Raw genomic sequence first — 72,089 nt, 5'->3', positions numbered from 1 at the left:
TTTAGTATAGATTCCCAGGATAAAACCTCCTTCATAACAAAAAAAAATTCCCATCACCCTAAAAATTGAAAATTTTAACCTCTACACTGGGACATTTCAGGTCATTTTCAACGGCAAATGAAGGTTACCTGTTTCCCTTTAAAAAACTGCAAGAAAAACCCCCCCCCTTTAAGGGGTTTCCCTTTTTTTCAACTCTGAAAATAAATTTCAAAAGGTTGATTATATAACTGTTTTTTTTTTGTCACCAGTTTTTTTTTTTAAGTTGTAAAAGTTGATTTAACTTTAATCATTTTTAAATTTTTAAACTTAAAATTACCATTATTTTTGAAACAAATATGGGTTAAACATCATTGATACATAAAAACTTTTAATCACATTTTTTTTAAAAATTGAAAACTGTTTTTTAAAAAAACTTTTTTTTTAAACATTATCAATAAAAATAACATTTTTAGCTGGGAAAAAAAACCCCAAAATTTTTCATTATTTTTTGAAAACCCCCAGTTCTGAGAAAACTAATTTACCCGTATTTATACGACCCCCTTTTAAAAAGTTAAAAAGGGTTTAAAAATTCTAAATTTTTTAAACCCTTGGGCATGGAAAATTTCCAGGCTTCACACTAAATTTCTTGAAATTTTGTCCAAGAAACATTTATTTTAAAAATTTTACATTTTATAAATTTTCCCCCGTTTTTTAAAGGTTTTTTAACATCCCAAAACCCCAAATGTATGCCTCTGTAATGTCCAGGGGGGATTGCAGACAAAACCAAGACAGTCAGACAGAGGGGGACTTCCCAGCCAGACAAGACAGACAGACAGGGGGGGGAAAACTTGCAGACAGCCCAAGACAAAACAGACAGGGGGTTGGACTTGCAGCCAGACAAGACAACGACAGAGGGGGGATTGCAGACAGACAGACGAGGGGGCCAGGCGACAGAAAAGACAGCAGAAGGGGGGTGGCTTGCAGACAGGCCCAAGACCCCCCGCGAGGGGGGAAACTTGGGAAAAAGACGACAGACAGAGGGGGACTTCCCGACAGCCCCGAAAACCGCGGGGGGGGACAGACAGACAGACAGACAGACAGGGGGTTTGGACTGACCAGGGGGTGGGATGCCCCCCCCGGGCCCGAGGGGGGCCCGGAACAGACAGCGGACAGGGGTGGACCGTAAAAGGAAAGAAGGGGGAGGGGGGGTTTTTAAAAATGAGGTATGTGAGTTAGAAAAACAGAAAATTTAAAAAAAATTTCTCGAAAAGAATATAAACCCCAAATTGGAACATTGATAAAACTTAAAATTTTTGGGCATCAAAAACGGGCCCTAATGGGTTGACAACCGGGTCTTGGGGAAAAGGGGGACGATGGGAGGTGTCATAAGGGGCCCAAAAAGTGAGAAACCCGGGTCAAAACGTCATTGAACAAAACAATGGGAACTTTATAAAAAATTACTTACTTACCTCACAAAAATTTGGTTAATTAAACCCTTTTTTAAAAACGGCCCAATGAGGAATAAGAAATTGGCAAAGTTGTCCCAAGGGGAAAAAATTTTGGGGTTATACCCAAGTTTTTTAAAAACCCATCAACACCCACTTCTAAAAGTTTTTAAAACCACAATTGAAAAAAGGTTTGTTTTCATTTCCCCAAAATGTTTTGACATTTAAAATATTTTAAAATTTTTTCCAACCCAATTTCAGATTTTTCAATTTCCCAAAGGGGCCCAATTTGCCACGCTCCCTGACTTGTGTGAAAAAAAACAAAGCCGATAAAAACCCTGTAGCTGTGTAAAAAAGGGGGCCCAAGTTTCCCAAATAACTGCTCCCTCCTAGTAGTTGCTTAAACGAGTGTTTTCCCTTTTTTCCCTCCCTTATCTACGCAGTTTTTTTCTGAGTCCAGGGAGGGGGGAAAACTTTGGGTTTGGGTTTAATTTTCATGAAAACCCTCTCGGGAACTAAAGAAAACTTCTTTTTTTCGGGGGTCCCAAAAGGTTTGGGCAGTAGATTGCACCCGGAAACATGGCAAACCTGGGGCCACATTGGAGGTCATGTGGGGTATTTTCCCCCTTACTCCCAGACCCCGTTAAAACATCCAAGGGAAAATTTGGCATCATGCAGAGGGCCTTGTGCCCCAATCAACAGCCCAATTGTCCCGTCATTAGACGTAAAGGGTTTCACCCATGAGCCTGAAAACAAAAGACAAAAACACCCATCTTAATGACTGACTTAAAAATCACTGCTAGGCAATGAGAAAGGCTACAAATGCCCTTTGCCTTTTTGAGTGAGTTTTTGCCCTTTGCCTTTCTAAATGTTCTTTGTTAAGCCAAATAATAAAAAAAACCCAAACAGTAATTTTGGCCACTAGGGGGAGCAAAACGAGAAAAAATGTAGAATGTTCTCTATTTCTCAAAAATGTAGAAAATTCTGATTTTAAGAAAAGAAAAGAATTCAATTTTTAAATAAAATTCCCTTTAAAAAGAAAAAAAGTTTTAAAATTTGACTATGCATCTTTACAGCTACATGCAATGGACAAAACCCCCGGGACACACCTTTTTAAAATAGCATATAACATGTGGCCCAAAAAAAATAAATTAGGATGTACCCTACTCCCTTTATATTCAGCAAAACCCTTTTCTCTGATATACTATACTTTTATAGTTATCTATACTAAGTTTTTTAAAAAGTACCCTAAAGGATAATTTAAAACTTTCCATTTTTAAAAAAACCAAAAAAATCGGGAAATATTTTTTTAAAAATTTTGGGTTTTAATTTTACTGCTTTTTTGGGTTTTTCATTAATTTTCAATTTAAATTTAAAAGGGAAATTTCTTTAAATTTTTTCAATTTTTTATTTTATTTGAAAAAAATTCCCCCTTACGACTTTGAAAAAAAAAAAATTTTTAAAACAAAACAAGTAAAAATTAAAAAAAATGGAAAATAGGGTGTCTTACATCACCCATCCTGATTATGTCAGGGGAAATCTTTGAAAGGGGTGCATGGAAAAACCCAAGTGGACAGTGTTCTTTGTTTTGGTTCGTTTTCCAACAAGAAAAAGAAAAGAGTTTGTAAATAAAAAACCCAACCCCAAAATAAAATTTTTGTACATTAACAAAAAATTGTTTCTGTGCAGAAATACCCCCTTTTTGGAAGCCCAACTGGGAACCTGCTCGGGCCGCACCCCCCTGTGATGCAGCAGCTTCCCCGTACATTGTAGAACATTGGACCAAGGCACCCAGCCCACCCAGGAATACTCCAGCAGGTCTTTGGTGCCGTTTTCTATGAACCCCGCACTGCTGAAACCAATAATATTACAGCAGAGAAAAGGGGCCAATAAAAGGTAAAAAAAGGGAAAATAAAAATAGAGCCTAAGGGACACAAGGGAAAACCCAAATATGATTGAAAATATAGTGAAATTTTTGGGACAAAACCTAAAACAAAAAAATATGGGAATTTCAATGCTGTACTCATTTGGGAAAAGAATTACCTGTTTCACAAAAAATGGGCCCTTTGCCCTTTGCTGCGAATGAGGGGCCTGTCACCAATGATCTTTTTTTCTTCGCTGGGAAAAATGTTGCAGTCAAAAATTTATCGACCCGGTCCCAAAATTGGCTCCCCTTTTCGCACTTCCAAAAAAGCATGGTCCCACAAACCTTCTCAGTTTTTAAACAGTATTTTGCCATCGGTGGTTTGGGGTAATTTAGGGGAAATTCTCCCTTTTTTTTTTTTTGGGAAGGCCCTTGGTGTTTCCCTGTTTTTTTTTTTAAATTTTAAACCAAAAAACCGGGGGGCACCGGGCCCACATCCTTTTGAGGGTTTAATTCCCCCATTTGAATACCCGGGCTGAATCCCCCAGTTTTTAACCACCCTTTTAAACCTAAACCCGGTTTTCCCTGAGAAAAGGGGATGCTTTGCAACAAGAGTTTGGCTCCGTTTTTCAAAATTTGTCTTTATTGGATAGCAAGTGATTTTTTGGTTATGCTATCACCCATTTGGGTCCAGTTTTTTCACTCTTCACACCTTTGGATAAAGGGCCCAGCCCCACCCTTGGCATAGGCATCTTTGCTCCCCTCAGCTGAAACTAAAACGTAGGGGAGAAATCTAAAATTTAAAAAAGGGTTTGGGGGCCATTCTGAAAGAATACCACTACGGGGGGGGTGGGGGTTTTGCATATTCGGGGAAAACCCGGCTTTCTTAAAATGTCGAGTCAAAAAGGGTTAGAAAATTTAAAACAAACTTTCGTGGGGCTCGTTCAGTTGGGGTTCCCTTGTGTCTGTAAAATTGGGCAGAGCTTTTCCCCAAAAAGCCCGGATCTTAAAAACGTAAAGGGAAAAACCCCCCACGGGGGGCCCGGGGGTTGCCCAGAACTACCATAGCCATAACTGAGGGGGAACCCCCTGTGGGTGACAGCCCTTATTTCCGGGGTTTGAGACGAGGACTCTGAAAAGCACATTGATGAGATCCCAAGAATTTAAAAACACGTGAACAAACAAAAAAAACGCTTAAATTAAACAGTTAAATAACAAAAATCAAAAAGAAGCTTAAATTTGGATTTTAAAACAGAAGGATTACAACAGATAGGGAGGGGGGAAATTCAAGTCGGGTTACCCAATTTTTACACTAAAACTTTATATAGAAAATAGTGTCTTTAAACCTTTAAAGTGCAGTTTATCCCCCGTTATGTGGTCCAAAGAAAAAGAGTTTTTAAAAATTTAAAGAAAAACCCCCCCCCAAAATCAAAAAATTATTTAAATGAAACATGAATGTCCTTGGATGACGAGCAGTTTTTTTCAACGGGGGTTATCGGCAAGGGGGAATGAAGTATTCAGAGGGGCCCGGATCAAGGGACCACAATTTTTTCCCCGGATTCTTTTTGGAAAGCGGGGGAAACCACCCTGAAATGCTTTTGGAAGGGCCCGCTGTGATGTTCAGTAATAAATTGAATGAAACCCATCCCTCCCACGATCCCAAAAAATTCCCCAAATTTTCATCCACAATTTTGGTCCAAGGGAAGAAACCCCCCTTTAAATTTTTTGTCCCATTCAAGTAAGCCAAAGGGGGGTGAGTGAAACAGAGTCAGACCTACAAACTTAAACCCTCCCGCCTTCTGAAATTTCAGAAACTAGGGGGAAGCCCCCGGGCACAACTGATTTCTCGATCCAGTCCCCATGCTTTGGGTTTAAAAAGTTGGATCTCCAAGTAAAATTTAACCCCCCCGTTGTGTCTTGTGGCCCCGTGGGGGGCCCCCAATTTTTTTGAAATTTCGTAAATTTTTAACCAAATTTTTTTTAAAAAAAATGTTTTTTTCTCAAATCGAAATTTTCCAGAACTCAAAAAATGGTCCCAAAATTTTTGAATCAGGGAAAAGGATAATGTTAAAATAATGATGTTTTGGGCGTAATTTAGTACCGGAAAAAATTTTAAGAGCAAAAAATTGTGGTCGAAATTTTGGCTTGTAGGTTTGACAGGGTTTTATTTTGAAAAAGGGGCTTGATAAAAAACCCCCCAAAATGTCTTTCGTTCAAGGGGTTCCCCCGACCCAAATCCCTTTCACCTCTGGAACCTGATGGGGCCCAATTTAAAAAGTGGGAAAAAATCTCAGGTGCCAGTTCTTTGTGTCCTTTTTCCCCCCAATTGTTTTTTTTTTTGAAAAATTTGTTGGGAAAGGGGAGGGCCCGTTAGTTTTGTCAGAAAATGAAAAGGAATGTTTCTAAATTTCATTAAGATCATTCAAAGTGAAAAACTTTTTTTGCAATAAGCAGAAAGACATATGCATTTTCCAAAGGTAAAAAACAAACCCTCCCCAAAAAAATCGGCAGAAAATCCCGGGGAAAAACCTTTTAAAAGGAAAGAAAGTGGGCAAGTATTTTTAAAGGGGCAGTCCTCTTCAACCCTGAACACCCCGGGGATTAGTTTGGGAAAGCCAAAAAAAAGGCTTCATCAAACAGGTTTTGGTTTTCCCAAAATAAATGCCCCCCTTTCTGACATCCTGATGCTGAATATTTTTAAGGTTAAACCAAACAAATCCCGCAAAAAATTTTCCCCGTTTAAAAACTTTTTGGTTTTCCGCAAGGGAGTGTGCACCTAAATTTTCGGGAGAAAAACAAAACAGTATTTGGGCACAAAAACCCAAATCTTTTCACAAATTTCCCCCCGGGCTTTAAATGTGAAGGCCCCTTTTAAACCCAGGGTCCCAAAATTTTGTAACTTTTTGTTTTTTTTTTGGGACAGTTTTGCACCCCCTGCCAAAAATAAAATTGTGATAATGGGATCTAAGTCTTATGGGTAAGTTTTGAAAACCCAAAAAAACCCCACAACCCTTTTGTTTCTTTTTGAAGTTCCCCAAAGGATTACAGATTTCCCAAAAAAATCAAGTATAAGCCAAAAGGGTAGCCTAATTTTCAGCCAAAAAAATTTTTTTTTCTTTAAAGATTTACCACTTGAAATGACCGTAATGCCCTTTCCCCCTTGGACTTTGTAATTTCTCAGAAACTCCTTCTTTCCCAAAAACTTTTTAACAAATTTAAAAAAGGAACATAAAAAAAATGAATGATTTTTTTCCCTTTTGGATTTAAACCATATTTAAGGTTTTAAACCTGGGAAAAACTATCCCGTAAAATGCCCGCCTTTTTTCTTAGTGCCCAAAAAGGCCCCCGTCTTGAAAGAAATTTGAGGGGTTTTTAAAGATTGTATTTCATCGGAAAAATTTTATGTTTCAACAAGGGGATCAGCTGACAGTTTTTTTCCAAAAACTTTCTCTATAATTGGGTTTTTAAAATTTTTATAGCCCAAAATCTCCCAAAGTAAAAACTCATCCTTTTTTGTATGCCGAATTTTAAACATGAGAATTGTTTCAAAGGGTAAATAAAGATGCCCCCCAAATGACGTTTAATTTTCCTTTTCCCTTTCAAGAGGGGGTTAAAACCCCCCGGGACCCGAAACTATGAAGTTGATGCCTCAGTCCCCGCCCCGAATCCCCTTTTTAGCATGCATTTGTGGTTAAAGGGTACAAAAAAATTTTGGGCTTAAACTGTTTAAGGGGACAACCCAAGATTTGCGCCCTTTTATTGGGAAATAAAAAGGGTTTCCCCCTTTAAAAAGGGCTTTAAAGAGCAAACCGCAAACGGACATTTTAAAATGTTTCCCCGGTTTCCCCAAAAGAGTTTTGAGGGCACAATATTTGATAATGTTTTAAAGGCCTGAGAATGTACACAAATCCCCCCATAAATTGGCACATTTTAAGACCTTTTTAATGTTCTTTAAGGGTTTTTAAATTCAAAAGTTTGGGTTTTTAAAAGGTTCAAACAGTCTTTATAAAAGCGACAAGGGCCCGCAAACCCCCGGTGATGTCCCCTGTGCTCTTTTAAGCTGTTTTTTTTTTCTTGGAGGAGGAAAAAGGGGCCAAAAATTAAAATTTCCACATGAATGGACGTGCTTTGAATTCTTTTTGAACAGAAAAATTAAAAATGAAATTAAAAATAACATTTAAATTTTGACAAATTGTGGTTAAGAAAGTTATCTATTAACACAAAAAAAACAACAACCAAAAATTTTAAACCAAAATTCTATTTTTTTTTCAATTACAATTTGTTTATTGATTACGTTTAGCTAACATTTCAGAAAATTCAACAAACCCGGGAAGAAATTTCAACCCCTTTTTGGGGTTTAAAAATTTTAGTTTGGGTTTTTTTATAAGTGTGTTGTGTTTAATTTTTTAAGATGTAAAATTTTGATGTTGAAAATTACCTTTTTAAATGAATAAAAACCCCAAAACCCCCCCTCAAATAAAATTTTTTCAATTCCTCAGTGTGCCAAAATGAGTTAAGAGGCTCTAAAACCTCCAACCGTTGATAAAGATTAGTTAAGCATTTTAAAATCCCTTTCCCTTCCCTTTTCCCACCTCTTGCTAACCCTTAAAATAAAAATTTTTTTAAAAAAAACTGTTCAAAACCCAAAGGTTTTAAAATGGTAAAAAGTTGGCCCTTTACGAACCTTCCCCTGTTATCAGAATTTGTAACCCCCCGTTTAATTTTAAAGTTCTCAGACATTAACGTTAGTTTTAAAAATAATATTTTTTTAACTTAAAGCGTTCCCTTTTTTTAGTTAAATTTACAAATTGCAAGCTGTCATTGGGGAATGGGTTCGAGGGGATTGGGAAATTGGTGGTAAAAACACCAAGGAAAAAGATGGGACGTTTATTTTCCCCAAAAAAGGCCCAAAGGCAATAAAAAGAAAACCGCTTTAAAAAAGCAAACCCTTCCCCTCTATAAATAGAAAACCCTTTTAAACACGTAAACAAATGTACTTGCCCTTTTTGCAAGCCAAAAATATAAAAAAGCAATAAAAAAAATTACGAAACACCCCGGGGCACCCGGGTTTTCCCGGAAGTGTGACGTGAATTTTTAAAAGCGTTTGCGCGGCACGCCCCCAAAACAAACCAGACCGGGGGAGCCCAAAATTTTCCCCTGTGTTAACATGTAACCCAAACAAAAAAAACGGACATGGAATTTTAAAAACGACATATTTTTTGAGTGGTTATTGCAAAAGAAAGGTGGGCGTTAAAGGGGAAAAGGGTATTTTAAAAAAATTTTTTAATGCTTTACTTGCAAGATTATAAAAAAACTGCCGTTTGGGGTATTAAAAGCCCGGTTTTATTTAAAAGATTTTAAAACAGTAAAAAAAAATAACGGGGAAAACAAAAAAAAAACACAGGCCACTTTCCTCCGTCTTTAATAAAGTCCCCGGTAAACGATTTCCTTTCCCGGGCGGTTTCCCTTGTTTTGTTAAAACATAAACCGGGGAAAGGGGCCCCCAGGCCCCAGCGAATTTTCCTTATTAATTTAAGGGATAAAATCCAAGTTAAAAAAAAACTTACTAAATGAAAATTTGGGTAAAAGTCAATATAAAAAACAAAGATTTAGCAAAACAAAGAGACGAAGTGACAGGCCCGCCCACCCGGCCCCAACCCTTTTGGGGGGTAACCCCGCAAAAATGTAAACCCTGTCGGGGGTGATAAAACCCAATGTTTTTGGGCACATTTTCCAGGCTATTAAAAAACACAACCCACAATTTAACGTTATTAGTTTCTACACCTAGGGTTTAAAGTTAAAAGACTTTTAATTTGAGAAAAATTTAAAACCCCCGCGTTCCTCACCTTTTTGGGAAAAAAAAATTTCCCTTGACCGTTCACCCCGTCACTTCGGGCCCCGCGTTCCCTTTTTACCCGCCCCGGTTCTAGGCCGTTTGGGCGGCAAAACTCTTTCCCGGGGTGTCGAAGTAGTCCTTTATCATTTTCTACCAAAATGTCTGTATTTCGATATTATATTTTGCTTACTGCGGTTTTTTAAATTTTTGTTATGTTAACCCTTTGGGCCTGAATTTAAAGAAACAATTAAAAATCAAAATTCCCCAAAAATTTTAAATTTTTTTAGCCCCCCATTGGGCCCCCTCCCCCCTTTTCCCCCCCCGCCCCCCCCGCCCCCCCACCCGATAACTTTGGGAAAACCCCAAATTCAAACAAACATCCCGATTGATAAAAATTTTTAAAAAGTCCAAAACAATTTTTAACCCGTAAATTCTACTTTTTAAAAAATCCCCAGTGAAATTTTAAAAAACCAAAACTTGTTAGAGCTTTTGTGTTAAAGAAGGGAATTTAAATGGCCCTTTAATAAACAGGCTTAATGGATTATTTCAGTGTAATACTGCCCACCCAAACCTTGTTCCTTTTATGTTAACTCCCGTCCCTTTGGGTTTGCAGTAGGGGCCAGCATCTTTTGGCAAATTTGGATGGCGGTTTTTTGTATCCCGAGGAAATGCCGAAAAAGCCCCCAAAAAAAATGCCCCCCAAAAAGTACACCCAATTTTCAAATGTTGTCCAGGAGTCTGGGTTTGTTGGGCCCTCACCCCTTTTAGAATTGGGGGCATCAAATCTGGGGTGTCCTTGGACCATTTCCCCAAAAATTTGGGGGATGGTAGGTTTCCTGCTCCTATGCCACCACCCCCCTCCTCCTCCCCCTCCCCCTCCTCCTCCTCCTCCCCCTCCTCCTCCTCCCCCTCCCCCTCCTCCTCCTCCATTAAAACTACCCCTGTAACTCCCCTGTCACAATTTCTGTCACCCATTCCTATTTCTGTCATGTCAACGTCAGTCATAGTAATTTCTTGAAGTCGCTTTTGGACGTCTATGTGGGTCCTCCTTCGAATTGTGTGCGAGCAGACAGGCAGAGTCTTTCTATTCATTTTTGTTCTAAAAAAAAAAAATTGCCTGCAATCAGGTGGAAGCACTGTTTGTAACATTATAGATACACACATGGTTTTGGGGGTGGTATTATTGATGGGCTTTGGCATCCAACAGGTCTAGACAGGGGCGTAACCACCATAGACATTGAGGGGGACAAGTCCCTCCCAATGTTGGGAAATTACCAATCTGTCCCCTCCAATATTTTGTCTAATATGTGACATATGACAAATAAGTTCTATATCTATTTCATGGGGTTAGGATTTGTCTTACAGGTCACCCTAAAATGCACTAGAATGCAGGAAATGGCATCTAAGAAATCAAAAATATTCTGGGGGAGGACCCCAAGACCCCCCGCTGGCCTATGCTGTTCACAATGGTCTATACTTCTATTTTGGACCCCCCCCCCCAATATCTATACTATGGTTTCGCCCTTGGGACTAGATAATATGACCCCTTACTTTAGAGAAAATCATTTCATACCGACAACACAGCCGACTGCAAGGAGTTGTGGTGTGAACGTGTTTAATTCATTTTAATATCTTCAGTGACCATAATTTGTGGCTATAACTTTAATATCTCCCGAACGGACCTGAAAAGGAGCTCATGTCTATTTGACCAATGGACAGCGCTAGCTAGTGGCTGGCTACCACGTAGATTAGCTGATACCAATATGCTAACTCCCATATCTTGTGTTGCTTGTCAAAGTAGCAACACGGACGTGTTCTGTTCTCAGACCTAACGATCAGTGTGATTGTTCACGGATTTTATGTTATAAGATATCAGGATACAGGATATGAAGTATGATAACATAGAATGTATTACTAACTGATATGTGTAATAGCATTTCATCACTCAAAGTGGTTCGCGGGTTTAGCTAGCTCATGGCTAGCTAGCATTCTTGCTAAACACAGGCGGCTACAAGATAGACGGTGGTCACTTCTTGTATAGCACCGATGTATAACGGTATTATAACACTAGCTTTGAATTATTTGTGTAACAACTATCTAGCCCCTATAACTTATCGGCCATCTGTGTAATACAGACTAGTCTATCTAGCCATATGATAGTGGCAATTCACCCGCACCATTGCGAACAGTTCTGTTCTACCCATTCAGGGAAATCTGGAAATCTGTTTTACATAACTTACACCGTTTTCCTATAATTGTATTCCAAGTCATAAGCAAGTTTGACAATATCCATATAATGAAAATTATATAGGGACGATCTACTTTTATGTAACAATATAATAAATGTAAAAATCAATACTTACTTTGCGAGCTCAAAATTATGCTGTGCTGGCCGTGCGTCCGTTGGAATGATGGCGCGTCCGTCTGCGTATCCGATACGGGTGTGTCGCGGAGCCGCATTTTGACAGTAGAGGCAGAAGGACTTTGGTAGAGGCGCAGTCCGTGTTTGTGAATCAGATTTGGATCCGGTCATGATCCGCGTTTTGACAGTAGAATGTGCGGCGGCGCGCGGTGGCGACGCTGATCCGCTAAGCGGAACCAAAACGAATGTGACAGTAACGCGGATGTGATGACTTGAAAGCGGATCCGTATCGGAGTCCTCTGCTGTGTGGGTGAGTACATTATCCGGGCAGAGCAGATCTTTACAGCGCTCAGAGGTGCTGGCGAGGCACCGAGTGAGGGACTGATGATGGCAATGATTATGAGGGGACTTCCAGAAAATTACAAGCCGTTTACGCTGATGGTAACCCATGGTTCAGCGGAGATGAAACTGGCGGAGTTCAAGGCTAAGCTGCGAAACTTCGAGGCGTCGGAGGATGCAGAGCCAGTAGCCGAGATGGCGGGAGAAAGGGTGCTGAAAGCCCGCGCAGCACTGAAGAAAAGGAGCGGCGGATCTTTGACAGACATGGCGTGTTGGCGGTGCGGAGAAAAGGGGCATCGAAAAGATGCAAAAGCACAAGCCACAGCGACAAAGCCTGGCGGCGGTCGTGCAGCGAGTGGTGGAGGACGGATCGGCGCGCGGGGACCCGCGGGAGACGACGTCACATTACGGGCAGAGACCGAGGACACCTGCAAGCCAGCGCAGCAGCGCCAGATCAAGGGAAAAGGGTTGATCGTTGACACAGGCGCGACATCCTACATGCTGAACGACAGAAGCCGGTTCAAGACCTTCGACAGCACATTCAAACCAGAGGGCCACAGCATGGAGCTGGCCGACGGGAGGCGGACGTTCGGGTTGGCGGAAGGCAGAGGGACCGCGCAGGTGTGTCTCATCGACAGCGAAGGACGCAGATGTACAGTGACTCTTAAGAACGCCCTGTACATCCCTTCATTCCCACAAGAACTCTTCTCCGTGAAATGTGCCACTGCACATGGTGCCAAGGTACTCTTCGAGGAAGGTAACAATGTTGTTGTGGCTTCTAACGGCGCAAGGTTTAACATTCAAGTGTGTAACAGAATGTATTACTTGCAAACAGAGTGTGATGAAGATGATGTGTGCAATGTTAGCCATGATGTCCAAACCTGGCACGAAATTATGGGGCATTGTAACTGTTCTGCCCTCCTTAAGCATTTGGTAGCTTGCGTATTATATGTGGGGAAATACTGCCACCTAGCGGACAATACTATTTACAAAGTCGCGCAGGTTTAGTTCTTTTTCATTGTCGAGTTGACTTGAGTTAGGAGAACATACGGATACAGTTTCTGCCGGATTCCTCTTCAAAGACTTACCTTTAACGCGCGAGCTTTGGACATTATTAGTCTGTAAGTGCATATTCTTTGTTACCACATTCAATGCCATGTAGACAATTAAGGGTTTATGTTGAATTTGTGTCTCTACATCTCTAGGATAATTTGTCACTTAGCCATGCTAGCTCTCGTGGTATCATGCTACCTGCTATGCACTGTAATATTATCTTCGTGAGATTTATGTATCCCTTTGTTTCTGTTTGTTTCAGTTTTACAAAAAAGAATATCCATGTCCTTTATAAATACTTGCTTGGTGAACAAAGTAAACGGAAGAAAACCAACGCTTCTTGCCTCGCTTGAGTTCATCAGCTATATTTATTAGACGACAAATTGTTAGCTAGCTGTCTAGTTCTGCAAGCTAGAGAACGCAGCACGAGGACAGCATAGTAAAAAGACTACAGCGCGGCGAGTTCAAGCACAGAAGGTAGCCTTAGAAGACCACGATGCTTCATGCGGGCGCAGCAGAAGGCGACGCCACCGGACAAGCACAAGGTGCTGCAGCTCTGGAGCTACTAGAAAACGGCCATGAGGCAACCCAAAATCAAGAACCATTCCGAACACCCGACTGCCGGTCACAGGCGTCTAAGAGGTCCAACGTATCCTCCGCATCGTCAGCAGCCATCAAAGCACGTGCAAGTCAAAAGCTGCACTGGCCCAGCTAACCTTTGCAGAGAAAGAAGCAGCCATGATTAGGCAGAAAGCTGAGGTTGAAGCCAGCGCATTGAGAAACAAAGCCGAGCTCGAAGCCAGTCTCCACGTTCTCACCACTCAAAAGATGGCCGCCGCCGCTGAGGCAGAAGCTGCAGCCTATGAGGAAGAGGAGGTTGAAAGCGGGGAGAAACATGAGCCATACGTCCCGGGAAAACCTTTAAACGCCTCAGAACGTGCAGGTAACTACGTTCAGCAGCACTCAGATATGTTTGGCAGACAACCAGCACCGCCAACACATGCTCCACTGCACTCCTACAGACCAGTCGCACATGCAGCTGAGCCAGCTGCTCATCATAGCCCCACGCCACTCATCAGCAAGATGAAACAAGAACAATCTTCCCCATATAAGTCTCCAATGATGCCGCCACAACCACCTCCACACAAGGGATTCCTCCCCATACCTCAGCCGTACCCCAGCCTGCACAGGGGGCCCTCCTCCGAGCCGCAGCCAGCACAAGACCTTGCTAAGTACCTCATGCGACGAGAAATGGTGAGCTCAGGCCTGCTACACTTCGATGACCGCCCTGAACATTTCTGGTCATGGAAAGCCTCCTTCCTCAGCGCCACTCAGGACCTAAATCTGACACCCAGGGAAGAACTGGATCTGCTGGTGAAGTGGCTTGGCGCAGACTCAGCAGAACAGGCGCAGAGAATACGCTCAGTGCGCGTCTTCGATCCCGCTGCAGGCCTCCGCATGGTGTGGCAACGTGTGGAGGAATGCTATGGGGCACCAGAGGCTGTAGAGCACGCACTGCTTAAAAAGATTGAAGATTTCCCAAAGCTGACAAATAAAGACAACGCCAAACTCAGAGAACTCGGTGATATCCTCCTGGAACTGGAGTGTGCCAAGGAAGAAGGATACCTACCAGGCCTCGCCTTTTTGGATACAGCCCGCGGGGTGAACCCAATCGTAGAGAAGCTATCCTACAGCCTACAAGAGAGATGGATATCGATCGGATCCAGATACAAAGAGGAAAACGGTGTGGCCTTCCCTCCATTCTCTATCTTCTCACAGTTTGTCAGACGACAGGCTAAAGTGCGTAATGACCCAAGCTTCGCCTTCTCCACCTCCAACAGCAACATGCCACCGAAAGGAGAGAGGTCAGTGAAACACAGCTACAAAACCCCAGTAAGTGTGCACAAGACAGAGGTCACACCCAAACCCAGCTACGGCGACACCAGCTCTGTGGAGAAGAGAATAGGCGACCCAGACCGCGAGTGCCCTATACACAGGAAACCACACCCACTCAAAAGATGTAGGACATTCAGATCTAAAGCTATTGAAGAACGTAAGGCTTACCTCAAAGAAAACCGCATCTGCTTCAAATGCTGTGGGTCAACTCAGCACATGGCAAAAGACTGCAGAGTGCCAATCAAATGTGCCGAGTGCAACAGTGAGCGACACATCGCGGCTCTACACCCAGGCCCTCCTGTCTTCAACGACAGTGCCGTCACGGAGAAGGAGGAAAGCGGGGAGCCGGATGAGGACACGCCCGCAGTCACTTCCAAGTGCACAGAGATTTGCGGCAACGCTGACAGCCCACGCTCATGTGCCAAGATCTGCCTGGTTAAAGCCTATCCTGCTGGGAGAAAAGAGAAAGCTGTGAAGATGTATGCAGTGCTGGACGAACAGAGTAACAAGTCACTCGCAAAGACAGAGTTCTTCAATCTCTTCGGTCTCAAAGCCAGTCCAGCCCCATACACACTGAAGACCTGCGCGGGGACAACAGAGACCTCCGGCAGACGAGTCAACAACTTCACGCTTGAGTCGATGGATGGGAAACTACAACTCCCCCTCCCCACGCTCATCGAATGTGACATGGTGCCGGATGACAGATTTGAAATTCCATCTCCAGATATTGCAAAACACCACCCCCACCTGCAGCGAGTGGCGCAAAGGATTCTAGATGTAGACCCAAACGCACCCATCCTCCTGCTCCTGGGAAGAGACATCCTCAGAGTGCATAAGGTGCGTGAGCAAGTCAACGGGCCACACAACGCTCCGTATGCACAACGGCTCGACCTGGGCTGGGTCATCGTGGGTGACGTCTGCCTGGGGACGGTCCACAAACCAGCTGAAGTCAACGTGTACAAAGCCAACGTGCTACAAAATGGCAGAACATCTTTCCTCCATCCCTGTCCAAATAACATCCAGGTGAAGGAAATCTACAGCAACACACCGCAGCGACACAACCCTCGCTCACTCCCCTGTGATGAAGAGGCAGGCTGGGCAGCGAGCACAGACAGCCTCAGCCTCTCAGTGTTCGAGAGCTCCAGAGACGACAACAAACCGGCTCTGTCAATGGATGACAAAGTGTTCCTGACCATCATGGACAGAGAGGTCTACCAGGACGACGCCCACAGCTGGGTAGCACCGCTGCCATTCCGGTCGCCACGGCAACCTCTCCCAAGCAACCGGGAACAAGCATTCAAGCGTCTTGGCTCACTCAGGAGAACACGAGAGAAAAAGCCATACACACGGAGAGGTATCCTGTCCACTGTTAACAGCTTATACGACCCCCTGGGGTTCGTTGCTCCCATAGTCATGCAGGGGAAAGCTTTAGTGCGGGAACTTTCATCAGAGCAGGGGTGGGACACTCCACTCGACCCCGGCAAAGAGACAGAGTGGAACACGTGGAGAGAATCGCTCACAGCCCTGGAAGACCTACACATAAAGAGGGTGATCCGCATCAGACGATCCACTCACCCTGACCAGTGGTCATATGTCCCCACGGACCAGAATCCTGCGGACCACGCCACAAGATATATGCCTGCAGCACAGCTACAGCAAAGCATCTGGCACTCCGGTCCCAGCTTCCTGACTCGCAACAACACAGAGGAAACGTGGGAGCCCCACATCTTCACGCTGCTGGAGCCCGACGCAGACACTGAGATCCGACCTGAGGTCACTGCTCTAGCTACCAGGGCCTCCGACACTCGGCTGGGCTCACAGCGGTTTCGAAAGATTCTCAAGCTGGAGAAACCTCTGCAATGCTACAGCCAGACTCATCCACGTCGCTGCATCTTTCAAGGGAAATCCAGCCAGCGCAGATCGCAGAGGCTGGAGCAGGTTCAAAGACACACTCACCACAACCGAGCTGGCACTGGCAAAGTGCCTGATCCTTCGTGCTATGCAGCATGAGGCCTTTGCAGATGAAATTAAATGCCTGAAAGAGGGTAAGACACTTCCAAAGCAAAGTCCACTCAAGAAGCTCAACCCCGTGACTGATGAAGATGGCCTACTACGGGTTGGAGGTCGTATCTCGTCCGCACCTGACCTGTCAAAAGAAGAGAAACACCCTATCATTGTCCCACGCACCCACCACATCACCACACTCCTGGTGTGTGACCTGCCGCAAGCTACGCGGGCAGCTACAGAACCAGAAGATGGCGGACCTGCATGGTAAACAATGGAAACACATCGAGCCTTGCAAACACCTTTTGGAAGAGATGGAGAAGGGACTACTTGTCCACGCTGCAGGGCCGCTGAAAGTGGACCGATGAAAGGCCAAACGTCAAGGCCGGCGACGTCGTCCTGCTCAAGGACAGCCAAGCCCACAGAAACGACTGGCCTGTGGGAGTGGTTGTCAACACTCTGCCAAGCAGGGACAAGAGGATCCGGAAAATGGAGGTCAAAATAGCAAAAGAAGGCCTGTTAAAGTGCTTCTGAGACCTACCTCAGAAATAGTTGTTCTTCTCTCAGAATAGTTAGAGAAATGTATGTTGCTTGCCGACAGAACTTTGTGTGATTTCTGTTTAAGTAAATTTGTAGTGGCATAATATTATTATGCCAAGCGGGGAGTGTTCTGCCCTCCTTAAGCATTTGGTAGCTTGCGTATTATATGTGGGGAAATACTGTCACCTAGCGGACAATACTATTTACAAAGTCGCGCAGGTTTAGTTCTTTTTCATTGTCGAGTTGACTTGAGTTAGGAGAACATACGGATACAGTTTCTGCCGGATTCCTCTTCAAAGACTTACCTTTAACGCGCGAGCTTTGGACATTATTAGTCTGTAAGTGCATATTCTTTGTTACCACATTTAATGCCATGTAGACAATTAAGAGTTTATGTTGAATTTGTGTCTCTACATCTCTAGGATAATTTGTCACTTAGCCATGCTAGCTCTCGTGGTATCATGCTACCTGCTATGCACTGTAATATTATCTTCGTGAGATTTATGTATCCCTTTGTTTCTGTTTGTTTCAGTTTTACAAAAAAGAATATCCATGTCCTTTATAAATACTTGCTTGGTGAACAAAGTAAACGGAAGAAAACCAACGCTTCTTGCCTCGCTTGAGTTCATCAGCTATATTTATTAGACGACAAATTGTTAGCTAGCTGTCTAGTTCTGCAAGCTAGAGAACGCAGCACGAGGACAGCATAGTAACTATGATGACATACTGAAACTGCAGGATGTAACCGTAGGCATGCACATTAAAGGTGCAAAGCGTAAGCCTGACAAAGAATGTCATGTGTGCATAGAGGGGAAGTTTACTCAGACGAGAAACAGAAATGCAACTGACAAGGTGCAAACACCACTTGAGTTGGTAAACACTGATCTAGCTGGTCCAGTGACAAATGGTTCAATTGATGGTTACAGGTATATGCAATCTTTTACAGATGTGTGCACAGGAGTAGTTTTCACTTACTTTCTGAAAGCGAAGGGTGATGCCGTACAGGCTACTGAAAAGTTTCTGGCTGACGTAGCGCCTTATGGCAGTGTGAAGTGCATCCGGTCAGACAACGGGACCGAGTTTACTAGCAGAGAGTTTAAGTCACTACTAAGTAAGAACAGAATAAGACATGAGACGTCCTGTCCTTACTCCCCACACCAGAACGGGATAGCTGAGACGGAGGGGCGCACTCTCATCCAGATGGCTAGGTGTAAGCTTATTGACAGCAAATTACCTAAGACCCTATGGCATTATGCTGTTCAGGAAGCAGCCTACACCAGAAACCGATGCTTTAACAAGTACATTGGTACAACACCGTACACAGCATTGACAGGGAAGAAATGTGATCTAGCTAAGATGCACAAATTCGGGTCAGAGTGTTACGCGTACCAACAAGACAAGGGTAAACTAGATCCGAGGTGTAAGAAGGGGCTCTTCGTAGGGCACGACAAAGGCAGCCCCCCTTTTCTAGTTTACCACCCCACCAAGGGAAAAGTGCAGAAGCACAGATTGGTCAAATTTATCACAAAGACCACATGTGACAGTGAGACTCAGACTCAGGACTTAGGATTTGACCCCATTGAAAATAGTAAGAAGACAGAACCCAGCGGATCATTGTGTATACTCAAAAGAGTCTAAGCAGGCAGGGAAGGTGATTATAGTCATTTGGGTTTCAAGGTTTCAAGGTTTTATTTGTCATATGCACAGCAGATACAGCGTATATGTTGGCAATGAAAATCTTATGTCGCGTGCTCCTCCAACAACTCAACATACATGGTGCAAATAAGATAAATAAAATAGTGCAAAAAGAGAGAAGAATATTTACAATAACAACAATAAAGATTTGAGGATGTGAAATATATACATTTGTGGAATACATTGAGAGTATTTAAATTCTTTACACTGTTGAATGAGGAGGTATGGACAGATGCATATATTATGTATAGCAGATGTATATGGCAGATACGTATAATATATAGATATGTGTACTATAAACAGATATGTATAATATATATATATATATATATATATGTATGTGTGTAAAAAGATGTGAGTAGACATTCACAGAGCTCAGGAGTTCAGCAGTCTTATAGCCTGTGGTATAAAACTGTCTCTAAGTCTGGTGGTCTTGGTCCGGATGCTGCGGTACCGTCTGCCAGACGGCAGCAGACAGAACAGATTGTTGCTGGGGTGATGGGGGTCCTTTAATATCCTACCGGCCTTCTTCCTACACCGCTGGGTGTAGAGGTCCTCCATGGATGGCAGCTCCGTCCTGGTGATGTGCTGAGCAGTTTTCACCACCCTCTGTAGAGTCTTACGGTTGAGGGCGGTGCAACTGCCATACCAGGCGGTGATGCAGCCAGTCAGGATACTCTCGATGGTGCACCTGTAGAAGTTGCAGAGTATCCTGGAGTCCATGTTGAACTTCCGCAGCCTGCGGAGGAAGAAGAGCCGCTGTCGAGCCGTCTTGGATATGACCCTGGTGTGATGTGTCCATGTCAGGTCCTCACTGATGTTTACCCCGAGGAACCTGAAGCTGCTGACTCTCTCCACAGGAGTCCCGTCGATGGTGATGGGTGTGTGTGCCTCTCTCTGCCTCTTCCTGTAGTCCACAATCAGCTCCTTTGTTTTGCTGACGTTGAGATGGAGGTTGTTGTCCTGGCACCAAGATGTCAGGGCTCTGACCTCCTCTCTGTACGCCGTCTCGTCGCCGTCTGTGATCAGGCCGATGACGGTCGTGTCGTCAGCAAACTTGATGATGGTGTTGGAGCTGTGTGTGGCCACGCAGTCGTGCGTGAACAGGGAGTAGAGGAGAGGGCTGAGCACACAACCCTGAGGGGCTCCGGTGTTGAGGGTCAAGGTGGAGGATGTGATGTTCCCCATCCGCACTGCCTGGGATCTGCCCGTCAGGAAGCTCATGATCCAGTCACAGAGGGCGCTGTTGAGCCCAAGGTCCCTGAGCTTAATGATGAGCTTGGAGGGCACAATGGTGTTGAATGCTGAACTGTAGTCAATGAACAGCATTCTCACATAAGTGTTCCTCTGGTCCAGGTGGGAGAGGGCAGTGTGGAGGGTGAGGGAGATGGCATCATCCGTGGACCTGTTTGCTCTGTAGGCAAACTGCAGGGGGTCCAGTGAGTCAGGGAGGGAGGAGGTGATAAAAGTTTTGACTAACCGCTCAAAGCACTTCATGATGATGGAGGTGAGTGCAACTGGGCGGTAGCCATTGAGGTAGATGGGTTTTGTCTTTTTGGGGACAGGGACAATGATGGACTCTTTAAAACATGTGGGGACTACAGACTGGAGCAGTGACCTATTGAAAATGTCTGTGAACACATCTGCCAGCTGAACTGCACACACCTTGAGAGCACGGCCAGGGATGCCATCAGGTCCAGGAGCCCTGTGTGCGTTGATCCTTTTCAGAGATCTACACACATCTGCACTGGTTAAAACCAGTGAGCAGGGATCCTGGGCCTTTTGTGCCTCCACAGCCGGGGGCTTCTCAAAGCGTGCGGGTGGATGATCTTATCATCGCAGCGAATAACATGAGAAGTCTAGAGCAAGTGAAGGCAATGCTTTCCACCAGGTTTAAGATGAAGGACCTAGGCAGGTTGAAGCATTTTCTAGGCATAGACTTCAGTCAGACTGATGATTGTGTAACAATGTCACAACAGAGGTATGTTGACAAGATTCTCAACTGTTTTGATATGCAGGAGTGCAGAACACGCGAGACACCATGTGAACAAAAGGTTGACTACACTGATGATGCACCTGAGATGACTGATGTAAGGAAATACAGGGAAGCTGTAGGTAGTCTCATCTACTTAACTACTTGTACGAGACCTGATCTATGTTTTGTGGTAGGCAAGCTATCACAACATTTTGCAAACCCCACAGAAGAAAACTGGGTGACAGTGAAACATGTACTGCGTTATCTAAAAGGTACTACTGACAAGCAGCTGACTTTTAGGAAAAGCAGCGATGGTTTAGGCCTCTGGGCATACAGTGACGCAGATTGGGGCGCAGACACCAGTGACAGACGGAGCACGTCTGGCTACTGTGTGAGCATGAGCAAAAACAGCTCACTGGTATCTTGGAGAAGCAAAAAGCAACCCACAGTAGCGTTATCGACATGTGAAGCCGAATATATGGCTTTAGCTCTAACAATACAGGAGTGTATCTATTTAGAGCAATTACTGAAGGATATGGATTCCTATGAATATGTTCAAACTGTTGTTCATGAGGATAACCAGGGCACCATTGCACTTGTGAAGAATCCTGTGTGCAGACAAAGGTGCAAACATGTAGACATCAAGTATCATTTCATAAGGTCAACCATTAAAGAAGGGAAGATGACACTTGTTTACTGTCCTACTGATGAGATGATAGCAGATGCTATGACCAAGCCTGTCTCAAAGGTTAAACTGATGAAATTTTCAGGAGCCATGTTTGGTGTAAGCGTCTGATGAGCTGTAAATATGTTAAGTACTGTATGTACTGTAAAATGTTTTGATTTATTTCTGGGTTTATTCTGATTGTTAAAAGCTGTACAGGATACAAGTCACTCATAAGTGGGAGTGTTGACATATGTGTGTATGATTGACTGAGATGTATTCTGTACTACTTACCTGCTCCACACCATAAGGGGGTGCTGTTGATTTTGTATGGGATGAGTGTGATTGGTGACGTCACACCCCCTATATATATATGAATGTTCTGCGCGTGATTTTTCTCTTGGCCCGCTCCCAATATGATGAAGGCTGGAAGAGCAGTTCCTTGGTTTGCTATATAATAAATATGCCCTAAAGGCTTAAGGAAGAATTCGTCTCGTCTACCTTTCTAGTGTTGCATTATTGGACTCCTGCTGTGTGTTGGCACTACTCCTGCTAACAATTGACTCATTTGCCAGCTTGTCGCCACATATTACACAGAGCGGGCTCGGCGCATGAGAATCACCTGTAGGGATAAACCTGTATTTTAAGTAGGACTCCTGATATTGTCTTTTAAATGCAGATTTACTTTTCTTGGAAGTCGTAGGCTCTTCTTCTGTCTCTTCATTGGGCCTTTTCCCATTTCCAAAGAAGCTCGCCAAAGATGTTTGTTTTTTACTCATTTTTGCTATCTTGTCGGTTTAATTTTCGCGGTAACGGCTGGTGACGTATCACGTGACCGAGACCTGTCAAGAGGCACAGACGCATGCGCCATTCCGCCAGAAGTCACTTTTCAAAATAAAACATATTTAGACTGATAATCAATAAAAAAAAAAGAAAAATTCAAATGTCGCGACCCGGTACCTAATGGCCCGCGGCCCGGTACCGAGTCGCGACCCGGTGGTTGGGGACCGCTGCTGTAAACCAAAATACACCACAAACTCCATTTTTATAGTTTAATTTGAAAAATAAATGTGTTATTGATGCAATATTCATACTGGAACATAAACGCACATTTACACACATATGCAGTTGCCTGACAGCCAGTTAAACATCAGATATAATTTACAGAAAAACAGCTTGATTTCTATTAAATGCAAAATACATCCCTTCTTTAACTGCCTGATCCTTGTGTAGACAGTGTTTCTGAAGCAACACGTATGTGGTGTCCGTGTCTCAGAAGCTAAAGTGTCCAAAACAATAAAGCAGCTACTTTCTTGTTTCTGTATTAGCTAAGTTTGCTGTCCAGATATAATTTCTGTGGTCACTTAAAAATAAAAAGTAATTACTGCTTTTTATAATTAATAACTGGTATTTATAATTATCTTTGGTCATCCATTGTGCTATGGCAGAATAATGGTCTGAGGCAGTCATCTTGCAGTTTGCCAAGAGTGTTGTCTTTTTTTTATTAAGTTTGCTTTGAATCCTGAAAGTCAGTTACATGATTTGTTTCTTTAAAAAACAACCAAATAAATATAAACAATGGAAACCTGAAAAAAAAAATGTGTAAAACCGAACTGAGCTAGTAGTAGTAAGTCTTTTTCGCCAACTACAGCTGGGATGGCTTTTAAGTGTAAAGACTGTTTGCTATGGGCACATTGTTGACCCTATTACTTTCAGTAAAGAACCACTTACTGCTGTTTGGGGAGCTGAGACGAAGTAGGGAAACCATTTGGCTGTGAGGAGCAGGATGGGTCACATCAGTAACACGCAGTCCTAGATCTCATCCTAACAGGTGGAAATTCAAAAAGTGTTTCTCTCTTTTCTGGAAGTTAGGAACACTTTGTCTCAAAATATTTTGTTTGTTTCTGCTTTGTTATTGGCCTGTTGGTTTCAGAATGTGTCCAGATGCCTCAATTCTAGCTTCATCAAGGGGTTTTCAGATCCAGGTAGATCAGGGGTGTACACATACAGACAATATACTAAGGGCTGGGCCCCTCACTAGAGGTGAGGTATATTGCCTCATAAATTAAGTTATAAGTCAGCAAAATCAATCAAATGTGGGTACATTATGCTTGATACTTGAAAATGCTTTAAGAAAACAGATAGTATACATCTCAGCTCTCTAGGGTTAACTTTATTTTGTAATAAAAAGGTTTGGCTCATTCCTTAAAACAGAAGCCTCAGATTGCTTATAATAAAGGGAAATATAAAGGGTATATGTCAAGCTTACAATGCAAATCATTTTTTATTTTATTTTTTAAAACTAATATTTGTTAGAAAATGTTTTGGACTTTAATTGACTGAAGTTATTTGCAAAGTGTGCTTATGAACACATGGATATGACTGTGTAATATATATATTTAAGGAGTAGAATAACAGACAACCACAAGTTTCAGCTGTGGGCCATATTCCATTATACTTTAACAATTTGATGAGGGCCGATTCAACGGGCCACAGTTGGCCCCGGTCTGTAGTTTGGACACCCCTGAGTTTGATGGTCGGACAATAATTGCATTTGAAGCACACCAAAGCTTTCACAGCACTAATGTGAAATCAGCTGACTCACTCAGTCCGGTTGTGACTTCCTCTCAGGACTCCTGCAGCTTCTCTGGAGCGAGGCAAGAGAACTGAAGATCACTCACAATGCCTAACACAAGCTCTGCATGTCATTAAACATATCACTTATAAAGTATATTTTCTAGCTATATCAAGAGAGTGATGTTTCTATGACTCCTTTCATCAGGGTTTATGGGCTGCCACTGTAAATGTGCACTTCTCCTGCTCCTGCATGCAGTCTGGTTACGCAACATTACTGTACAAAGCAGTCTGTCGTTTGTATATAACATGTTTACAACATCATATAGCACACTAATGCAATGTTTGTGAGTTTCATAACAGTTGGAATTTACAGATTTTAGTAAATAGTATTTACACAGTATATATAATGCAGTCCAAATAGTCACTGTAAATCATATTCTTTTAATATTGACACTTTCATTGTCCCTTACATTCTGCAGCATCATCTCTAATACAGAGTCCGTTCCACTCTTTCTTCTTCATTCCCTTCTTTCTCTTCTTCATGTCCTCCTGTACAGTCTTCCATCCACTCTGTGTACCTTCCTGGTGTCCTCCAGTTATGCATGTGAGACCAACGGACCTGATCTGAGAGAGATCAGAGATCACAAAAAGTTTCCCACATAGCAGTTATTTAACCACTGAAGTCACATCGATCAAACACATTTGGAGTGGAGGGGTTCAGTTACCAGACAATAACCACAACTTTGACATGTCCACCATGCAGACTAAGCAAGGTAGTCCATCTCCAAAAACATTTACCAGATCTTTCGGTGGGATACTCCGGTGCACCATCCCCAGAAAAGATATAGGCCCAATTCCAAACCGCTCCCTACACCCTAACCCTACACACTTCAAGTCCATTTGCGCTTTCGAGTGGAGGGCTCTCCAACAGTGACTCTGCATCGGTCCTGACTCACCTGCTGCTCCACCTGACCGACCCAATCAACTTTGATTATAAAGTGTTGTTTATTTATAGACCGTTGCAAAAATCTAGCAAATTGTTAACATCAGATTTAAAACCAAATTAGGTTAAAGTTTTATTTGAGTTATAATTTATACATTTTTGTCCAAGTGATGCTGATTTGAAACAGAAAAGTTACGGCGTTTCCTGTTTCTGTCGGAGAGAGTGGAGTTCGTCCCAAAGCCTGCTGCTGTATTTACACCCCCCACCTGAAAGAAGGGAGCCTCGTTCAGCTGAGAGTGTGACTGGAGAAGGAGTTCACTCTGTCAGGGAGTGGGAGTGGGTAGGGAGAGGTTTGGAATTGGGCCATAATATCTCCAGTGTGTTCTGGGCCTACCCTGTCTCCTCTCAGTTGGACATTCCTGGAAAACCTCCAAAGGGAGGTGATTAGAAGACATTCTGATCCGAAGCCACCTGAACCAGCTGCTTTCAACTCAAATGAGCAGCAGCTTCACCAGTTTCTCAGCCTATCTCTGAGGGTTAATTGGGTGCTTTCTCATGGTTTGGGTCACTATAAGGTTGAAATGCAGAAAGACTGATGAATTGAGAGCTTGGCCTTCCACTATCGCTCCCACTTTACCACAACAGTCCGGTACAACGCTGGACACCACACCAGAGCGCTGTCCATCTCAGAATCCAATTCACCCTCACTGCTGAACAAGACCCAGATAACTTTTAGCTCCCTCACTTGGTGCAATATCTCACTCCCAACCCGAGGTAGAAAAAAAAGTTATTTCTAAGAATCATTCAAATGTATATATGCCCATATCATTTCTAATTATTTTAAGTTCTAACAGTTTGTTTTAAAACTGTTACTTACCTATAGATTAGATAGACAGATAGATAAATAGATAGATAGATAGATAGATAGATAGATAGATAGATAGATAGATAGATAGATAGATAGATAGATAGATAGATAGATAGATAGATCTTATCTTATCTTATCTTATCGTGTGATGTTCAGGTACTGGTGAAATGAAACTACATTAAACTCAGATATTGTTATAACACAAAAGTCTCAGTTTTCTTGTCTTAAACAGACTGCAACCAAAGCCTGCTACATCTTCTTCTTCTGTGCTCTAGAGAATCATTCCAGAAGAAGTATACTCTACCTGGAAGATTATTGTAGCCAAGGGAAATCCAACTTGGTGTGGTGGCCTAGGGCAATCATGGAGTTCCTGTCTCTGCCAGCAGGTTTTACTGGGTCCAGGTCAAGCCTTTAATGATGAAGACACAGATGTTAGTGGGAGCTTCTGGATCATGCATCTCTAGAAACATCCCAGCCTGGGAGTATCAGACAACATACATTGTCCATTATTCCCACAGTCAGAGCAGTGTGCAGGCGTGCATGTCTAAGCAGGACCAGGGTTTTTCTAATGAATGCTGGATTCTGGCCATATCTCAGCGGGCCTCAACTTAAATCCAGGGTGTAATTCTCCCACTCCTCAAGGCATACCTCAGGCCTGACTCCCCTCTGTCCATCTGGGTGCGTGCCAAGCCCCAGTCCGGACAGATGGAGAGGCTGAAGAGCTAGCAGCCCCCAACCTGCCATCAGATTCCAGCTCACTGTAAAACCTCTTAAATAAAGACAAGCCATGGTTCATCCACAGTAAGACCATCCCCCGCTCCACCAGGCAAAATGAGAGTAATAGCTCCTTTCATCTCGCTCGCTCTGACAGAAACAGGTCACACACTCCAAAAAAATTCCTTTCTTTAACCTTCTGTTTACTATTTCTTACACTGCAGTCAAATCACTGGCATCCCTTCAGGTGTTCAGATGCGGCTCAGCAAACCAGAGAAAACAAACACAACCCTCCTCAGTGGTGTATGTAGCCAAAAAAACACAAAACATAGAACACTAAAGAACAAAACGTTTTCTAGACCTTTTTTATGATCGTGTGCCTTCATATACATTATTCCTGGAGTAAGAATCCTGAAACTCCTCTTTCTTTCTGTAAACAGTCATTCTAGATTAAGCTCATGCTGTATATGTTGTGTGGCTAGCAGTTTAGCAGATATATGATGAAAGTAATCTGATCCAGAATAGTACAAACATATCTATCAGTGAGGTCTCTCCGGCTCAAGGTCACTATTCCATAAAGTTATTATTGAACAATTCATTAAGTAATGAGAGGGTAATTTAAGGACAAGAAAACAGCTTCACAGAGCCCCAAAGGGTGATGTAACCTCTGCAGACCTGAACCATCAACCAGAGGATCAGCAGTCAAGGCTCTGAGGGGAGCCATAATGTAAGTTGAGAGAAGGATAACATTGTTTTAGGTTGTTTGCAATTTCCCATCCACTCATTATTGAACTTCATTTGAAATTATTTATGGCAGATGACCATAATACCCTGTTAATGCTCATTTGATTTTACCCTGATTGAAAATAGTTCAGATGGTGCCATGGATGGCTGAATTGTCTGTAGCTCCTCTCCAACTTTGTGTTTTGTGGTTTTACAATAAACAATATTTCATTTCACTGTGCAGTATTTAATTTTACATTTTATTCTGTTTATATTATTTTATTTACATGTATTTAGACCAGTGCATTTACATTCTCTGCAACATTTTGCTTAATGTATTTTTTTTTAACATATATTTAGTATATAGTTTACTTTACCTGCAATACTTGAACATAGATCTTGCAAGATCATCTTGCACTGTTGTATTCTACTCTGTTTCTTTGTGTACTATTTTAAAATGTGTTTTATTGTTTTTAGTCCTATGTATAATATGTTGCATTGTTGGAGGAGCTCGGGACTTAACATTGCCATTTTTACACTGTAGCTTCTCTGCATATGACAATAAAGTCTTTGAATCTTTAAGTTGTTGAATTCAATTGAAAAGAACTTTGTAAAAACTTCAGACTGGATAAACAGATTAGGAACAGCTGGCTCTGTCATCGGGTCGAACTGGACACTTTGGAAGCTGTGGTGGAGAGGAAGACTCTGAACAAACTGTTGTCCATCATGGATAAACACCCTCCCTCACACACACACACACACACACACACACACACACCCTCTCCACCTGCAGCTGGACACAGACAGCAGAGCTCCTTCCCTACAGACTGCTCCAGCTCTGTTTTCACAAGAACAGAAACAACAAGTCTTTCCTGCCCACTGCCATAACTCTCTATAACAGCTCACCTCTGCAGCGACACACTGCTCCATCGCCTGTCTTTGTTTACTCAACGTTTACTTCACACTGTACATTTTACTGCTTTAATGAAAATTATTCCCAATTTGCGATCAATAAAGTATATCTCATGTTTTATCTCATATTGAATGTGGTGCAATGTGAAGTTTAGTGTGTACTGTGTAGTGTGCAGTGTGTAGTTTAGTGTGTAGTGTGTAGTGTGTAGTGTGCAGTGTGCAGTGTGCAGTGTGCAGTGTGTACTCTGTGGTGCAGTGTGCAGTTTAGTGTGTAGTGTGGTCCTCACATGTAGAGTTGTGGGCATGACATTTTCAGCCTGTTGGGAGTCAGTGCCAGCCTGTTCTGGTTCCTCAGCTTAGTTTTCCTGACCAGGTCTTTGACTCTGCCCCATGTGCAGTTTTCACGCAGCTGCAAACAAAAAGGCACACAAGAACAAAAACTTAACACACACTTCACTTTTAGCTGGGACTAATCAGGAATAATGTTTCAAAGCCAAGGGTTTTTCCACGAAGATCACATATGATATCAGTGCTAACAGTTCCATGTTAATGACTATAATTATGAATTAAGGTTAAGATCATAAACTGTATAAATAATGGACGTAGTATCCGTGACGTCACCGATAGGTTTGTGAAGAGCCGTAATGAAGCTCAAAGTGGGCGACTCCCACCGTCGACATCTTCTCAGTCTACCTCCCGCCCACTGCCGGCTAATCTAAATATGGACATAGGGTTGGAGCTGAAGCGGGCGTGGCTACTGAAACACACCCATCTAGCTCGAACCTACCAAGCTAGCGAAGGCTTCCAAGCTAGGCTACATGCTACCATATGCTACTCTCATGCGGTAGTATTTTCTCCAGCGGCAAAGTGGCTATCATACGCTCCCATTTAGCATCGTGGGCGTCTTGCTCGAAGGCTAACCCACAGCTAATTAGCTAACTAACGAGCTAATCTAACAAGTGAGCAGACGATACTTTATACATTCTATGGAGCAGACACACTGATAATTAGTGCTAACGGTACTAAAATACAAATAAGAGACCAGACTTCTTGGACGGTCTGTTAGTACAATTAATCGCACAGCAAGCCATATTATGTCTGATATTTGCATTCAAAAGGCACCAACACCACCAACATGTCCGACAGGTCAAGTGCAGAGACTGTTAGCGGAGCTAGCAGAGCAGACAACTAGCGGCTAGCGCCCACTGACGGCGCTAACATGTCAATCAAAGCGACCACGCCCTTAATTATGCATCACTTTAAGACTTTTCACCCTCCTCACATTTGTCATGAATAGGGGAATTAGCTATAGAGACCAAACGCAATTGTTGTACCACACTGTACACATGTTTATTTCTGCTGTAAAAATTGGCATTTTAACAATGGGTTCTCTGGTAATTGCTCTGTTTTGGAGCCAGGCTACGCAGCCATTCGATGAACTGCAGTTTTTGGCACTTCCGTATGTGTTTCACTGCTCAACCCCGGAGGTTGCCCCTTGGTTAGATATAAGGGTCAGGGGTCACCCTGCAGACTCCATCCACTCAATGTGCAACATAATTATGGTTGCAATACAATCAGAGCTGAATATATATTATTTATATTATCATATATTATAAAGGATCATATAAATAATACAGATAATAAAGATGGAGTGTCTCCTGGCAGTGCTTTGCTTCATGTAAATAAAAAAGTATTTTGTTAATCAATTCAGACATCGCTGATTCTTGCAGTGGATTTATAACGTGCACTGACTCACCCTGCACTGGGGGGGGGAGAGTCCCTCCATGCTGTCCCAGAGGAAGTACCCCTCCCCCTCAGTGTAACTCCTGCGCTCCAAGCCTCTCCTCCACAGAGGGAAAGGGCTCAGACCCTCACTGCTCCTGTCTGAAACACAAATCACAGACAAGGTGTTTGTTAGGTTTGGCAACCACGGCTGTGTCAAACGTTTTCAAATTGTCCTTGAGTAAATCTACTAAGTTACTTTACACCGCTGATCATTGAGTACCGTGTACAGCAGAGTGTGTGTTCACATTTTCACATGTTCAGAGCCTCGTGCAGAGGGGGGAGTGATGGCTGTTTTGACACATGGTGATGGAACGCTGCAGGTCTGTTTTTCCCTCTGTTTGACTCACTCCTCCCTTCTCCCTCTTACCTCCCCCCTCCTTCCCCCCACCATCACATGGACTCACACGTTTTACTAATCACGGCCCTCTGCTCGGCAAAGAAACCCCTAAACTAAATGTCTCATGTGTTTCTGTGTTACACTGACAGCCAGTCAATACACACTGAATAATAGGGGAGTAAAGTAACTAAGTACATTTACTAAAGTACTGTGTCGTTTTGAGAGACTTGTACTTTACTTCAGTATTTACATTTGTTGCTACTGTGTACTGTTGCTACTCCACTACAATTCAGAGGTAAATGGTGTACTTTTATTGAATCCCTTTAGTTACTTTACAGATGTGGATTAATGATGTGAAATATAATCAACCCTTAAATCAGACTTTAGTCCACCTGGAGTAAATTCAGCAGCTACCCTGCAGTATACAAAGCCATTAAAACTAGCTGCACCTTTACCAGCTCTGAGAACACTGAGAGAATACTTGTACTCAAGTACAAGATCTGAGTACTCCTCCCACCTCTGCTGAATGATTCTGTGTAACTCCTGCATTACCCTTTCCGCTGTGTCAGTGACTGCTACAACCCTCCAGTTCCACACATCCACCAACATTTCAACCTCTTCTCCAGATCCAGTTTCCTGCCCATCAGAGAAGCACCGAGGCATTCCAGAGTCCACGGAACATTGTGTGTTCCCGCCATGAGCAGGATGCCAGGAATACTGCCGGTGTCCCACTCGGTGTATATTTCCAGAGGAGGGAAGTAACTAAGTACATCTACTCAAGTACTGTACTTTGGTAAAATGTCTATACTTTACTTGAGTATTTTCATTTTATGCTACTTTAAACTTCTACCCCACCAAAAAAGGAAAATAATGTTATTTTACTTCACTACATTTATTTAACAGCTTTATCTACTTTTAACAAAATGCATCTCTAAAATGAAAATAATGCACAAATAGTCAAATAATTTAAATAGTTTACATTCAATCAGAACTTTTCTGCACAATGAGTCCATTTTGATGATAATACTTTTGTACTTTTACTTTAGTAAGATTTTGAAGGCAGGTATTTTGACAATAATGTATTGGTACTTTTCTGAAGTAAAGCATCTGAATACTTCTTCTAACGCCATGCATTTCCATATCGACGACCCAACACTCCGACCAGGTGCTCCCTTTTCTTCCCAATATAATACAAATATAAACATAATACTGTATCCGATGCTGACCAAGATTAAATACACATTTGTTAAACACTGAAGGACAGAACTGTTGTAAAACAAATAAAACTGCAGACAGAATACCTGTCCTGCTGGATAGGAGGGGGTGCCGGCTGCCCTCGTGGATGGTGGACAGGTCCGACAGGGTTCCACTGGGGGACAGACACTCACTCCTGGAGTGTCTCTTGTGAGAGTCCTGGAAAGCCAGCTCTGCTGCACCACAGCTGCAGTGCTGCTGGAAGAAGTCCTGCAGGAAGAACACCAGACAGCTGCATGTCACCACGTTTTTGATATAGCATGTTATATTGTGAAGAAAAAAGGGTTGCTTTTGATAGGTTTCCGGCATTATCGTTGTAATAATTCATAATTGTTTAACCATGCTAAAGCTGCAAAACTGACCTTTGCTTTGATAGCTATGCATTCATATTTTCCTCATTATTTACAAATAATGCTGAGTCATCTCAGAGCATCAATCTAATTAAGGTTTACATCGTTACAGACAAAGCTTCTTTAAAAATCCCATTTTATTTTTAAAGAGACTTCAGTTTGGCATACAGTGTCAAAAATGTGTTCAGATAGGACTTTGCTATTGAGAATATAACAGCAGGGAACTGGGAAAGGCTTCCATGCTCATTATTCAGATTAAAGTAAAAGTATGAAGAACTCAGAAGAGGTGGTTTGAATTTAATTTGCAACAGTGAGTTTTCCCTCTCTCTATCTCTCTCTCTCAGACCCCCGCTGGCTCGGTCTTTGCTCCAATGGAAAGCTGTTCTGGCCTCTGAGCTCGACACTGACTGCACATGTGTTGGTCCAGGACTTCTGAATCCCCTCTACACGCATTGTGCCAGGCTTTTAACAAGAAATCCACATTCCTCTCATTGAGAGGCCTGCAGTGCGACCAGAGCGGCAGGGAGATGGTCCAGAGGCTGAGGTTTTAACGCCTCTACTCTGTGAGCACATTTATAACTTTAATGTCACAATCTACTAAATACAGAGGGTGAAGCAGGGGATTGAAACCGAGGGACAGCAATGCTGCATCACAACCATTCACTACATTCAATATTTCCTTTAGGTTTATATGACATATTCTATATAGCTTATTAATGTTGGCACTGATTCCCACCCTCCTCTTTATCCGGGTTATTTCATCACCCGCTGAGTCAGCAGTGCTGTTTGTCCTGCACTGTCAGGGTCAAGGTCAGGGTCAGGGTCTGAGTCAGGTTTAGAGAAAGGGGTTTTGAAAATAACAAGGCGATCAGAAGCCATGGCAGAGTGTAATCCTGTGGCCTCAGGCTGTACATTACTCTGTGGGACCAGCACAGGGTTACAGGGTAACAGATGGGGTTGAGGCTAAAAACATGGCATTAACAACTTGTAAAAGCTGTCATGTCAACATACAATTTAAAATGATGTATACAACTTATTATAGCAGACAAACATCAGCCAGAGTTTGTCGCTTTAGGTAATCCAACCTGCTTAAACAGCGATACTGTGACCCACACAGCGCAGTTTGTACACCCTCAAACCTTCCGTGGTTGAACTGTCTTTAGATCCAACACACACAGATATTGCACCAATCAAATTACAGTATTGGCTCACTCAGCTGGTACCAAATAATCAGGCCCACTGGACCACAGACGTCAGAGCAGAAAAGATAAGAACAATTATAATTTATTCTTGAAGATAAGATTTAACGGTTAAACTACAAATTGAAAAGAATGATTCAAACATTTAGAACACAAGATTTTTCTAATTTGTCTCTTTTACAATGTAATGTTACAAATCTGTGTCTCCAAAGTTTCAAAATGTTGACTAAAATATGTTCCTTCAGTGGGGCATTTGGGGATTTTCTACATGATTTGTGATCAGACAGACGATCATACATCAGAAATACAATCCTGGCCCATAACGTCACTCACCTCTTTGGTCTTTGACACCCGGCCGCCCTTCTGCAGGCTGCTGATGTGCCTCTGCAGCCGCAGGTTGTTCTCCTGCAGCTGGCCCATCTTCTCGATCAGTTGGCAGATGTGCTCCAGGTAACCCAGGCCGGAGGTCAAAGGGCTGGGATTGGCCTGCTGGCCCCAGACAAACATAATGTCAATACATTATGACAGCAGGAAGCTGGGCCTACTCTGAGACTTCACCTTTAAAGTTCACCCATTATACCTATTAGACTTTTTCAGGTATTTTATAGATTAATATGTGATCCACCTACTTAAAAACCTGTCTGAAAGTGAGCTGAGCAGAGTTGGCCACTTTGTGATCTCACAATGTTTTTTGGGGTGGGAAACTATTAGCCACACCAACCAAGGTAACATCCGCCCACCTTATCCCCTGAATCATTGTACATCATTGTATCATGGCCAAGTAAACATTAAAGGTCCACAATTATGCTATATTTGAACAATGATTTGTAGGGCCATATCTATACAAAACATGTTTGTGAAGTGTTTTGCTCAAAATACCAAACAGATCCCCCATTGTAGCATGCCTCATCCCCCTCTATTTCAGCCCTGTTCCTGAAGTGCTGATTCTGTGACTGTAGCTTTAAATGAACTAGTTGCTGCTGGCCACGCCCCTTTGGAGCGTCATAATCTCTCCTCTGAAGAGTTTTCTACCGGGAGAAACTCAGCTAAACGCTGCCGTGATTAAACGCCATATTATGTTCCAATTAAACACATCCAGCATTATTTCTGAAACACTTCTCAGTGTTTACCACTAGAACAGTGACATTATATGTATTATATATAGGCTAACTTTAAGTCCCTCCTGCAGACATCCTGCTAAATACACACACACACACACACACACACACACACACACACACACACACACACACACACACACACACACACACACACACACACAGAGGTGCTGCGGCGGGGTTTCAGCTCGCAACTATATATGGGGGATGATAGGTTGGGACGTTGTACACTCTGTGCTGGTGACAAACTAGATATAGTTTCAAACACTACGTCAAATCTGAAGAACGATTTGGAGTCGCAGCACAGCACAGTCAGACTTACAGAGCATGTCCCACCAGGTGGTGCAAAGCAGAGAGCTGCAACTAATGCAGGAGGTCCCCCACCACCCAAACAACAAAAGCTGGACCTCGGTGCAAAAACCAGTAAGTGGGGGAGAGTTGAAGAAGTTGGTCGGGCAGTGTGTTGGACTCATTTTTATGTTGATGGGGGGGTGTTGTCGGCAGCTGCTGAATGTAACTAATAAAGTAACTTGTAATCTAACTTAGTTACTTTTAAAATCAAGTAATCAATAAAGTTTTTAAAGGAGTAATCAGTAATCAGATTACTTTTTGAAGGTAACTGTGGCAACCAGAGGCGGCTGGCCCATAGGGGGCGCTGGGGCTCTGCCCCACCAGCTGTTGAGGAGAAAAAATATTTATTGCATATTTTTTTTTAAATCAATGTCAGTTTTACTTAATAGTGTGTGTGCCTACATGCAATTTAAATCATTTAAACAACATTTCCACCAACTAACACTCATTAAACAGTGAATTTCCACTGACAGACAGTGTATCATTCTCTCATGGGGCGATCAGCAAAGTGCCCCTGACCGGCAGCTAAACAGCCAATCCGGTTATGGTTGCTAGGGGGAAATTATGAATAATTGGCCTATCAACGTCGCCAAATTTAACGCCGGTGGGGCGCTGGAAATTTAGCCCCAACTGCTACGTAAAATGCGTGAAGGTTTAGGATTGCTGTAGCTACATAAGGAGCCAGCGATAGTTTTTTTTCGTAGTGCGACTCCCAGACTCTGTCCTACGCTACGTGGGGAAAAAATACGCACGACGACGAAGAGAGATGATGGCGATGGCGGTGACAACTGGAGTTTAAGAGCAGCTTCCACCAAATTCGTTGAAATCGTTAATAATATACCCTTTTGCGAGACGGACGACGGAGGAAAAACTTCTCGTTAAGGAGCTGGGACCCGACAAGCCTGAAATCAGCATTTCCCAGCAAATCAAGCTGAAAGATAAATCTTAGAACTGAGTTTTTGTCGGAGCTGGTTCAACCGTAAGACGTGGCTGGCAGGTTGTGGAGCAGCCAATGCACTTTTCTGTTTCCCCTGTATCCTCTTCAGAAGTGACAAATGTGATTCGACTTGGACAAAGACTGGACTAACTGACTTAAAACACCTCTCTGAACGGATCAAGAAGCACCATCGATCCAAAGTTCACATGGAAAACTGCGTAAAGCTAGCTGTGTTCGGAAAGATTAGCATAGCTAATAGCATAGCTTGTTGTTAATTTATCCCTTGATTGTATTGTATAGTATTTGATAGCATAAAGTCTAATATAGCTGTAAATTGTTACTTTTTCTGTGAAGCTGGAAACTGTGAAATTAAATTATTATTGTGGAACTGTAGTCATTTTCCGACTGTTCATTTGAATGCTTATGCTAGATTAGGCAGGGAAATCTGTTGGCACACTAGCCCCACCAAGATTTTTTTTCACCAGCCGCCACTGGTGGCAACACTGCCGGGGACACATATTTATGTATAAAAGATAGAAAAAAGTGCATTTTGCATAATAGGGGACCTTTCAGTGATTTTGGATTACAAATAGCTTTCTTTGAATCAAAAAGGAAGTGGTTTGATTTAATTATGGTTTAACTGAGACAATCAGCATGTTCTGTTTCTGTGATTAGCTTAATTTAATTTCCGTAATGAGGTTACTTATTCTTGCAAAGGATGGAATAGGAAAGAAAGTCTGATAACTTAAAAGAAAAGAAAACGATGATGGTGAAATGGCAGAAGATCAATGGAGACAGAAGAGTTTACCTTTACCTTGACTTTGAAATGGGAATTCCTTATTTAAACATTTTAGAAAATGATATGATAAACTGCAGAACTTTGTCCAGATTTAACCAAATAATCTTAACATTGTTTTAAAGAATCACATTATCAGGATGGGAATATTCAGGATCATTTCTGATATCATTTAGTTACATCTTGAATATTCTTTGACCCATTTTCAGATCTCTTATTTTTCACATGGTAGGAAAAGGTTTAACACACGTTGAAGTAATAAAAAGGGATTATGTTTGCTGCATAACTAAGATCCCATATTGTCATGGGCCAGGAGCTGCTATTTTTCAGAAATTAAAAAAAGAAAAACACATTTTTTTAGCAAATATTTATCAATGATCAACATTCCTAAAAGTATCTTGACAAAAGCAGGATGTGAGCTCAGCTCGGGGTCTTTCCCCTCTTTCCTGTGCCACGTACACTGCAGCCCCAGTCAGGCAGCTGGGAGGGAAACACAGTGGAACAATGGGCCTGAGGCTGGAGGACTGACATCACTTTCTGTAAGGATCCTCTAGGGATCAGAGGGTCTTGACCATGAACACGTTCCCACTCTACTCTGTACGGTGGACACTTTAGCTGCATTCTTCTTCAATGCGTCATAAATAATAAAAAGATTCCTCATCCTCTGATGTCCTGCCAACATATCCACAGCTAACGGCGCAATAAGGCTTAGAAATGTTTTGATGGTTTGAGTAAAATTGAGTATTTTGAAGCAGCACTCATCATTACTAATAGACATTAACATGGCTTAGCATGATGAAATGTCTAAGGTCACATGATATTCCAGCTATGCAGTCCTCCTCAGCTCTTCTGAGCACTTTTGCATCTTTTTAAACGTTGTTTTGGTTTATAACATCAACACTCTCTGATCCATCATCCCAATCAGTTTTGACACAAAATGTATCAATCAGGCTCAAAGGGTTAAAATAATATTTATCAGATGGATTACTCATCTGGTGACTCTCCGACCCGCTTTAAAGTATCAAGTTACAAACCCCTGGTGGTTTTTGGTGCCTAATTAAGATAAGAAAGGGTATTCCTTCCAGGAGATGACCCTCATTTCCTCAGTGAGTTGAATAGGGGGGGGGGGGGGTCTGTAACCTTAATCTAGTCTGGCTGCTCAGGCACGCTATCAGGCCTTGGGCTGATTTTATCCTCAGCCCACAGAGACCTCTGAGTTATCCACAGCCGGGAAAGAGGGTGAGATTCAGGAATGCCCTGTTCTGCATGCGTAAAAATGTGAAAGCACATGCAAACAAACACACACACATCCTGCTGCACTTCCTCTGAGCTTCCTCTGTCAAAAAACAATCACGTCTGACACAGGGAGCAGACTGAGGCACCCAGGATGAAAGCTCCATGCCCAACACAACAAATAAAGCCAGTTTGGATCATACAGGGGGCTTACAACAATGAGCAGGAAGAACTGGATCCAACCCCCAATCCCTACTGTCCCTCACACCAAACACTCATAAATTGTCAATTCAATTCAAATCAAAAAATTGAGCCCAAAGAATCCAAAATGTCTTATTTTTGCAGTTTTTTTTTTTATTTTCAAAGCTGTTCCGATTCATATCTATCCAATGAGAAGCCAGAGTGTTTGCTCAGGGATCCGTAGATTGTTAATAATGTAAATGTCATAATTGTGTTCAAACAGTAACACAACAAGCTAGCCTATTAATTGATTTGAGGATTAATGTCCTCTTTAAAAAAGAAATTAAAGGTTATAAAGATAACGAACATAAAGAAAACATCTGGGGAAGCAGTTGAACTTGCTTATGATTGCGAGTAGACGATCAAGAGGGTAAAGATACAGTTGTTGAAGTAAGAGAACCAGCTGGAGCTGTGGACAATACATGGGTCAGAAAGGAACTTAAGGCTTGAGCTGAGCGAAGCCTGAATATCAAAATCCAAACACAAGAACATATAGTTTGAGTAGAAACTGAAATCTGGTTTAGGACTGGTCACTGGAAATGTTAATGTATGATAAATATGTTTAAATCAGTGAGCATATTCTTTACTACTTTACTACTTTTGATCTGGTTTTAAGGAATACGCTACATTTTTGTTAGTTGCTTTATCACAAGGGTTAGGTGAAGATTTGGTGAAAAGTAAAAAAGGTTAAGTCATTTCTGTGAAAGAGGAAAGTGTTTCTTCTTTAACATATTAACTAAAGAAAGATCAACAATGAAATCCCAGATCTGTGTGGAACCTGACGCCTCCTATGACCCTCACTGAGAGTTTCAGGATCTTTAGTGAATCCAAAAGACGTTCCTATCATGACCGCGTTGGAAAGGAATGGAGCACCAGATGTGCGGAGCCTGCAGATAGGGAGGAAGGTACGAGCAGAGCACGTACGCTGCTCCTCTTCAACACACACACACACACACACACACACACACACACACACACACACACACACACACACACACACACACACACACACACACACATACACACACATACAAACACACACACACACATACACACACACACAAACACACACACACACACACACGCACTCACACACACACACAGTCTCTGCTGCACTGTATCTCAGCACACGGTGTGCTAGAGTTTCCTTCTGCCCACTGTTAGTTTTGGCCTCTGACTGATGTGGATTGATTCTTAGTCTTTTGTTGAAGTAGGTTTAGTGACATTTAAGTGCTTTTAATATTGTCAGGTTATTTTAAAAAGATATAAAACAGGTTTTCAACAACAGCTTTAGTTTTTAAATTGTAATGTTCTCAACCCATGTTATATTATATGCAGTTAGCAGACTTTACACCGCAGAAACAACTGTTCTTCCCGGGGTCCACATAAAAAACAATCATATTCTTGGCAATCCATAAAACCAGTGTCAGTTGTCGTTGCCTGTGTGAGGAAAGAGTCCTGTCAGAATGCAGGGTGAGGGTTTCTGAATCTATCAAATGCAATTTGTTGATATTGAATTGCATTATAGAAATATTTAAAAGGGTACTTCATACATTTCAAACTGAGAATGTTGAAGTTTAAGCAACATGATTGAAATTAAACATAGTTTATTTTACAGCCAATGGGGTCAGAGCCTTGAGATGAGCAGCTATTTCTGTATGAAACATGTAGAATATTTAAAGGACCAGTTCTTCTGTATTTTCTGCCCATTCATGCATGAGATGAGAGTGCTGAAGCCTCATCAGCTGGAGCTGTACACCCTAACTCACACAGTTATGCCCTTTCCCACCAAAGAGGTTCCAGGGCCAGTTCGGAGCTAGTGCCCAATTAAGAACCGGTACTTCCTGTTTCCACCGCAGCGGGTCAGGCTCTTGGCACTGAAAACTCGGCTGCCCGTCAAGAACCAAAAACATCACACTTACATCGGAGGCGGGGGTGAGATTAACCTGAGTAATAACAGTTCATGCGGGGTACATTAAATAAAAGTTATTGGAAGCAGTACCGCTGAGCAAAGTGACTAGAACGTGACCACACACTTATAAACGAAACACAAATATGTAAAGTCACTAAACACTAACCAGGCTTAAGCCCTCTTTAATTTCTCGTTTTATTTTCAAATAAATACAAATGATTTTATTATAACCTTAGTAGGCCTTAACATCTATCACTGTGTATCACCATTAAAACATGTCTAAAAAAGTTTAAGAATCCCACACAACTCAGTAAACACTGCGAAATGTTGACTTTATTTGAGAAAACCAGCGATGACGTCATGACATAGCATCACTCTGGCGGTGGAAACACAACTGGTTCAAAAAAAGGCGAACCAGTTCGGAACCAGAAGAGCATTAACACGGAGATGAACTGAAACTGGTTTGGGAAAGTGGTGTCATCACACTTGCTCACTGTCTAACCTCTGTTTGGTTATTTTTGGATTTGGTCCCCTGAATTGTCCTTTTTCCTCCTATAAATGGTAAAGTTGTCTAACATTACTGACAAAGACATAGCTCTACTGAAATGTTGTTAGTATATTCACGGATAAAGCAACCCTTTAAATGGCTGGCAGGAACAGTCTGTCTTCTCCCTGTGCCGTGCAGCTGAGGAATTCAAGTGAACCTCAGCAGCCGGCCTTCATTAATGACATTTCACACTCACACTGATGAGATAAGTATGCTTTGAAAATGGATTCCAAGTGTGGGATTAGACATGCAGATAAACAGGTCCATATGATCACTTTTAATGCCTGACTTGTTGTGTTTAAAGACAAGGACAGAGAAGAGGAGAAGAGGCACGTGGGTAAACAAAGGGACATATTTCAGGATAAAAAAATCCAATATTCCCCTGCTGCAGACTATAGAGTCCCATTTAGCAGGGAAAGGATTTACATTATTAGTTGTGGTGATAAGTGATGTAGATGACCGGGGGGGGGGGGGCACACGACCTGACTGCCTGTCAGCATTGTACCCCCAGAGCCCGTTATGATGGGCCCCTAAAAAGCCACTGCCACACACCATGACCTCACAGGGGCTCCGGGGATCCTTTAAAGAGCTTTTATCCGGGTAAATATGTAAGTCATTTGAGATATTTGACACCTATCTGATGCATGCAGGTAGGCCGCAAGCTTCAGATGAGAGGGGCAGGTGGTCCGGAACAGTATCGCTAGGAAAATCTCCAGTCCCTCTGCACAGATGAGCAGGTGCTGCATGACATGCGACGGACTGCAATGTAATGTATGCCCCCCCCACCTTACTGCTTCCCTCAGTGTTAGCGGGCGCTCATATTTTGGTTAGCCTGCAATAATAAAAGCCTTGTCTTCAGAAAGGCCTTTGAGCTTGACAATTTTGAAGATCTTTGAGGAGGAAACAGGGGGGGATATGGGGGACAGCTACTGGATGGATTATAACAACATTTGGTTTAGACATTCATTCAAAGGTTCTAAGGTTTTATTTGTCATATGCACAGCAGATACAGTGTATATGTTGGCAATGAAAATCTTATATCCCAGGCTCCTCTAACAATTCAACATATATAGTGCAAATAAGATAAATAAAACAATGCAAAAATAGAAAATATATACAATAAAAACACTAAGGATGTAAAGACGTAAAATATATACATATGTAGTATAAATAGAAATGATTTAAATACACTGTACAGTAATTTAAATATTTTACACTGTTGTATGAGGAGGTATACACAGATGCATATCTTACATATAAACAGATATGTATGGCAGATGTGTATAATATATATATATATATATATATATATATATATATATATATTATATATCGGACCTCGCCGTTTATCCAGGGCTTCTCATTTGGGAATGTCCGTACAGTAATCCTCGGCACAACGTCATCGATGCATTTGCCGATGTAGCAAATGACCGCGTCAGTATGTGTTTTTATGTCGTCCTCCTCAAACACACACCACTCCGTAATGCCAAAGCAGTGGCGGAGAGGATATTGTTGATAGTATGCATTGTGTTCTGAATTGATTTGGGAATTTAAAAAGGTTGAATGAAACCCACCTCTAAAATTCAGTGTCAAACTATTATCTTAAAACCTGAAAGTTGTAACGATATCATTTGAAATGTTATTGATACTTATCACGAGTTCCCCCTTTCAATCTCAATTATATACATTTCCTACCTTCCCACCTCTTATAATTATTCTCCAACCACATGCAACACCACTGCACAGGGGACAGCAGCCTCTCCCCATTCAACCCCACTCTTGGGTGATACTTCTAGCAGCTTCACAACCTCCTAAAATCACCACCGGACAGGTCAGGAATCAGCTCTCGAAGATCAATGTGAGAAAGGCCAGGGGGCCCGACAACGCCAACGCCCGGGTGCTCAAGGTGTGCACCAGACAGTTAGCAGGAGCTTTTCAGCACCTCTTCAGTCTCTCTTTGAAGCTGATGAAGGTGCCTGAGATCTGGGAGACTTCCTGCATTGTCCTAGTGCCCAAGAAAACACCCCCAGCACTCCAGGAGACTACAGGCCTGTAGCTCTGACTTCTCATGTCATGAAGATCTTTGAGAGACTGATCCTGCAGCATCTCAAGCACCTTGTGTGTGACTCCCTGGACCCTCTACAGTTTGCCTACCAGGCCAACATCTGTGTAGAGGATGCCCTCATTTTCATGCTCCACAGAGCTAACTCACACCTGGAGAAGCCGGACAGCTCTCTAGGAATCCTGTTCTTCGACTTCTCCAGCGCCTTCAACAAAATCCAGCCACACCTGCTGGCTGAGAAGCTGTCACTGATGCAGGTGAGGCAGCACCTGCTGCCCTGTTGGCGGCCCGGCCGACTCCAGGCCCTGCTGCCCTGTCGGCGGCCCGGCCGACTCCAGGCCCTGCTGCCCCGTCGGCGGCCCGGCCGACTCCAGACCCTGCTGCCCTGTCGGCGGCCCGGCCGACTCCAGGCCCGCCTGTCTTGTCGGCGGCCCGGCCGACTCCAGCCCCGCCTGCCCTGTCGGCGGCCCGGGCGACTCCAGCATCTACTGCCCTGTCGGCGGCCCGGCCGACCCCTGATCCTGCGCCATTGGGGGTCTCGCCATCACCTGCACCTGCTCCGTTGGGGGCCCTGCCGTCACCTGTTCTGATGGGGGTCCCGCCAACACCTGCTCCATTGGGGGTCTTGCTGTCACCTGTTCCAATAGGGGTCCCGCCAACACCTGCTCCTGTTCCGATGGGGGTCCCGCCAACACCTGTTCCGATGGGGGTCCCACCAACACCTGTTCCGATGGTGGTCCCGCCGCCTCCTGCTGCAGGTCCTCCGGAGCGGTCCCGCAGTCCTCCAGGCCGCCCTCCGGAAGGGTTCCGCCGCTGCCTGCGCCGGCATCCTGTCCAACCTCCAGCGGGATAACTACCGCTGCCTACACCGCCCTAAGGCCCGTCCTCCAGAGGTGTCTCGCCGTCCTCCAGCCTGTCCTCCTGAGGTGTCTCGCCGTCCTCCAGCCCGACTTCCAGAGGCGTCTCGCTGCCCTCAAGCCCGTCCTCCGGGGGCGTCTCGCCGTCTTCCAGCCCATCCTCCGGAGGCGTCTCGCCGCCCTCCTGCCCGGCCTCCTGAGTCCCCCCGCCGTGGCCTCTGGCTCGGTCTTTGGCCCTGTCTTTTGCCTCGACTTTGGCCCCGTCTTTGGTCCTAGACTCGGCCTTCGCTCCTGTCTTTGGCCCCCAGTGTTCCCTCGCCGTGACCTACGGCCCTGTTTCTGGGGCCTCACGGCTTCTGCCTTGCTCCCAGGCCATCCGCCCGAATCCCTCCTCCGGACCCCCTCACCCACCCTGCTGGACTTTGTTGACTGTTTTGGGACGTCTGGAATCCGTCCCTTGAGGGGGGGAATTATGTCAGGATCTCAGTTTCTGTATTTATAGTTTAGGGTTTTATTTTGAAATGTTTCTTGTTTTGTCTCTTCCTGTCTTTAGTTTCCCTCCTGTCTGATTGTCTGATCGTGCTCACCTGTTACCCCTGTGTGTCTCCTCCCCCTTCCCAGCTGTTTCTTGTCTTGTGATTACCCTCCTCTGTATTTAGTCCGTGCTTTCCTTTGTGTTCTTTGTCGTGTCGTCGTCGTTGTTTACCTGTTCCCTGTAGAGATTTGGATCTCCCTAGTTAGCCCTCCATTTTCCACCGGTTTGTCTGCGTTTTTATTGTGATACCTTTGCCTTGGACATTTTCTGTATTTTTGTTATCAGCTTTTTCATAAATAAAAGCTTGCCTTTTGTTATACGTTTGTACCCCGGCCTCCTCTATTGGCTTCTGCACTTGGGTCCTTCCCCCAATCCTGACAGTGTCCTATTTTTCACTGTTATTCTGTTGCTGCTTTAACTACTGAATTTCCCCACGGGGATTAATAAAGGTACATCTTATCTTACATTTTGGAATAAAAAAGCATGTTTACGTAATAGCTTCTTTAAACCTTTAGAATCATTTCCACAATGTGTTCCCCTCAGTCAATGCAGACGGCATTCACATCGAAAACCTCAGGCTGTATCAGTTTCTCTCTGGAGAGCTGCCAGCAGTGATCAACGCCTGACTATGATGTGTTCAGGAACATCAAAAGATGTTTATGACTTTGCAGCCTGCACAGCTGTCAGGTGCTCTCTCAGTAGTCCACTTTGTTCTCTCACTCTGATGTGAACAAGAAAATAACTATTTTTTTCCCAGAACATGAATGAAACATGCCGCTGCATGTCATGATGAATGAGTACAGTTGCTTTTTTTGTCATGTCCCTGCTACAGGAACAGCTCCAAGCATAAGTGCAGTTTCTGTCATTTTTACCTCATTTTGTTCAGTTACTAAGTTCAGACAATATCTGAAAATGTAAGACATCCATGTGTTAGTTAAACTTAAAAATGCATTGAAGACAATGTGACTAAAATCGTTTCAGTTGCATTATCTGCTGACATTAAGGTAAAGAGTTTAAAATGATAGATAATGACAGTGAACATTAATGAAAACATATAAGTATACTTAGCATATTATATTAAGTTCACTTTGCTTTATTTGTGTGTGGGAGTTAGCCACCAGATAGCTCTGAATTGTTTTCTTCCGTAAAATATCATTTTTACTACATATAAAAATAAATATAGATTTTAAAAAGCCTGCATGTCAGATTACACTGGGCACACATGGTTGTTAGCTAGCTAGCTGCCGCTAATGTATATTCAGTCTGTACATAGTTTAATCCTCGTAAATGAACTGCAAACTCAAATGTTGAGAATATACTTTTTGGATGTAACATGTCTAGACTAAAAGAAGACCTGGGGGGCAGGGGTTATATAGCCTATCCCATCTGGCCTGGGAACAAGAGTGAAAGGTCTCAGAGGAAGCACTGGACACATAAAGGGCAGAATGAGAATGGATGGGTCAGTTTGGATTTGATCTTGTTCTCACCTCACTCAGTCTGCAGCATTGGTCCATGTAGTCCTCCAGGCTGTCAATAGTGTCGCTCCTTCTTATAGGCTCAGGCTCAAAGTCACTACCCACCATGTCATCACAGGCTCCTGGTGAGGAATGCTTCCTAGGCCTCATGTCCTCTGAGCAGGTCCTTTCTCCTACGGGTCTAATGTCCTGGAGCTGATCAGACATCTCAGTCCTGCACTGCTCCCTCTCTGTGAGCAGGTCCACTCCCACAGCTGGACTCAGCTCCTCTGAGTGTGTGAGCACATCATCCTGAGTATCCCCTGCTGTTCTCAGACTGATATCCACTGAGTCCTCTGCCTGTTGGATCTCAGACGTGTGTTCATCGTGCAGAGAGGTAGGGTCAGAGTTTAGGATGCAGGAGTTGCAGGAGGACTCTCGGCTGTGGACCACGAAGCTGTGCTCAGAGCCGGTGGGGGTAGAAGGAGAGTTAGCTCCACTTGGCAGCTCCACTCCAGAATCCTCAGACTCAAACTTATACAGCCTCAGCAGCTGGGAGTCTGAGAAAATAGCAGATAGGTAGTCTGGCCCCGACTTTTCATCAAGACGGAACTTCCCCTCAGAGGCTTTGATGGGCTCTGAGATGTCCTGCTCTGAGACAGACGCAGTGGAGAGCGTGGACACTGAGTCTTCTGCCACCAGGAGCCTCTCCTGGAAGGTGCTAAAGAGCTTCATTTTGGTCAGGACTACTTCGCTGTCCTGCACCGCATCTCTGTCTCCTTTCCCTGCAAACAGATGAGGAAGTATGGATTTATACTTGTAGGCCTTTACAAATTCCCACAATGAAAGGTTCTTTGAAAGTGTATTTCTTTTTCTGATGCCATTAAAACGGTTTTAATTTACTGGAACAAAATCTAACGTGTTTCCTGATTCGAACCAGCAAGTGTTAAGGTTTGGTTGGGTTTAGAAACAAAGAATACTGGTTAGGGGAAAAAATGTAGTGTTTTTCTTGGGAGAACAGTGTCCCCCATCTGCATACTGTACCTGGGCCCCCAGTTTGAAATGTTTTCACACAGTCTGAAATGTTGCTGATATGCCTCAAAGGAAACAAAAGACCTTGAAATACTTGAGGTAAAGCCAAAGTGCAGCTTAGGGCTGCCAGAGAGGATTTTCTTGACCTTAAATCTACAACAACTTAAATTCATTAAGAAGAAAACAGAAGACTGCAGGCATTACAAGCATTCTGCAACCTCAGTGGGCTACCTCTGGACCTGGGCACATCTTTGCACCATGAAGGCACCATGTGCACCATCAAACCAGAGCATCTATACGAGTGGAAGCCCAGTGTTCATGTAATCCTACATTCCTCACTGAAATACCACAGGACCCACACAATGTGTCAGTGTCCCCTACCTGTCCAGCTTTGATCAGAAGCTCCAGTTAAGACCATTATAGGGAGCAGCCATATGTGTCCTCTCCTCTTTCTCAGTGTGGGCAATCTGATATGTCTCTCTGCCAATCAACTGGAAATTTTTTCCCTACCTTTTGAACTTTGGAATTATAAGAAAAATCCCTTGTTATCCAAGAAAAATGCAGGGGCCCTTATTGAGTTAAGGGTTGTTGTGTTTGTTTAGTCAAATAAAACTGCAGCTAACACCATTTTGGAATAATATAGTATAATATGATGATAATACAACTTCCTGCTGGAGATGGCAAATATGAAACAATAAATCTGATGCAGTTAGAAGATAGATACAGATACTTTATTTATCCCAAGTTGGGAAATGATTTGTCACAGCAGCAATTTCCCCGTCAATCTACGAGAATTTCTAAAAAAAAATTGAATGAGATACAAATAAAGATAAACATTAACTTTTTTAAAGCAATATATACATATTGTCAGTAAAAGAAAAATGCTGTGAGAATTAAAATTGAAGTCTTGGGTTAATGGTATGTTGTCCCAAAGCAACAGCAAGTATTACAGGGTTCCTTCTCAGTGGTTCAGAGGATCCAGAGGGGATGTTGTGATTCTGAGGAGTGGAGGGCTTCACTGAATGAATGATACTCCAGCTTTAGTTTAGAAACAGGATGTTAGCTGATTGGAGCTGATTGGAGGGTTTTCAACTTGGATTGTAACTTGACACAACTGAAAACATCTCACAACATGAATTATATTACATCAAAACAAACAATATTAGCTATTGATGAATTTAAAATCACATCGAATCGAGAACAAATGAAACATAGATGTAAATACAGAAGATTTCACGTAGAAAACTTCAGCTCATCTCTGACCAAAACAAGAACACACACACAGTCTAGCACTGACCACAGTTTTCCTACACCTGTTGTTGGAAAGAAGCAGCTCTTCCAAAACACTGATAGAACAGTGTCTGGTTCTGCCAGGTTATTAGCCTCTAAAGGCTCTGAACCAGCTCTCCTAACATAATAAACAAGCTCTGTGTTTTCCTAATGTGAGTCAACCCAAAAAAAAGAGCTCAGCCATTCTTTGTTTCTGCTGTGATTGTTACCTGTTCTCGCACAGGGCTCTGTAACTCGGCAAATCAGCAACTCTCTCCCAAAGAATGGCAATTAACTGAATTGTTATACATTCAAACGCCTTTTTAATATATTTACCTGACAAAAGACTACTACTGGCTTTGTGAATTATAAATGATGTTTGCCAGGACAGAATATAATGATGGATTTTATAATAACTTTTATCAAGGTCTCACTGATCAGTGTTGTAAAGATAGGTCATGGTGATGTGGATGGCAGAGAATGGATCCCAGCTTCCTGTGCTTCTGACTGCACACTGAGTGCATGTGAGTCCCGCTGCTTATGGATAAATTATAAAACCAGGATTCGGCTTTGCTTTTAATTTTACCCAGTGGGGGTTTGCAGTATTGCAGCCGAACTTCTACCTGTGAACCAAAAAGCATTTTTCCCATAGTCAACCATTATAAAAGAGAGGTCTGCCAAAACTGTAAACCAGACTCATTCAAATGCTTTTTGATGGCTCAACCCAAATGTCCTGTTTTTTGCAGAATGCTGGGAGAAGTAGAAGAATGTGAAGAATTTCCCTCGTCACATCAGCAGGTCACTTAGGTTTATTGTTTTACCAAGCGACCTCCCTGTATGAGTGAAGCACTTTGTGTTTACATCTATACTAATAATGTGACGTAAGTAATGTAAAGTCACCAGCAATGTAAACAATGGGAATAACATGAACTTATCCAATGATAAAAACCTTTATCTTTGATTCCAGCTGGTCTCTGCAGAAGTTTATTTCTACAGAGGCAGACCTGTACAACAGAACCACAGCTTTCCTGACTGGCCAATCATAAAGGCCGGGCACAACGTTTAAACCTTTTAATACAAAACTCTTCTGCTGGATTATTAACTGCTCCATTAAGGAGATGCAGAATGGTAAAAACATTGAAACACACACGTCTTGAGAGTGAATAATGTTGGCCCACTGTTAGCACAAGATAGCAAAGGTGCTAAGTAGCCTGCTAATAACCAATTGGCGGACATTACTGTTCAGCGTTTTACCAAATTAAAATTGGGAAGATAAGTAGTATACCTTTTAGCAATAGTGTGTCAAGATCAGAACACACGTTTACATGTTGAAAAGCATTTGTCATGTTTACCCGGTATTTGTACTTTGGGGGCTTTCTTTCAATTTTAGGAACACAATCAATATTTGATATGAATTTGTACTTCTGTATTTACAGCAGGTATGGCTTTGACATGCATTACAGAGAAAACTAAGTGCAGGGGCTACAAATGTAGGAAAGAGCAACACATCAGAAATAACCATCCAGAGTTAAATTACACACAGACACAGTCTCAAGGTTTCATTGAACTAAACTAAAGACTGCCTTCAAACATCTTTCTTCAAGAAAATGGAAAGCTTCTTTATCATACTGTAGCTGAACGTATAATTAACAAAACGGCATTATTACTAACGTTTCTAGGGAATCCCTCCTTAAAAAATAAAATAAACACTGACCAATAGATGTTCTATACGTAACTAAGTTATTTTGTTGACTTTTGGTTTTGTTTTGTTTTGTTTAGTTCTGTTTCAAATTGAAGTATTAATTTGATGTGTAAAACTGCAACCATAATCAATTAGAAAATTAAATTCCTCTGAAATCTAATTTAAATGTGCAGTTTGTGAATGCATTGTAGGGCTCATTGTTTGAGTTTGAAATTGTTCTCTAGGGCTCCTGAACCCCGTCAGAACTCCTGATCTACATTTATTCACTGAGATAACACACTTTAACACACTTCTGTTTTTGTGAATGTCTCCACTCTATCCACCAGTGACGTTTCCTTCCTTTTCTGACTATGACTGATAAGTCTGTGAAACTGCTGGTTAGACATGTTGCACCACAGAGGCTTATCTTCCTCACAGCTGTTCAACATGTTCTAACATGCAGGTCAACTATACAATTACCATCCCAGAATATTAATAGCTGCTTCTTCCAGTTGTCAGCCAGGACTACTGCTGACCCAGACACGGAACAGTGTACTGTCCTACACTGAGCCAATATCCAGCCAATAGATCCAATTTCATCCTTTAGTTTGATCATTGTTAGCAGAAACCGTTGTGCTTTCATTCACCCATGGACTGTAATCTCCTCTGCATCAAGAAGAGACAAACTAGGATGCTGAAATCTAAATCTAATCTAAAAATGCATATTAATGTAAATCTAACTAAAGTGTTGGAGTATACCCAAAAAATAACTTCATAACGTCAGCAGCTCCTTCCTGTCATCATATGAAAAAAAAAGATGTTAGTTCTCATCAAACCTAATATTACCTACATAGTGTTTATTGAGGACAGCCTAATCACTAAAATATAGTGAGAGTTAATGTAAAGCAACCAGACCTTTCCTTTACAAAGTCAGGAGGAATAGTGATCTGGTACCTACTGCATCATTTTCATTCTGTCTGACAGTCAGGAGTTAGGAGGAGGAAATAAAGCTATCACCGCAGCTGACTCATGCACAGTGTTGGGAAGGATACTTTCAAAACGTATTCCGTTACAGAATACAGAATACATGCCCAAAAATGTAATCTGTAACGTATTCCGTTACATTACCCAATCTGAGTAACGTATTCTGAATACTATAAAATAGCAAGGTGACCAGTAAAACTACAGCAGATGACTAGGAAAGGAGGTTGGTTGCTGGCAAGCAGAGGTTGCACTGCACAGTTATATTTCGTTCTCCCTTCTCTTTCTTTAACGTGAAATGCTGTTTGAATTTCCAAGATAGAAACGCATTTCTGCCCTGGCTCTGTTGTGCTGGCTCCACTCCAGCTCTACCTCTAGCTGCTCCTCTTCTCACTCCATTGTAGGCAACTGATCACGCAATTCAAATAGCTAATTTTCATTCATTTTCATGTTTGGGCTTCTGGGAAATGCATCAAGTTGCCTCAATTTATTTAGAGAGTGAATAAACTCATGGAACACAGAAGTATCGTCATGCAATCCATTGATTTCAACAATGTAACTGTATTCTAAATACCATCTATCTAAACAGAATACAGTTACTCATAATTTGTATTCTAAATACGTAATGCCGGTACATGTATTCCCTTACTCTCCAACACTGTGCATGGACGTATGTATGCATGAGCATGAGGTCTTCATGGCGATGCTGTCCTGTTTGAGCTGCAGCTCTGTAGAAATCATCAGTAGTGTCTTTGTGTCCAACTCATCTTTTCTCAACTAACACAATCTTTTTTCAGTGACTGAATAACCCGGTTATTTATTTCCAGTAACCAGGAGAGTGGTAATAATAAAATAAGATTATAATGTTTCAGTGAAGTACACAAGTACCCCCCCCCCCCCCCCCCCCCCCGGAACCACCTGTCCTCATCCCTCACAAACAACACAAACATATTATATCCTGTAATTGTCTACTCTGGCTGACTCAGCCTCTGTGCCTGACTACAATCCACAACATATGATTACCTCCTCCCTCCTCCCCCCTCCCCCCACACTCATCCTAAGGGCTCTTTTCTACCTAAAAACTGCCTTAGGCCTTTTCCTTTCATATTCATTTCACATTCCAGGAGGTGCTTGCATTGTTTTTCAAGTGAATCCTTCTCAGAGTCAGAGTGTTGGGGACTGGAGGTGTTCGATTAGAGTAGGGGGCTTGCCCTGTTGCCCTCTCTGACAGTCACTAAGAACAGAGCTATGAGCCGCCCGGGAGCCTGGGACCGCATCAGAGTTAACGGGGGCCAGTGGGTGTGGGGGGTGAAAAAGCACACACCTATGGACCCTCCTCTCTGCTTCAAGCTGTAACCTCCAAGCTGGATTAGTTGCCACTATAACACATTTAATTTAAACTGCCGGAGGTCATGGTGCATTGTGGGTACCAAGGTGCCCAGTTTTGTCAACGGAAGGAAATTGAATTGAAAAAATTAAATCTGGATCTGGTGGAAACATTTTAGTACATTTTATTTGACACAAATCCAGCTACTGAGGGTAAAAGTCCAAAGACAGATGAGCTGAAAATGGAACAACAAAGTGGAGCACCACTGTGAGAAAATCTGTATAAACTCCTGCAGAGCGTACTATCTCCAATTATCACCCGACACTCAGCAGGTCTGAGGCTGAAAAAGCCTTGTAATCTGACTAATGAGCGTCGGTTATCTCACTGGAAAAATACACAAACAGAAAAGTTAAAAAGATATTTATAGTATCGGGGGGTGACTTGCTGTAAGTATTTCTTTAAAGGAGTGTTTGTAATCTGGTTAACATCACAAGTATGAAAGCTTTGACTTAAACGCTGGGTTGCACTTTGAAGCGTTACAGGCAGTCTGTGGCGCTGTCTGCCTGCTGTTTAATGCAGGAGATAGGATTTGGGAGGTTTTCAAAGGTGTTTTGGGGGCATGCAGGTACGTGTAAGCCCTCTGGCTAAACAGCAGGCTCAGATGTAGCCTCAGATTCTGAGCACAGGAGGTCACCAGCAGGCTCTGACAAGACAAGCATGTTTAGGAGCCAGGTGGGTTATGGGCAGTGGCGTTTTCTCCCGGAGGCCAAGGGAGGCGTGGCCTCCTCATTTATATTCGATAAAAAAATATCCATGAGTTGGGATTCATGACGCACATTTTAGGTTCCAAATATGCCGTGTTTAATTCCCTGATGTCATGTTTTTCTTTGAGCGAGCAAAACAGCGCCCCTATAGGTGAAATACTGCCATCTAAGGAGGCCCGTTTAACTTGGCCTCCACTACTACTAAGGGTTTTAGCCAATCAGATTGAAGCTCGGCTTGTCACCGAACGCTCATCAAGGTCAATCAAACTGTAAAAATTTAAAAAATGAGGAGGCTAGCTTGTACGTGCCTCCTACACTAATACGTAAGTACGTAACCACACACAACCATGCTGTTGCTAACCGTGAAGGAAGGTTAGAAAGTAAGAATGGATGGCGACGGAGACCCAGAGTTTTTTCTGAGAAACGATTTCACTAAACTACCGTTTGAAATTCAGTTAAAAATAAAACAGAAGGGTAGGTCCACTCCGAATCTCGACCTTACTCAGGGAAGAGCTAAAGGAAATACCCGGACGTTTTGTGAAGAGAGCTATACGAGAACGGACTGGCTAACAGGGAGTGTAATGCTAAATTGTCTTTTCTGCTGGCCATGCCTCTTGTTTGACCGCTCCAGCATGGGGATCTGTATGACCGGGTCACAGATCATTTCGCCACCATTAAGGATAGGAGAATGGCATTTCTCTACAAATAGTGAGTAAGCTTACTTTATTTCTTTACGCAGTGTGACAGCCGAGGCTTTCACTTTAGCATCCTGCGGACAGCGGTGTGAACCCGTCAGAGACTTTTAGAATGTGAGGCCACCTGTAGGCTACAGTTCAGTGTATTATTGAGATTACAAATATGGGTGTAAGGTTTTGTGTTGTGTTGTGTTGTGTTTGTTTAAGCTTGTTGCGATATGGTGTCAATAAATAGCAGCAGCTGCAATCATTTGTCCTGATTTATTTATGCTACTTTTAGTCACATTGTTGACATGGGTATGACGTCATTCAGTAGCTTACGATCTCTCTGGCCTCCTCTGTAAAATTGGCCACGCACCGCTACTGGTTATGGGTATGTGAGCGCACAGTGTGGTCTGTGCCCGGGCTGCAGCAGATGTATATGCTTTATCCCTTTAGACTTCCTAGTGATTAGCAGACAGGACTCGAGTCACATGACTTGGACTTGAGTCAAACTCGAGTCATGATTTTAATGACTTCAGACTTGACTTGATCAAATTCGGCATGACTTGCGACTCGACTTGGACTTGAATACTATTAACTCGAAACTTGACTCGGACTTTGCCTCTTTTACTTGTAATGACTTGACATGTCTTGAGTCAAAAACTAAATTTCCTGATCATGGACATCCTTCCCTGCAATGTAAATTTGCAAAACCCCGAAGACCGTGAAGTGCGAGAGCCGGCAGGCAAGCGCGAGCGATGCAATCATGTGGCGGATTTAGGCCTTTTCGATTGGATAATCCCCGGCTTTCCCCTCATTTATATTCACGATTTTCCCGGATTTCACCTACGGAAAATATGCAATTGCGCCGCAGAAGGGAAACCTATTCGAGAGTTGTCCGTCCAGTCTGCATGTGTCTCGCTCTCGCTCTCTCTATTAAAAGGATAGGCGCTCTGCCTCTGCATGACCCTTATAGCAGAACACCAGATATTACACAGTGTTAAGAGGGTGAAATGTTGTTTTACAAATGTCAACACTTAATACTGTCACCTTGATTCCAATTTCAAATACCTGTATTTGCCTAACTGAATTAGTTTATAGAGAGAAAAACATTTTGACTAAAAGTTGACTAAAATGTAATGATTTTTCATCGACTAAAACTGAACTAAAACGTTTTGAGTTGTCGTAGGCTAAAACTATTTAGGATAAAAAGGACTAAAATATGACTAAAACTAATAACCATTTTCGTCCAAATACTAAGACTAAGACTAAATCTAAAATAGCTGCCAAAATTAACACTGACACACACACACACTTACAGAGGCAACACCTGAGAAAAAAACAACCTTCTCATTGCCATATTACTGTGGCACATGATCGCTCACTCACACACACACACACACACACACACACACACACACACACACACACACACACACACACACACACACACACACACACACACACACACACACACACACACACACACACACACACTTACATTTTGGAGGCAACACCTGAAAAAAAATGGTTCACTTTTCATTTTCCCGATGTGAATCGTAAAATAACTGCCCCTATTTTTCTTTCAACTCTGCTGTTTTTGTAATTTAGTTTTGTAATGCAGATTAAACATTGTTTATTGAAATATTAAGTCTCATTGTAATTAAAGGAAATTGTTTACGTACTGTAACTGGCATGCTCAAGCACTGCGTTCATACATCCATTCAGCTCAAATGCCTCACTGGTCAAGGTGCTTTACTAACTTTATGGTCACATTGGTGCCTTCCGTGCTAATACAATTCAAACCCAATATTCACTCTCACTTCTCTGAGATACTTTGAAGGTCTTAGGGCGCATTTGTATATCGTAAAATATTTCAGTACAGAAACATTGAACATATTTCAATCTGTATTTATAAAATTAGACTGTAGATTAGATTGATATGTTAAAATTGTGATCGATAGTCTGCAATATTAAGTGAAGAGTACATGATGACTTGTTCTGTACTTGAAAAAGATCAGGACTTGGACTTGGACTCAACTTGGCTTTGATGTGACTCGGACTTGGACTCGACTTCCCCTTCTCTGTCTTTACTTGGGACTTGACTTGGACTTGACTGCTAAGACTTGGGACTGACTTGTGACTTGCCAAACAATGACTTAGTCCCACCTCTGGTGATTAGGTCTCAAACTGTTAAATCGATAAACAAATAAATAATGACTACAAATCCCTCTTATTTGATGATGGACCTTCTGCCTGAACACAAAGTTTCTGACTTTAAATCCAGGAGAAACCGAGTCCTCTGGGCCGGGTCGGGTGGCTCTGTTTTCTATATTGGCTGTGGCATCATCAACCTTAAGGATGATTCCCAGACGCCCTCTCTTTATCAAAGTTAACGGGGGCCCCGACTCAGAAACAATTAAGATAAGGCAAGAATGTGCAGGAGCACTGTAACTAAAGTCAGATCTCCTGCGTCTCAGTTCCCCTGACGGTTAAGAGTTTGACTTCTCATCCCTCAAAAATACAGAACAGCAGGTTGGAGCAGATTCCTCGTAGTTTCCGACACTTGTACGTTTCAGAACACTTGCAAGGTCAAGGATTTGTGGGTAAATTGAACAGACACCAGAGTTGTGGACTCGAGTCACATGATTTGGACTCGAGTCAGACTCGAGTCATGAATTTGATGACTTTAGACTTGAAAAAGACTTGCACTTTAACTTGGACTTTAACATCAGTGACTCGCATTTGGACTTGGACTTGCCCCTTTTGACTCAAAAAGAGTTGCTACTTTCCCCAAACCCAAAGATGAAAAAGTATGTTGACATGGACTGCGCTCTTTCTCTTTGCACCTGTGTGCGTAACGTGTGTGTGGCATGACATCCAAACAAATTAGATCAACGTTTTGATCTAACAGCATCCAACCAATCAAAGTACTGGACAACCAATGAGGCGGAACAAACTATAAGGCACCAAGTAGGCAAAAATGGATGAAAAAATAACTGCAGTCTATAAAACATGCGGGACGAAGATAACAGACGGAGACGCGACAACTTCCAACTTCGTTCGACATTTGAAGTTGCACAAAGAATGGTACGTTTTGAATGAAAGCCAACACTAGCTTATTGGCTAATAGCTAGCTAGCTACATATCAATGAGACTGTTAACCTCACCTTGGCTTACGGACACGCTAAACGGTATCTCCTGTGGGTTCATTAATGGACAAGTTCACTATTTTGCACTTTGAGCCCCCTTCCTGGGTCGTCTTGGATGAAATAGAAATGTTGACGATTGGTCCAGTCTCCAGCTTTTGGCTAATTTGGAATCACCCCCTGCTTCAGAATGGTTGGCTACAGGCATTCATAACATTGTCCTTCAAAACAACCCTAAACATTATTTTTCAAAGATGATCAACTCACCGAGTGGTAAGTGGTGTTCGTAGTTGTTTTAAAAAAATATATCGGCGAAATATTTGGTTTCCATCCGTGTTATTTGCTATTGTGGAACTAGCTATGTTTTCAGATACCTCACTGAGTAGGCTATTAACATCCGCTTGATATTTGGAATACAAAATGGCAAATTAAACACGACAAAAACTGTATTTTGCTAAGACACTCGTTTTGGAACACCACCACTAACCAGTGACCACTCGGTGAATTGCACATCTTTGAAAAAGAACAGTAAACGGTAGATGCTGCTATGGCAAAGAAACAGCGCCTGCAGTGTTTTGCGCATACTCTTCAGCTGGTGGTGGGAGACGGTTTGAAAGAAACAAAAGTGGCATGTCCTTCTCTTTCCAAGTTATCAAAACTTAGCTCATTGCTGCGCACAAGCACAAGATTCAAAGATGTGTTTGATAGTGAATTTGGAGAACAAAAAGGCATCCCTGCTGCAGTCAACACAAGATGGAACTCAACACTGAGGCAAGTAAAGGCAGTTCTCCAGTGTGATCATCTAAAGCTCTGTGCCATTCTAGAAAAGGCTGGGCATAAGGAGTTGTCATTCACACCATGAGAGTGGAATCTGTTGAAGGAGTTGGTGGACATCTTGAAGCCGTTTGGAGAAGCAACTGATTTGACACAGGGAGAGAAGGTTGTCACAATCAGTGCAGTTGTTCGATCTGTCTTGTCCCTCAATCATCACCTTGAGAAGCTGAAGCCTCGAGTTTGTTTCCTGAGCGGCCTGGTTGGAAGTCTCCAGGCATCCCTGAACAAAAGATTTCTTGGGATCTTCATTAATATGAAAATGGCCGGGACGAAGATGGGATCACTGCCCCCTTTTCAGACCCAGTCTACCTCAAAGCAGCCGCCTTGTATCCAGCCTTTTCTCTGCTGTGGGTGGAGCACCATGTACTGGTCAATTGTGACATCAAGGCAGAGGTGGCACAACAAGTTAAAGGTAAATACTATTGACTTCAATGCAACTTTTTTTCTGGATTAGGGTTAGGGTTAGGGTTAGGGTTAGTCTGATCTTATTGACAGCATCAATAATAGCATTTTTCAGCCTAACACTGTATCACCAACACCAATGGTAATAAGGGTTCTTTTGTTTCTGCTGTTAAATGTTTTTCCAGAATTGATCCTGCAAGATGCTGCAGAGACTGAGCAACCTGTGCCTCTGGTTGATGAAGAAGAGCAAGAGGACCTTGGACAAGGAGAAGGGCTGTTGCTGCATACGATAAGAGGCAGAAGAAGGATGTTGGGACCACTCCAGCACTACAGCTAAATCACTACCTAGACACAGCCGAAGGACAGAACGCCCTTTTGTTCTGGGCACTGAACATGAAGTCTCTTCCTTCATTTTTCCGAGTGGCCACCAGAGTCTTGGCAGTGCCTGCCTCTAGTGCTCCAGTGGAGCGAGTTTTCAGCCATGGTGGCATCATACTACGTCCCCATCGTGCACAAATGACTGACAGACTTTTGGCCAATTTGATCTTTTGCAAATGCAATGCAGCATAGGGCACTTGACATCTAGTCCCCTTCCACACACACACTCACTCACTCACTCACTCACTCACTCACTCACTCACTCACTCACTCACTCACTCACTCACTCACTCACTCACTCACTCACTCACTCACTCACTCACTCACTCACTCACTCACTCACTCACTCACTCACTCACTCACTCACTCATATTTTTTATAAAGTGGTAACACATTTGGAAAAGTTTCATTCAACTGTTTTTGTGATCCTCCAAATACCTGTTTGAGGGTGAAGACATGTTTTTTAGTTCAAGGCTAGATTTTAGTTTTAAGGTGAAGAGTGTTTTGCAAAAATTAGGATCTTTTGAGACAGTGATGTGCAATAAGCAATGGAAATACAATGTCAGCCCTTTCTGTGGAAATTACATTTGCCTTTGTTTATTTCAACTGTGTTTGAACAATGTTCTTGGTTTGATAAATATATACAGATCTTAAAAGCATACAGGATTTGTGTAAATATTATTTCTCCGTTGTGAAAAGGACTCGAAAGGACTTGAAACTCAACCGGTAGGACTTGGGACTTGACTTGAGACTTGTCAGTCTTGACTTGGGACTTGACTCGGAACTTGCTTGTCTTGACTTGTGACTTGCAAAACTATGACTTTGGTCCCACCTCTGACAGACACTTACAACACTCCTACTCATCTTAGTCCCCCGTTCTTCTACCACAACTGCCATTTTTGTTTTCTATTTTATTTTACTCTATTTTTCTATTCTTTTATTTGCCCTAGTTTTTTGTTTGCTTATTTGTTTGTCTGTCCTCACAAAATGGAAAGTGACCTTAGGTACCTAGAATGGCGCTATATAAATTCAAATTATTATTATTATTGTTTTTATTATTATTATTATTATTATTATTATTACTGGATCAGCTTATTTCATTTTGTTAAGAGGGAAAAAAACATTCAAACGAGTTTATAGGGAAGCGGAGCAGTTTGACATCCTAAAGCATCATCAGTGGAGTGATATTCCTAGTAGAGCCTTATGACCTTCTATTCCAACAAACTGAATATGTGGTTAAAGTAAAAGGAGTTCAAGCAGGGCTGAAGTCAGAGTTTAGAATCTGTGCTTCAGAGGTCTTTCTTTCTGCTAACTTACTGCATTTACGTATGAGTAATACAATGGAGGACATAGTGAATGCACGAAACACAATACATGTATTCATGTGAAGTACCTGATAGTTACTGCTGCACTCCCCTCAGAACCTCCTGGTCTCTGAACACTGACAGCCTGTACTCCCCGGGGCTCCACAGTGTTGCATACTTCAGACATTACTCAGAAAATGATGATCAGAGAGGGCAGTCTGATGAAAGGTCATTTATTGAAACATATTTAGTTCCTTTCCATCAAGCTAAACGGTTCAGAGTTCTGTCAGTGATGATGTTTCCATCCTAAACCTGAACAGCATGCAGCACACACTGTAGCTGTTATCTTTACAATGGCCCTCTTCTTCCTCCTCTGAGAAACATGGCAAACAATGTGACTGCTGTCGAGCAAAGCGTAGGGGCTTCCTCACAGGCCCAACTATGAGTAGATTTAAACCCCCCCCCCCCAGAACAAACCGGCCAGAGGATTTGCTCCCCGGCAGGTGTGGAGGCTCGCACTGTAAATAAGCTGACAGTGATCTGTGAAGGAGACGCACTGGTGGAATGCAGAGCAACCCGACGCCATGATTAGAAAGAGAAGAGGAATGAGAAGCAGAGTGGTGCTAACATCACACACACACGCACGCACGCACACACACACACACACACACATAAATATTCATTATGGAATTTATAGGTGTAAAATAACTAAGTACATACTCAAGTACTGTATTTTAGTACAATTTGGGAAACTAGTACTTAAGTAACCACATTATTTCGTACTTATACTCCACTACAATTCAGAGGTAAATGGTGTACTTTTACTCCACTGCATGTATTGAATAGCTTTAGTTACTTTACAGACCTGTATTAATGATGGTAAATATAATCATCCCTTAAAACAGACTTTAGTCCACCTGGAGTAAATTCAGCAGCTACCCTGCAGTATACAAAGTCATTAAAACTAGCTGCACCTTTACCAGCTTTGAGAACACTTTAATGATCAATCATTATAAAACATATCAGAGATATTATTCTGAAATGGACCAATCAAACAATGACTACTTTTACTGTCACTACTTTAAGTACATTTTGATGAGAACACTTTTCTACTTTAATTTAAGTAACATTTGCAATGCAAGACTTTCTCTTAACTGAGTATTCCTACACTCTGGTATTTCTACTTTTACTCAAGTACAACAAAAGACCTAATTGGCGCTGTTGTGTACCGTGTCCTCGGAAGACTGCTATGCTGCTAAAGTGGAAACCTGAGAGGAGATGGAACCCGGCCTACATCACACTCTATGTGTGTTTTGGTGGGGCAACCACATAGTATTTACTTCTTATAGTTTCCAATAAAAGCACTTCTTCAAATGATATAAAAGGTTTTATGATGGGCGGCCAGACATGCCTAAAAGTTGCTCTTAAATGTTAATTGCCTCTTAAAAAAATAAAGTTATTCTGGGAATCTAATCAAGCTCTTATTAAACAGACATGTGATGGAGCTGCTACACTTAAAATTGAATTTCCATAACTGCATTATGTAATTGAAAGCAATAATATAGATAACAATAGATACATATAATAAAGTAGAACCTAATATTCATATTTATCAACAGTTTTATCAGTGTACTCTCCCTTTTTTACACTTGTCTCACACACCCTCAGAGAGCTCTTTGTCCCTCTGCTTACTGACACTAATGCCCTGATCAGAGACAAAAATTGAAAAACTCCTGGGAAGGAATCTGCATCTCATCCCACAGCACACACAGAAAGTAAAGGCTGAAACATCACTGCAACGAAGATAATGAGATAAAGCTGAATGTACCTTTCCTCCAAGGAGCCAGGATGGAGAAGGACTTGTGCCAGCTGATCAGCAGCCCAGCCTTCTTCCTCTTCACACTCATGGTGCGGTTACAATCCCTGAGGCTGGAGCGTGGTGAGGTCAGAAGAAGCTCCTCAGAGATTCCTCCTCATGTTGATGAAGATCACTTGCAGTAAAGGCGTCTGTTGATGGGGGATTCAAGGAGGGGGCTGTCCTCGAGCAGGGTCATGATAGCTGCTGCACCGCACGAGTGCTGAGTGTGAGTGTGTGAGAGCTCCAGCTGAGGAAAGTAAAGGGGGCCAGGCACCAGCCACAGCAATGAGGGGAGGAGGAGGGAGAGGAGGAAGGGGAGGAGTGGCTGCCTGCAAGAGGGAGGAAGGTGGAGGAGGACTGGAGGCTAACAGAGTGCTCTTGAGCCGGAAGAGAAAGGAGAACAGTTTAAAATGTTCTACTGAGATTTTAAATCCCCTTTCACATCGACAGTGTTCAGGATACTTTCAAAACATATTCCGTTACAGAATACAGAATCAGTGGCAAACCTAGCAATTTGGGGGCCTAAGGCGAACATAGCCAGGGGCCCTCTTCATCCGTTTTTAGGGCAAAAAAAAAAAACTGGAGGGGCCACCTCCTTACACTAAATCAAGACAGGGTGAACCGAATGAGAGAATAATACCAGTGTATGTCAAAATGACAAATATTTATTTTTCAGAAGTAATCACAACAGACACATGGGTCTCTCTCTCACATCGGAGAGAGAGAGAGACTGTGTGTGTATGTGTGTCTCTGTGTGTGTGTGTGTGTGTGTGTGTGTGTGTGTGTGTGTGTGTGTGTGTGTGTGTGTGTGTGTGTGTGTGTGTGTGTGTGTGTAAACGAAAAATTACATATCCATTTTTGCTCATGTTTTCCATTGCATAAATGTCAAAGAAAGAAAGTCCTACTGGTTGCTTTAACTTCTCAATGGTCTTCATGTGGCACTGAGTGTTTGCAGAGACATCAGAAGTGTTTTCAGAGACATTAACATTAAAAAGACTTGATCAAAATATCTTGCCCCCATTTAAAATTCAGACTCATTAAAAACAGCTAAGGACTTTTCAATAGGTTAAAATGACTGTATTGATATTTTCGGTGTGATTTCATTAATTTTCTAGCTGGTCTGGTTACATTTTACACGATTGGAGTACCTGGACAGCAGGAGGCGCTATGTGCATAAGGTATCACAAGGGCGCACCAGCCCTGTATTCATGGTCACGTCCTGAGACTCAACCGAGACGTTGACTGAGTGCCGTTTGTTGAGTGAGCTGACGAATTTCTGTATGAAACGTTATGTAAACCTCATAAATTAATGATTAACCCCCGCGTAGTGTGTTGATAAATCGTTTGTTTATTAGGAGAGAGCCTCGTGAGTTGTTGAGAGAGAGAGAGGAGCTGCTTCAACCGTGTAAGCCCTCTGTTAGACTCCGGTAAGAGCATTGCTACATGCTAAGAGGCTAGGCCTCGTTGTCAGCTTGTTGATGTTAGCTCATGTGAACATGCTGCTTACTGAGATCCTTTCATAAAATCAGTCGGAGTTGCAGAGATGTTATCCAATGTTGTAACCCACCGTGGTACTATTGCACCATTGTGATATGGGAAAAAACGACTTTAGAAAGATCGCTAGCTACGGTGCTAACGCTAATCGCGGTAGCACCTCTAAACTAGCGATGAGTAAATACTTTGGTGTTCAATAGCTATAGCTAATGTGTAGCTGGCTAAACTACTATGCCACCACCATATTTAATGAGACAGGAGACAGAAGACAGAGATGGAATATGATGTCAGGTTGTAATAATATTTTTCTGATATACTTTAATGTGTACATAATGTGATTATTTCATTGAGATCATTTAGATACTCATGTTGGTTTAAAACGTGATTTAATGCTGTTCATTAACGGTTAAAAAGATAAATAGTGATAAATAGAACTGTTAAAAATATATAAATACTGCTTATAGAGATAAATAAGCCTATGTCAAAATACAAGTTCATGATAAATAACAGTCATGGTAAAAATACTTATACTGTACTGTAAATGTATTGTAGCGACCCTGCAGTGCTGACAAAGGAGTGTGGAGGCGGAGCGGGAGATAGCGGGAGAGGGAGAGAAAAAGACAATTGGACAAGCACGTTTTGCCGCAGACCTTATCTAGCCTTTGTTGTTTTGGGCAGTCTTCCAACCCCGGAATTTAGTCTGTTGTAGGGTAATAAAACCCGGTTCACCGGTTCAACTAAAACCTTCGTGTCCTCCTCATTGAACTAGTTAGCCACCCGTGCGGCGGAGCCGCGAACGCTACAGTATGCAGACTCATTTACAATGGTTGAATACTGTATATCCTGCATGTTCTGCCTTTGCAGATGAAAAAGTTAAAAGTAATAAGTTAAGTTAAAATTCATCAGTTCATACGTAGATTTAAAAAGTGTATGTTCTTGGTTGTAAGAAACTGCGTCAGAGTGAGTGGTCTTTTCTTTGGTCTCGAGAAACCGCATCGTAGTGAGCGCTCAGTGCGTTAGCAGCAGCTATGTAACCAGCGCGGTTGTTCTCCTCATTACGTGCTCAGGAGAGCTGAGGCACGCACAGACAGATAAGCAGACTGTTAAAATCATATTGTCAAAGGTTACAAACGCTTTTGCCTTGGAGAATATTTGTCTGTAAGTATTATAAGTGGTCAAATGTGTATTTTATATCAAGACCTACTTGTTGTGTTTTTATGAGTATAGCCTACTCCGCTAACGTTAGCTCATGCTGAGATGCTATTTTGTGTTAACATGCTAACTCTTCTCAGTTTGTTCATTTGTGGAGGCTAATTGAAATGTACTCATTCTATGCCAACTCACACTGAGTTTTAAGTAAGTAAAGTGTGTTTATTTCTGTAATCTGCAGTTTTACGGTGATGTTGGAAAAAAGAAGACTTCATTAAAGGACAAGAAAAGTCAAGCCTTGTGGTTTTTTGGAGGGCTTCTAGCTAACCGTTATCTGACTGTCTAGCCTTGCATCGGCACATGCACTGCGAGGGCAGTACAGTAAAAAGACATCACACGGCGGGCTCAAGCAGTAAACACAATATTCAGCAACATGAGTCTGCGCTCAGGAAGAAACTATCTTAAAGACTGTACCACTACACAGCAAGAAGCAGCTGGTGAAGAGCAGCTAACAGAGACTGTAGATCAAGCTACCAAGAAAAAAGAGACTCATCAAGCACGAGATGTTAAGTCTCGGTCATCTAGAGCATCTGGTAGTTACACATCAACAACGTCTTCAGCTACAAAGGCCTACGCTAAGGCGAAAGCTGCAAAGGCTGCGTTAGCCTTCGCTGAAAAAGAGGCTAACGTCATGAAGCAGAAAGCTGAACTTGAAGCAAACCTGCTGAAGCAAAAAGCTGGCTTTGACGCTGATCTCCATCTCCTCCAGAGTCAAAAAACTGTGGCTGCAGCTGAAGCGGAGGCTTCAGCCTTTCTGGAGGCAGAGGTCGAAAGCGGGAAGCTCAGCCAGCTTCCAGATGTCGAAGAAGAGCCCTTCAGTGCAGTTCAACGTACTAGTGAGTACGTACGTTGACACTCAGACATGTTCATACAGGAACTGCCTTACGAACCTGTCGTCGTGGGGACACATAGAATAAAACTAGATGAACAGGAAACACCTGACACTAAGCCCAGAGTTTCTCATGACATTCAGAGGAACACACAGCACGTTTACGAAGACGTGAAAAAAGAACCAGCAAGGACACTGAGTGACACTCAACCTTACGGTGCACAGTACACAGCTAACCATACAAGACAGTACGCACATGAGACTAACGGCGCACAAGACTTCGCAAGATATCTCATCAGAAAAGAAATGGTTAGTGCTGGCCTTCTGCAATATGATGACAAACCAGAAAATTATTGGTCATGGAAGGCTTCCTTTCTAAGCTCCACAAGAGACTTGAATCTTTCAGCCAGAGAAGAACTGGACCTGTTAACAAAATGGCTGGGAGCTGAATCGTCGGAGCAGGCCAAGAGAGTTCGCGCAGTGCACGTCCTCAATCCCGCCGCAGGTGTTGCGATGGTCTGGCGACGTCTCGAAGAGTGTTATGGGACTCCTGAGGTCATCGAGGACGCGCTGCTTAAAAAGATTGAGAACTTCCCAAGGCTGACCAATAAAGACACTGTTAAGCTGAGAGAGCTAAGTGACATTCTCTGTGAACTGGAGGGTGCTAAGCAAGACGGTGCACTCCCAGGGTTCTCATATTTGGATACAGCACGTGGTGTGAAACAAATAGTGGAGAAACTCCCGTATAACCTCCAAGAGAAATGGACCAGCTTCGGAAGCAAGTACAAGGAGGATTACAGAGTGGCTTTTCCTCCCTTCTCTGTCTTCTCGAGGTTCGTAGAACAGCAAGCAAAGATAAAAAACGATCCAAGCTTCGCTATAACCCCCATCAGCAGTCACGTCACTCCCAGAACAGAAAGGCCTACAAAGTACAGTGGTAGGGGGCCTGTAGCTGTACATAAAACTGACATCCCTGCAGAGTCATCAGGTTACCAAGCCAGTCCTTTTCAGAAGAAAATGGAAGAACCTGATCGTCAGTGTCCGATACATAAAAAGCCCCATCCACTGAAAAAGTGTAAGCTCTTTAGAAACAAAACTCTAGAAGAGCGCAAGTCATACCTCAGAGAGAATTACATCTGCTACAGATGTTGTGGGTCTACTCAACACATGGCCAAAGACTGTAAAATGACTGTCAAGTGTTCTGAGTGTAGCAGTGACAAACACATCACAGCTCTGCACCCCGGTCCTCCTCTTCTGACCATGCAGAGTGCAGCTGACGACAGAAACGAAAGCGGGGAGCAGAGCGAAAGCCGACCTTCTTCTGTCAACTCAAAATGTACAGAGGTTTGTGGGAATGCAGACGGTGCACGCTCTTGTTCAAAGATCTGCTTGGTGAAAGCATATCCTGAAGGGAGAAAGGAGGAATCAATCAACATGTATGCAGTGCTAGACGAACAAAGCAATAAGTCCCTAGCCAAGACAGAGTTCTTCAGTCTCTTCAGAGTAAAAACTAGCTCTGCCCCTTACACTCTCAAAACCTGTGCTGGGAAGTTAGAGACGTCTGGCAGGAGAGCTACTAACTTCGTCATTGAGTCCATGGATGGAAAAGTAAAGCTTGCCCTACCTCCCTTAATAGAGTGTGACATGGTGCCTGACGACAGGACAGAAATCCCGTCCCCAGAGGACGCACACTATCACCCCCATCTACGGTCAGTGGCTGGTAAAATCACGCCTGTGGACCACAACGCACCTATCCTCTTGCTCTTAGGGAGGGACATCCTAAGCGTACACAAGGTACGTGAGCAAATCAACGGGCCCCAGGACGCACCTTACGCTCAGAGGTTAGACCTAGGCTGGGTCATTGTGGGAGAAGTGTGCTTGGGCTCAGTTCATAAGCCATCAAAAGTGAACGTCTACAGAACAAACGTATTGAACAACGGCCGCACGTCCTACCTACAGCCATGTCCAAACAGTATCCACGTGAAGGAAGACTACGGTGGTATGGCTCCTCATCACAGCACGACCTTACCAGCAGGTGACGTAAACACAAGTCTCCATGTGGACACAGACAACTTGGGGTCTTCTGTGTTCGACAGGTCCAAGGATGACAACAAGCTAGCGCTGTCCATAGAAGACAAAGCCTTCCTAGCTATCATGGACACAGACGTCTATCAAAATGAAGAAAATAGCTGGGTGGCTCCTTTACCATTCCGGGCTCCCAGGCGACGCCTTCCAAGCAACAGGCAGCAAGCCTTGAAACGCCTCTGCTCACTTCGGCGAACCCTGGAGAAAAAGCCGGAAACAAGAGAGCATTACATCAAGTTTATGCAGAAAATGCTGGACAGTGACCAAGCCGAGCTTGCTCCAGCTCTGGACAAAGAGAAAGAACACTGGTATTTACCAACCTTTGGTGTGTATCACCCGAAGAAACCTACCCAGATACGTGTAGTTTTCGACTCAAGCGCCGAGTGTGATGGAACCTCACTCAACAACGTCCTCCTGAGTGGACCGGATTTGAATAACACTCTGCTAGGAGTTCTTCTGCGGTTCCGTAAAGAACGCGTGGCTCTTACAGCAGACGTGGAACAAATGTTTTATTGTTTCGTCGTCCGAGAAGAGGACAGAGACTATCTACGGTACCTCTGGTATGAAGACAATGACATTGACAAGAATGTGACCGAGTACAGGATGAAGGTCCATGTTTTTGGAAACAGCCCTTCACCTGCGGTGGCCATATACTGCATGAGACGAGCAGCGCAGAAAGGTGAACAAGAACATGGTTCTGACGCAAGACAGTTCGTTGAGAGGCAGTTTTACGTCGATGATGGTCTCATGTCCGTCGCCACACCAGAAGAGGCGATAGATCTCCTCACACGAACCAGAGAAATGTTGGCAGAATCCAACCTGCGACTGCACAAGCTGGCGTCGAACAGTAGCCAGGTGATGGAAGCGTTTCCGGTCGAGGACCGAGCCAAAGATCTCAAGGATCTGGATCTCGGAGTGGATCCCCTCCCTCTTCAGAGGAGTCTAGGCCTCTCCTGGAACTTGGAATCAGACAGCTTCACTTACCTGGTGTCACGCGAAGAAAAGCCATACACGCGAAGAGGTGTGTTGTCTACGGTCAACAGTCTGTATGACCCCTTGGGCTTCGTAGCTCCTATTACCATGCAAGGAAAAGCGCTTCTCCGGGAGTTGTCATCTCAGCAGAGTGAGTGGGATGCTCCTCTCCCTCCACAAATGGAGGCAGAGTGGAACTCGTGGAGAGACTCTTTGAAAGCTCTGGAAGACCTGCACATAAGGAGATGCTACATACCAGTTTCGCTGTCTTCAACACAGACAAAAGAACTGTGTATCTTCTCAGACGCTTCCACAGTAGCCATAGGAGCAGTGACTTACATGAGAGCTACAGACGCCGAGGGACAGTATCACGTTGGGTTTGTCATGGGGAAATCAAAGTTAGCTCCTCGGCCCGCTCACACCATTCCACGTTTGGAGCTCTGCGCAGCTGTGCTGGCTGTTGAGCTGTACGAGCTGATCAGTGATGAGATGGACGTGGAAGTGGACACTGTCAAGTTCTTCACGGACAGTAAGATCGTTCTTGGCTACATTCATAACTGTACAAGAAGATTTTACCTCTATGTCTCCAACCGGGTAACTCGGATCAGACGATCTACACACCCCAGTCAGTGGCACTATGTGCCGACGGATCTGAATCCCGCTGATCATGCGACAAGGTTCATGCCAGCACGCCAACTCCAGCAGAGCAGCTGGCTGTCAGGTCCAGCTTTTCTCTATCAAAACAAAGCAGCGGAGATATCCGATTCTAGTGTCTTCGCCCTCATTGAGCCTGAAGTGGATGAGGAGATTCGTCCGGAGGCTACAGTTCTGGCAACCAAGGCATCAGAGTCTCAGTTGGGCTCTCAACACTTTGAGAGATGTTCAAGCTGGAGAACACTCTATCACACCGTAGCCAGACTTATTCACGTTGCAGCATCCTTCAAAGGAAAGTCAGACAAGGATGAAAAGAAAGGATGGAAGTGTTTCGGAGACGCATCCAGCATGAGTGAGCTTCTACAAGCCAAAGCTGTGATCATCCGCTCTGTTCAGCACAGTGCCTTTAAAGAGGAATTCAAGTGTCTTGAAAGCGAACAGACCCACCCCAAGCAGAGCGCACTCAAAAGACTCAATCCAGTCGTGGACGAAGATGGTATGCTTCGTGTTGGAGGTCGTCTTTCTCATGCTGATCTCTCAAAGAAAGAAAAACATCCATTGATTATTCCACACACGCATCACATCGCTACACTTCTTGTGAGACACTTCCACGAACAAGTAGCTCATCAAGGAAGACACATTACAGAAGGAGCCATAAGATCGGCTGGTTACTGGATAATTGGGAGCAAGCGTCTAGTGTCTTCTGTCATTTACAAGTGCGTTACCTGTCGCAGGCTACGAGGAAGGTTGGAGAATCAGAAGATGGCCGATCTGCCTGCCGATCGACTTACTCCTGAGCCCCCATTCACCACAGTTGGCCTCGATGTCTTTGGTCCGTGGTCCGTCATGACACGTCGGACAAGAGGAGGATCGGCAGACAGCAAACGCTGGGCTGTGTTGTTTACATGCATGTCGACCAGAGCAGTACATATCGAGCTAATCGAAACCATGTCAACCGACAGCTTTATCAACGCTCTCCGGAGGTTTTTTGTAGGGCTGTCCCCGACCAAGGATTTTGTTGGTCGACCAGTGGTCGTCATTTACTCCGACTAATCGACTAATCGCCCCCCCCCCCCCAATTTTTTTTTTTTTTTTTTTTTTTTTTTTTTACAATTTTGACCGGGATACACATCTGTGAAGTTTTACCTTTAATGCCCGGCTACCGCATCTATTCACATTTACCACTAACGCCGGGAGTAACCTTGTGTGACTACTAACAAAATGTTTCCTGGTTCATCTAAACACTAGGCCTATAGCCTACACAAGTTCTTCTCTCAGTCGGAGAGTGAGAAAAAAACCCGACGTTCGCAGAAAGACAGACGGAGTTTGAACATTCTGATTATTTATTTTAAACAGGCGCCACACACGTACTGAATGATGATGCAACAATTCAACAAAACCAAAAATAATAATACAGCCTTAAACTAATTAAAAAAAAAAACATATTATTATTTTCGTTTCTTTTGGAAATGTACATAACGAAAAAAAATATGATTGCTGTAAAATAGGCAAACATGAATAGCCCTAAACTAATAAATAGGCCTAATTTGAAACAGACAGTGCAGATTAACAGACCAACGAGGTAGACTTGCATAAAAAACCTGAAGCTCACAGTGATTTGTCCTCGGCTCTGAGTTTTCTCAAATTGTGAGAAAGGAAGACCAATTTGTCCACATTGTCAGGGAGAAGTGAACTCCGCGTCTTGCTAACAATGAAGCCGGCCTTAGAGAAGATGCGCTCCGATGGTGTGGACGTGGATGGGATGGAGTGAATACGCATGGCTGCTCTGGCCAGCTTCGGGTAACGCTCCTCGTTTTTTTGCCACCATGCTAGCGGTCCCGACTCAACTTTTGTTTTATCCTCCAAGTACCATTTCATTTCATTGTTCTGTTCTTCTGTCTGCAGCTCCTCATCTGTACCCATCAGCATGGATATTTCGTCCTGCTTTTCATTCTTTTTTGTTTTCTTCTGTGGTACAGGCCCGGGTTCGTTGTCGTCCCCACTGGCGTGCTGTGTCTGGGCAGGCTCTTCTGCTGGAGATAGACTCTCAGCTAAATCCAACACCGTAGTGTATGCCTGGTTGCGTTTCTCTTCCTCCATAAACGATAAGCTTTTAAAGCGTGGGTCCAAGACAGCAGCTTTGATGTAAATGCTGGACTGCAGCTCCTTGTTTAGCTCCCACCTCTTGTCAATTTCCTCACCAAGTGTTTTCTTCAGTGCTGTCACGGCCGCGCTGTCATCCTCGCGCAGCAACAGGTGACGTCTTTTCATGTTTATGAGCATGGGCAGCGTGGCAGAGAGAGATGCATTAAGATCTTGTGAAAGCAACTCTGTAAGTGTGACCATCGGCTTCAACACCGACACTATGTCTTCTGTTATCCTCCATTGGACCGTGGTGAGATCCAAATCGCGGTCAGATCTGTGTGTGGTAACGCTAACGGGGTCGGAAAGTACAGCGGTGACCGGCCACCTCTGTTCCAGAAGGCGCTCCAACATGCAGTGAGTGGAGTTCCATCTCGTGGAGACATCCTGGATGAGTTTGTGTTCAACCACGTTCTGTTGTGTTTGTTTTTCAGTGAGAGCCGCTGTAGCCTTGGCACTTTTCTTAAAATGTCCAACAAGACGTCTGGCAGCTGCTATGACACGGCAAATGGGATCTTTTTTAAGAGCCGCATTGATGCACAGCTGCAAAGTGTGCCCTGCGCAACGAACTCCTTGGACGTTACCCCAGGACGGGTTACGCGCTAACTGATGGGCGCACAGCACCATGTTCGCGGCATTGTCATGTACAAGAGCGACCCTTTTTTCCGCGGGGATTTTAAAGTCTGCCATGACTTCGCTGAGTCGCTCTGCTATGTTGACAGCTGTGTGGCTCACTCCCAACTCTTTCGTTTCCAGCACGAATGAATGCAGTTGCCAGTTATCCGAAATAAAATGCGCTGTGACCGTCATGTAACTTTCCATCTGGTTAGATGTCCATGCATCTGTTGTGAAGCTGAGTGCTTTGCAGTTATCGATCTTGCCCTGGAGTGTTTGTTTTATTGTGCTGTATTTGTTTGTAATCGCGTGCATCACTGTTTCACGTTTTGGCAGGCTGTATCCGGGCTCGAGGCAATTAATTAGATCTTTAAATCCCTCACCACTGACGATATTCACAGGTCGCATGTCCAGCGCTATGAAGTCAGCTATTTTGTCAGTTATGTCTCTCTTCCTTTTTTCAGACAGAGGGGCTTTCATTGTGAGCTTCTGCTGCGTTAATGATGAGGAGGATGAGGAGGATGATGAGGATGACGTGGAGGTGGAGGGGGCTAGATTGCAATAAAGTGGATGCGCCTGTAGAGATTTAAATAATAAGTTAACCAGTGAGCTGGATAATTTAGCCTTACCAATACTAGCGACAAAACTAAATGTACTTAATTCATTATTTATTAATTCAATGTATTATTTATAATTTATATATATTTATAATAGGCCTAATTGCATTAACTTCATCGCATAGGATAGCTAGGCTAGTAGGCTAAGCTACTTACATTCTTGAGGTGGTAAATCATGTTCGTCGTGGACGAATGATAGGCAAATGTTTTTCTGCAAATTTGGCATATAACCCTCTTTGGGTCATCTCTATCCTTTTCGAAATGCTCCCATATCTTAGAGCTCCTTCCAGACATGATAGCCAAATAAGTCGATGCTGTCCTTGTCAAACAAATCAAAACCGTTTAACGTCTTTCTTGTCACGCCCTTCAAATTAAAAGTCCCGGAAGCCCTTTGACGAGACGCGGCTTTTTTCCCCTGCGACCAATCGACCAATGGAATTTGGTCGACAAGTATTTTTTT

At 43.1% G+C, this 72,089-nt stretch overlaps 1 protein-coding gene across 4 annotated transcripts; it reads right to left on the bottom strand.

Moving 5' to 3' along the window:
* Positions 1-22,690: 22,690 nt before the first annotated feature.
* Positions 22,691-61,241, bottom strand: si:ch211-250c4.3 (uncharacterized protein LOC100535981 homolog). 4 transcript variants are annotated; one of them, XM_063875428.1, is made up of 8 exons: positions 60,983-61,241; positions 45,390-46,141; positions 33,648-33,803; positions 31,813-31,975; positions 30,146-30,273; positions 28,677-28,798; positions 26,345-26,449; positions 22,691-24,853 (listed from the first exon to the last, which is right to left on the bottom strand). In XM_063875428.1, exons 1-7 carry the CDS (start codon positions 61,059-61,061, stop codon positions 26,353-26,355), a joined length of 1,497 nt encoding a protein of 498 aa, XP_063731498.1. In that variant the 5' UTR covers positions 61,062-61,241; the 3' UTR covers positions 22,691-24,853; positions 26,345-26,352. The 4 variants fall into 4 exon arrangements, with proteins under 4 accessions (XP_063731498.1, XP_063731499.1, XP_063731500.1 ...); XM_063875429.1 differs by having other exon boundaries at positions 22,691-24,848; XM_063875430.1 differs by having other exon boundaries at positions 33,648-33,800.
* Between the last annotated feature and the right edge of the window lie 10,848 nt (positions 61,242-72,089).

The sequence above is a fragment of the Eleginops maclovinus genome, chromosome 22 (assembly GCF_036324505.1).
Source record: "Eleginops maclovinus isolate JMC-PN-2008 ecotype Puerto Natales chromosome 22, JC_Emac_rtc_rv5, whole genome shotgun sequence".
NCBI lineage: Eukaryota > Metazoa > Chordata > Actinopteri > Perciformes > Eleginopidae > Eleginops > Eleginops maclovinus.
The sequence above is the reverse complement of the archived record's forward strand: the minus strand, read 5'-3'. Positions and strand labels throughout refer to the sequence as shown.

What these genes read in the sequence shown, in the direction of transcription:
- si:ch211-250c4.3 (XM_063875428.1), bottom strand. Translation starts at nt 61,061, where the DNA reads ATGAGTGTGAAGAGGAAGAAGGCTGGGCTGCTGATCAGCTGGCACAAG. An exon ending in CCTGGCTCCTTGGAGGAAAG is followed by an intron (nt 46,142 to 60,982) that starts GTACATTCAGCT and finishes ATCTGTTTGCAG; the next exon opens with GGAAAGGAGACAGAGATGCG. An exon ending in TCATGCCCACAACTCTACAT is followed by an intron (nt 26,450 to 28,676) that starts GTGAGGACCACA and finishes TCATCATTAAAG; the next exon opens with GCTTGACCTGGACCCAGTAA.